The 72,089-nt window shown below is 31.1% G+C and overlaps 4 protein-coding genes and 2 long non-coding RNA genes across 10 annotated transcripts; 3 read left to right on the forward strand and 3 right to left on the reverse strand.

The window, feature by feature from the left end:
- Positions 1 to 20,243: 20,243 nt before the first annotated feature.
- LOC108456778 (NAD(H) kinase 1-like) lies at positions 20,244 to 33,231 on the forward strand. 5 transcript variants are annotated; one of them, XM_017755439.2, is made up of 12 exons: positions 20,244 to 20,793; positions 22,074 to 22,242; positions 22,341 to 22,460; positions 24,851 to 24,994; positions 26,617 to 26,828; positions 27,249 to 27,362; positions 27,547 to 27,641; positions 28,894 to 29,000; positions 29,867 to 29,940; positions 30,436 to 30,514; positions 30,664 to 30,968; positions 32,590 to 33,231. In XM_017755439.2, exons 1-12 carry the CDS (start codon positions 20,767 to 20,769, stop codon positions 32,902 to 32,904), a joined length of 1,761 nt encoding a protein of 586 aa, XP_017610928.1. In that variant the 5' UTR covers positions 20,244 to 20,766; the 3' UTR covers positions 32,905 to 33,231. The 5 variants fall into 5 exon arrangements, with proteins under 5 accessions (XP_017610928.1, XP_017610929.1, XP_052874914.1 ...); XM_017755440.2 differs by having other exon boundaries at positions 30,436 to 30,487; XM_053018954.1 differs by having other exon boundaries at positions 24,857 to 24,994.
- A 6,330-nt stretch (positions 33,232 to 39,561) lies between these two features.
- LOC108455741 (uncharacterized) lies at positions 39,562 to 40,730 on the forward strand. Its single transcript, XR_001866818.2, has 2 exons — positions 39,562 to 40,105; positions 40,419 to 40,730. It is a non-coding gene; the product is annotated as an uncharacterized LOC108455741 (long non-coding RNA).
- A 742-nt stretch (positions 40,731 to 41,472) lies between these two features.
- LOC108456006 (uncharacterized) lies at positions 41,473 to 43,999 on the reverse strand. The gene is made up of 3 exons (XM_017754597.2): positions 42,566 to 43,999; positions 41,786 to 42,325; positions 41,473 to 41,709 (listed from the first exon to the last, which is right to left on the reverse strand). Exons 1-3 carry the CDS (start codon positions 43,352 to 43,354, stop codon positions 41,611 to 41,613), a joined length of 1,428 nt encoding a protein of 475 aa, XP_017610086.1. The 5' UTR covers positions 43,355 to 43,999; the 3' UTR covers positions 41,473 to 41,610.
- Positions 44,000 to 44,419: 420 nt separating this feature from the next.
- Positions 44,420 to 45,641, forward strand: LOC128280875 (uncharacterized). Its single transcript, XR_008271071.1, has 2 exons — positions 44,420 to 44,666; positions 44,909 to 45,641. It is a non-coding gene; the product is annotated as an uncharacterized LOC128280875 (long non-coding RNA).
- On the reverse strand, positions 45,228 to 50,080 carry LOC108454050 (protein RETICULATA-RELATED 4, chloroplastic). The gene is made up of 8 exons (XM_017752357.2): positions 49,267 to 50,080; positions 48,969 to 49,037; positions 48,504 to 48,635; positions 48,386 to 48,439; positions 48,235 to 48,279; positions 47,910 to 48,049; positions 45,725 to 45,850; positions 45,228 to 45,642 (listed from the first exon to the last, which is right to left on the reverse strand). Exons 1-8 carry the CDS (start codon positions 49,801 to 49,803, stop codon positions 45,573 to 45,575), a joined length of 1,173 nt encoding a protein of 390 aa, XP_017607846.1. The 5' UTR covers positions 49,804 to 50,080; the 3' UTR covers positions 45,228 to 45,572.
- A 4,121-nt stretch (positions 50,081 to 54,201) lies between these two features.
- LOC128280529 (uncharacterized) lies at positions 54,202 to 54,615 on the reverse strand. The gene has a single exon (XM_053018703.1). The coding sequence runs from the start codon at positions 54,547 to 54,549 to the stop codon at positions 54,232 to 54,234; it is 318 nt and encodes a 105-aa protein (XP_052874663.1). The 5' UTR covers positions 54,550 to 54,615; the 3' UTR covers positions 54,202 to 54,231.
- Between the last annotated feature and the right edge of the window lie 17,474 nt (positions 54,616 to 72,089).

Consider the following 72,089-nt stretch of genomic DNA (forward strand, 5'->3'; position numbering starts at 1 on the left):
AAAGAAAAAAAAAAGCAAATACATTGATGCAAAAAGAAGGGCTTCTCATGGACATTAACAAGCCCTAAATGTCATCTTCAGTAGAGTTGACTTGGACCAACTTAAAGTCATTTTCATATGTGAATTTGCCAAAGAGACATGGACAATCCATAAAAACCCACATCAAGAAAATGATTTCGTACACATGTCAAAACTTCAGATTTTAACAACTAGGTTAGAAATTTTGAAAATGTTTGAAAATGAAACTATCTCTGAGTTTTATCCAAGATTATGCAAGATTTCTAATAAGACTTTTTATCTTGGTAAGCTTTTTCTAATAATAAATTGGTACGATAATGTTGAGGTCTTTACCAGAACATTTTGTCTTTGAAGTCATAACAATAAATAAGGTCAAAGATATTACTGCTCTCAAGCTAGACGAGTTAGTAGGCTCACTTCAAACCTTTAAGTTGAATATAGAGGAAGAAAAACGTGACAAAATGGGTTTGCCGAAGAACTAAATGTTCAATGCTAAAAAAGCTACCCTAACAATGAAATAAACAGTGGAGGATATTGATGAAATAAAAAAGCAATTAGTCTTGCTCACCAAAAGCATGAAGAGGTTCGTTAAGAAGGGAACTAAAGTAGATAGCGGTAATATAATTAAGAAGGATGTTGAATATTATAAGTGCAAGAGATTTTGTCACTTACAATCAAAATGTGTTAATACTAAGAAGAAAGAGAAGTCACTCATAATCACTTAGAGTGATTAAAAAAGTTCTAATGTAGATGAAGACATGAGCAACTATGTTACTTTTACTGCTACTGTTTCAAACCATGTTCCAACAAATTCTGAAGAAGATTAACATAATGATGATGTTCCTTTTAAATTTTTAGAAGATGCTTATAGTCATATGTTAAAGAAAATGGAGATATTGTGTCAATTGAATGATTCCTTATGGAAATAAATTATTATTCTTAACATAGAGAAATAAAAGCTTAAAATTGTGGTCTAAGAAAAAGATAATACTTTGGAAGCAAACAAAAGTGAGCTAGATGATACAAATGTTGTCTTAAAGAAGTTTTGAGGCCAAAGTAAGAAACTTGATGAAATTTTGGCTTCAAAAAGAATTGAACCGGGGCATAGAGGACTTGGTTACAGCAATAAAGGTAAGGAAACTACCGTTTTTCTAATTTTTGTTAAAGTTGAATATATGAGTTTTTTTCATCATGAGGCAGGGAATAAAAACTTTAGAAAGATAGCACATAGATGTGACTGATTGGACTGACAGTACATCGAACAAGACTCAAGTAGAATAAATCCTAAATCCGTTTATGGATTTATTCACTTGTGACATTCATAGTATGGCATACGTAAATCTTGAGTGGACGGTGGACTATGTATACGTGACTCATACTCTTTGATTAAGTAAAAGCCTAAGTTCAAATAAATAAAGAACCGAAAGTTGGTGCGTTGGATGTACGACTTCTGTAGTATGTAGTGCCATTCACAACAAATGGAATTCATAGCCCAAGACATGAGTAATTGATATCCTCTCATTGGCATTACATGGTTGATAAAAAGTAAACATGGCCACGTGTTGTCTGTATTTGTAATAGATGACTTAATTGCTATTTGATAGTGATTAACTTTTCATGAAAAAATAAGTAATGGTTATCATGAGACAAAATAGGATTATATTAGGAGAACAAATATTATCCCAAAGAGATCAAGGATATTCTATAATGGTAACACACTTATGATCAGGTCATTGGATGAGCACTATGTAGTTGCTTTCGTAATGGTATATCGTTGGGTGAAACTCAGTCATGATACTATAGTGGAATGATTTCGTGACTAAATGAATTTATAATTAATAGGAAAAAAGTCAGAACTTAATTATAAATCATTTGAGCCTCAACTACATATGTCCAATCAGTCCCTCCGCTAGCTCGTTGAAACAATAAATGAATTGCGTGTTTGAATAGAAATGGACTGTAACGGCCTAATTTTCAGTGGTGTCGGAAATGGTGATTTGAGATCACTAAATTCGACAAATAAGATTGAACAAGATAGTAATTTAATATTTATGAGTCAAGTAAGAATTTAGAAGAATTTGTGAAATGGTGAAATTAGTGAATTAAAAGAATTTATTAGGTCAAACGGGTCAAAAATGAAGTATCGAGACCTCAAAGTCGAAAATCGAGCTATAAATATTTTTATAAATATTTATGGAGTGTCATTGAGTTAGTATTAAAGTTTCGTTAGAAAATTTTAACGTTTGGATGGCTAACTAATTAAAAAGGACTAAATTGAAAATAACACAAAATTTGTTAAATTGTGAGTAAATAGCTTAAGTATTTAAAAAGATGGATTTAAAGAGCAATTAGACCCAAAGGTTAATGGCTGGACGGTTTGGGCATGAAATAAGCAAGAAAACAATGTGAACAATGGGCAAAATTGGAAATAGATAAAAAGTTAATAGTTAAATAATGATGTAATTGAAAAATCTAGACATATCTTCATATTTTCTCAGCCAAAACGCCATAGAAGGTCTGGAGAAAGCTGGTTTTCATATTTTTACATCATGTGAGTTTAATTCTTGCTTTTCTTGATAATTTTATGTTTTTATGACTTTTACAATTAGGTCCACTTGTAGAATTCATTAGTTTTTGATTTTATGGGTGAAATTGGAAGTTACCCTGGATGGATAAGGGAATTTTATGATGAATTATTATGAAATTTAAGTTCTAATTTCATATTAAGGTGGTTTTATTAAGTGATTTTGATAGGAAATGATATTTAGGACCTAATTGTGAAAAAATTGTGAATTGAAGGTTGCTGTTGAAATTCAGAATATAAAAGGTTTTGAAATAGTTTATAATGATAAAATAAAGTGTTAATTGAGAAAAATTGGTTCAATTGATGGGAGAATTAAGCAGGGACTAAATTGTGAAAACTATAAATTTTAGGGTAAAAGTGCAATTTCGAAATTTGAACAGCATAAATTGTGAAGTGAAATAGAAATCAAATAAATGCTAATGAGTAGAAATATTTTATATTATAGATCAAGAATCCAAAGAAGAACGAGGAAAAGAAAAAGTTGCGGAATAGTCCCTAAATTTCAATATCTTCTACAAATTAGCCAGGTAAGTTCATATGGTTGGAATTAGATGTTTATTTGTGAATGATTGAAGTTTATAATGTGTTATTATATACTGAATTTGTTGTGGGATTGTGTAGATTTTGTTAATGAAAGAATAAATGTGGAAATGCAAATTAGGAAAACGCAGGATTGAGTAATGCTCAGTATCGTGGACGTGTGATGAATTGATTGGATAAGACCATGGTCGTTCCATGGAAAAGTGTGAAATGTAGGTATGGTATCATCCATACTGAGTTGTGAAATGTAGGTATGGTATTATTCATACTGAGCTGTGAAATGTAGGTATGGTATTATCAAATCCATACTGAGTTAAAAAAATGTAGGTATGGCATCTCCCATACCGAGTTGAAAAATGTAGGTATGGTATTTCAATGAGGAAAACCATACTGAGTTTTGAATCGTGGCATTGAGCAACGACGTACTCAATTTCGTAAGCCGTTTCCTAATTTGATTATAAGAAATAAAAGAGAAGTGATCCAAATGAAAGAGATTGAGTAGTTGTTACTGTTGAGCTCAACTATGTGAATTATTATAACAATGGTTGTGAATCGCAGGAAACTTTAGTAAATTTTTTGGTATTGTTTGGAAATATTATGTTTGGTAAGCATTACTTTTAACTCAGTGAACTTACTAAGCTTCAATAAGCTTACTTGTGTGTGTTTAATATTTTTATGTAGATTGACTTGAAGTGAAGTGGGTAGATCGGATCAACACAACAAAGCACACTCTCCAGATCAATTCTGGTAGCTTTTGTTTTATGTTTGAAGATTTATATGGCATGTATAGAGTTTAAATGAAATGAAGTAAAGATGTTATAAACTAGTTAACAACATTTTGTACTAAAACAGTTTTTGGTTAGTAGCAGTAGTTTGAGTTTGAAAATTTACCATAAATCATGAAAATCTAATTAGAGGTTGAATAAAATATGAAATTAAATCTTATTGAATCTAGTTTCACATAGAAGAAACGGTGTAAGCAAAAGGCTTTCATATCGGAGATATTTGAATTTCGTGAGACAAGGTCGAGTGATTTTGAACTCCCATGTTCTAATTTGTAAAAATCATTAAAATTGTAAAAATTAATTAGGAGTCATACGATATATGTATGGATTCCTTATTGAGTCTATTTTAATAAAAATAAACTGCTTGGTTATTTGAATTCTGTACATGGAGAAATTTGGTTCGTAGTGAACAGGGTCGAGCATTGAACCCTGAAATAGGGAGACTTCAACTAATAAACTGTACTAATTGGCCCAACCAAAAATTCTAGAAAAAATTTAGTAAGTAGATATATGAGCCTAGATTTTGGAAAAATTTACGGATTTGGATTTGAGTTTTGTAACTTGAGATATGATTTTTTTCATCTCAGAACGCAGTTGGACAGCTTATGTCGGAAAGTGTGATATAAATTGTTTGAATTTGTTTAAGTGCTCAAATAAGTTTGGTAATGCCTCGTGCTCGACTCCGTGACGGTCTCGGGTAAAGGGGTGTTACATTTATTGGTATCGAGCCTGGTTTAGTCGATTCTCGAACGAATTTGATGTGTAAAGTGTTTAAAATACATGCCATATAAATCTGTGATAGTGTGATGTGAATGATCCGATCTAATTACTAATTTTGTTATAGATTGTAAAGATGTCGATAGATCGGATGGTGCTAGTCAGGAAGAGGAAGTTAATAGTAGAATATAGACTTCTGAGCAGGGAACAAGTGGTAATGTCCCGATTTCTTTGATGAGAGAGGAAGAACTTAAAATATAATTTACGGATTAATGAATCGGTGGTATCATGAAACAATACAAGGAAGAAGTCGGGCACAACAACCTCCTCCTCCCTCACTGTACCACCGATTACAACCCCGGTTGCTCCTCCTTTAATAGATGAATCTAGCAAAGAACACCAATTGAAAAACTCGAAAGTTTGGAACAGAAGAATTTCGAGGAGATCGGACGATGATCCGGTTAAAGCGAGTATTGGTTAAAGAGTTTGGAGAGAGTTTTAAACAGATGATGTGTTCTCAGGAGGACTATTTGGGATGTGCGTTTTGCTATTGAAAGAAGAAGCGTATAATTGGTGGGAAACCATTGAGGCAAGTGGTACCTGCAGATAAACTTACAGGAATTCTTCCAAAACGAATTTAAGAAGAAGTATGTGGGAAAGAGATATTTAGATAAGAAGAAGAGAATTTCTTGATCTTGACAAGGGAATAAAACAATGGCGAATATGAAAGAGAATTTTGTATCTCAAGAGATATGCTCGGGATGTTAAAACCGACAGAGGAAGAAATGTGCATTAGATTTGAAGAAGGGCTTAATGATGAAATCGAATGATGATTGGAGGTACAGAGATTCGAGAATTTGTGATTCGTCTCGATCGAGCTCAAAAGATGGAAGAAGTGTATAATGAAAGATGCAAAGAGAAAGAAGAGGTAAAGAGGTATACAAAAGAAGTTTCTCTAGACCAACTTCGACTTTTCCGGCCAAAAAGTTCAGAGATGATTCTGGTCGACCTATTACAATCCCGGAACGATCGAATAAAAGTAAAACGACTCAACAAGATGTCGGAGTAACTAAGAAACCAGCAGCTAGTGCTAGTAGTGTGCAAAATATTCTGAGACTTAGATGTAAAAATTGTGGTAGATTTCATATTGGTGAGTGTTGGGGAAGAGCCGGAGCTTGCTATAAATGTGGTGGAACTGATCATTTTATTCGGGATTGTCCTTAATTATTAAAAGAAGATAGAGAACAAGGGGAGAAGCAAGCAAATACTCCTCAGAAAGGTAAACGTTCGGGTCAAAGTAGTGCTACTGGGACTGTTCATTTGGGAACGAGAGATACTGCAGCTCGATCAGAGACAAGAGTACCTGACGTACATATGCTATCCGCAAGGGAAGAAGCCTCGCTCCGGATGTGATAGCTGGTAATTTCTATCTTTTGATGATTCTGTATGCTTTAATTGATCCCGGATCTACACATTCATATATTTACCGCATTAGTGTCGAAAAGAAAATGATATTGAGTCCATGACCTTGAATTGCAAGTCACTAATCCACTAGGGAAAAGTGTGTTGGTTAATTTAATATGTCGGAATTGTCCACTGAAAATACAAGGTTGTGAATTCTCTGCTGATTTAATGTTGTTACCTTTCCGAGAATTTGATGTTATTCTTGGAATGGATTGGTTGATTGAACACGATGCCATAGTGAATTGTAGAGAAAAATGGATTGATTTAAAATGTCAGACAGGGGAAATAATTTCAGCTGAGTTTGGGGATAAAAAGAATGATGTCAGAATTATTTCAGCCTTTACAGCTCGAAAATTGATTCGGAAAGGTAATGAAGCATTTCTAGCTTATATTCTTGATACTCGGGGTTCTGAATTGAAGATGGAACAATTGTCAGTTGTTAATGAGTTTACTGATGTGTTTCCTGAGGAATTACCTGGTTTACCCCCAGATCGTGAGGTTGAATTCACAATTGATGTAATTCCTGCACAAAGAACAATATCAATAACACCGTATAGAATGGCACCGGTGAGTTAAAAGAGTTGAAGACACAGTTGCAAGAGTTATTGGATAAAGGGTTCATCGGATCGAGTACATCACCTTGGGCGCTTTGTCTTATTTGTGAAAAAAAAGATGGTTCGTTGCGATTGTGTATTGATTACGAGCGGTTGAATAAGGTAACAATTAAAATAAATATCCATTACCTCGTATCGATGATTTGTTTGATCAACCGAAAGGTCTGCAGTTGTTCTCAAAAATAGACCTTAGATCCGGTATTATCGGTGAAGGTTAAAGAGTGTGATGTGCCAAAGGCGCTTTTGAACTCGGTATGGTCACTACGAATTTTTGGTAATGCCTTTTGGTTTAACGAATGCCCCTGCTGCATTTATGGATTTAATGAATCGAATTTTTCAGTCTTATTTGGATAGATTTGTGGTGGTATTTATTGATGACATATTGGTCTATTCAAAGACAGAATCCGAACATGCACAGCACTTGAGAATTGTACTACAGACTTTGAGAGAAAAACAGTTATATGCGAAATTTAGTAAATGTGAGTTTTGGCTTCATGAGGTTGGATTTCTGGGTCATATTATATCAATTGAAGGAATTCGTGTGGATCCAAGTAAAGTTTGGCGGTGGTGAATTGGAAAACACCGAAGAATGTAGGTGAAGTCGAAGTTTTCGGGATTAGCGAATACTATCGCCGTTTTGTAAAGAATTTTTCCATGATTGCTTCACCAATGACTCGTTTATTACGAGAAGAATGTTGAGTTTATGTGGTCGATGAATGTCGTGAGCTTTGATCGATTAAAGAAAATGTTAATGAAGCTCAATCTTAACTCAACCGAATCGTATACCGTATGTTGTGTCTGATGATGCATCTTTAAGTGGTTTGGGTTGTGTGTTAATGCAATCGGGAAAGGTGGTGGCTTATGCTTCACGGCAATTAAAACCACATGAAAAGAATTACCCTACACATGATCTTGAGTTAAGCTGCAATTGTTTTTGCCTTAAAATTTGGAGACACTATTTATATAGTGAGAAGTGTTATATGTATACGGATCACAAAAGTTTGAAATACTTAATGACTCGGAAGGAACCGAACTTAAGACAGAGACGGTGGTTAGAGTTCTTTGAAAGACTATGATTTGGTTATTGACTATCATCCAGGAAAGCTAATGTAGTTCTTGATGCATCGAGTCGAAAGTCATCCTTGTTTGCACTTCAGGCAATGAATGCTCATTTGGCTCTTAATGAAGAAGGTGTTGTATTAGTAGAATTGAAGGTAAAACCAATGTTTCTTCAACAAATTCGAAGCTGCAGAATGAAGATCCAAAATTGGTCTTTGAAACGGCAAATGGTTCGGGATAATTTAGATTCGAGTTCAAGATTGATGATGAAGGTATATTGCGCTATCATAATAGGATTTGTGTTCCAAATAATTCGATTTAAAGAATGATATTCTTTCGAAGCACATAATAGTATGTATTCTATTCATCCGGTAGTACAAAATGTATGGTGATCTGAAAAAGACATATTGGTGGCTCGGTATGAAAAGAGAAATTTTAATTTATTGCAAAATGTTTGATTTGCCGAGAAGTTAAAGCGAGCATCAAGTGCCAACGGGTTTATTACAACCCATTATGATTCCTGAATGGAAGTGGGAGCATATTTCAATGGATTTTGTGTCAGGATTGCCTATGACTCCAAGAAAGAAAGATTCGATATGGGTGATTGTTGATAGATTGACAAAGTCAGCACACTTTATTCCAGTCAGAACAGATTTTTCACTTAATAAGTTAGCGTAATTGTATGTGTCGAGATTGTGAGACTACATGGAGTTCCAATATCTATCATTTCGCATCGGGATCCGAGGTTTACTTCAAGATTTTGGAATAAATTACAAGAAGCTTTAGGCACCAGATTGAATTTTAGTCTTGCATTTCATCCTCAAAGCAGATGGACAGTCAGAGCGAGTGATTCAAATTTTAGAAGATATGTTAAGATGTTGTATACTCGAGTTTGGTGACAGTTGGGAAAGGTATTTACCGTTGGCTGAGTTTGCTTACAACAATAGCTATCAGTCTAGTATAAAAATGACACCATTTGAGGCTCTTTATGGTAGAAAATGCAAGACTCCATTGTGTTGGTCTGAATTGAGTGAATCAAAAATAGTTGGCGTTGATTTGATTCGAGAAACCGAAGAGAAAGTCCGGATTATTCGAGATAGTCTAAAAGCTGCTTCAGATCGTCAGAAGTCATATGCGGATTTAAAACGAAGAGACATAGAATATGCAGTGGGTGATCGAGTATTTTTAAAAGTTTCACCATGGAAAAGGGTGTTACGATTTGGTAAAAAGGGAAAATTAAGTCCGAGATCCATAGGGCCATATGAAATTGTGGAAAGGGTTGGTCCTGTGGCTTATCGTTTGGCTTTACCTCCGAACTTGAGAAGATTCATAATGTGTTTCATGTGTCTATGCTAAGGCGGTATAGGTCGATCCTTCACACGTAATTCCCATCTGAAATTGAGCTTCAACCAGATATGACTTATCCAGAAGAACCAGTGAAGATTTTGGCTCGTGAGGTTAAGGAATTGCGGAACAAAAGAGTACCATTGGTTAAAGTATTATGGCATCGACATGGTATGGAGGAGGCAACCTGGGAAACAGAGGAGTCAATGAGATCACGAGATCCAAATCTATTTTCAGTAACAAATTTCGAGGACGAAATTTTTAAAGGGGAGAGTTGTAACGGCCTAATTTTCAAATGGTGTCGGAAATGGTGATTTGAGATCACTAAATTCGACAAATAAGATTGAACAAGATAGTAATTTAATATTTATGAGTCAAGTAAGAATTTAGAAGAATTTGTGAAATGGTGAAATTAGTGAATTAAAAGAATTTATTAGGTCAAACGGGTCAAAAATGAAGTATCGAGACCTCAAAGTCGAAAATCAAGCTATAAATATTTTTATACATATTTATGGAGTGTCATTGAGTTAGTATTAAAGTTTCGTTAGAAAATTTTAACGTTTGGATGGCTAACTAATTAAAAAGGACTAAATTGAAAATAACACAAAATTTGTTAAATTATGAGTAAATAGCTTAAGTATTTAAAAAGATGGATTTAAAGAGCAATTAGACCCAAAGGTTAATGGCTGGACGGTTTGGGCATGAAATAAGCAAGAAAACAATGTGAACAAGGGGCAAAATTGGAAATAGATAAAAAGTTAATAGTTAAATAATGATGTAATTGAAAAATCTAGACATATCTTCATATTTTCTCAGCTAAAACGCCATAGAAGGTCTGGAGAAAGCTGGTTTTTCATATTTTTACATCATGTGAGTTTAATTCTTGCTTTTTCTTGATAATTTTTATGTTTTTATGACTTTTACAATTAGGTCCACTTGTAGAATTCATTAGTTTTTGATTTTATGGGTGAAATTGGAAGTTACCCTGGATGGATAAGGGAATTTTATGATGAATTATTATGAAATTTAAGTTCTAATTTCATATTAAGGTGGTTTTATTAAGTGATTTTGATAGGAAATGATATTTAGGACCTAATTGTGAAAAAATTGTGAATTGAAGGTTGCTGTTGAAATTCAGAATATAAAAGGTTTTGAAATAGTTTACAATGATAAAATAAAGTGTTAATTGAGAAAAATTGGTTCAATTGATGGGAGAATTGAGTAGGGACTAAATTGTGAAAATTGTAAATTTTGGGGTAAAAGTGCAATTTCGAAATTTGAACAGCATAAATTGTGAAGTGAAATAGAAATCAAATAAATGCTAATGAGTAGAAATATTTTATATTATAGATCAAGAATCCAAAGAAGAACGAGGAAAAGAAAAAGTTGCGAATAGTCCCTAAATTTCAATATCTTCTACAAATTAGCTGTAAGTTCATATGGTTGGAATTAGATGTTTATTTGTGAATGATTGAAGTTTATAATGTGTTATTATATACTGAATTTGTTGTGGGATTGTGTAGATTTTGTTAATGAAAGAATAAATGTGGAAATGCAAATTAGGAAAACGCAGGATTGAGTACGCTCAGTATCGTGACGTGTGATGAATTGATTGGATAAGACCATGGTCGTTCCATGGAAAAGTGTGAAATGTAGGTATGGTATCATCCATACTGAGTTGTGAAATGTAGGTATGGTATTATTCATGCCGAAATTGTGAAATGTAGGTATGGTATTATCAAATCCATACTGAGTTAAAAAATGTAGGTATGGCATTTCCCATACCGAGTTGAAAAATGTAGGTATGGTATTTCAATGAGGAAAACCATACTGAGTTGTGAATCGTGGCATTGAGCAACGACGTACTCAATTTCGTAAGCCGTTTCCTAATTTGATTATAAGAAATAAAAGAGAAGTGATCCAAATGAAAGAGATTGAGTAGTTGTTACTATTGAGCTCAACTATGTGAATTATTATAACAATGGTTGTGAATCGCAGGAAACTTTAGTAAATGTTTTGGTATTGTTTGGAAATATTATGTTTGGTAAGCATTACTTTTAACCTATGAACTTACTAAGCTTCAATAAGCTTACTTGTGTGTGTTTAATATTTTTATGTAGATTGACTTGAAGTGAAGTGGGTAGATCGGATCAACACAACAAAGCACACTATCCAGATCAATTCGGTAGCTTTTGTTTTATGTTTGAAGATTTATATGGCATGTATAGAGTTTAAATGAAATGAAGTAAAGATGTTATAAACTAGTTAACAACATTTTGTACTAAAACAGTTTTTGGTTAGTAGCAGTAGTTTGAGTTTGAAAATTTACCATAAATCATGAAAATCTAATTAGAGGTTGAATAAAATATGAAATTAAATCTTATTGAATCTAGTTTCACATAGAAGAAACGGTGTAAGCAACAGGCTTTCATATCAGGAGATATTTGAATTTCTGTGAGACAAGGTCAGAGTGATTTTGAACTCCCTTGTTCTAATTTGTAAAAATCATTAAAAATTGTAAAAAATTAATTAGGAGTCATACGATATATGTATGGATTCCTTATTGAGTCTATTTTTAATAAAAATAAACTGCTTGGTTATTTGAATTCTGTACATGGAGAAATTTGGTTCGTAGTGAACAGGGGTCAGAGCAGCTGAACCCTGAAACAGGGGAGACTTCAACTAATAAACTGTACTAATTGGCCCAACCAAAAATTCTAGAAAAAAATTTAGTAAGTAGATATATGAGCCTAGATTTTGGGAAAATTTACGGATTTGGATTTCGAGTTTTGTAACTTGAGATATGATTTTTTTTCATCTATAACGCAGTTGGACAGCTTGTCTGGAAAGTGTGATATAAATTGTTTGAATTTGTTTAAGTGCTCAAATAAGTTTAGTAATGCCTCGTGCTCGACTCCGGCGACGGTCTCGGGTAAAGTGGGCGTTACATGGACTAAATAAATAGCAAATGAGAAATGTGAAACATTTTGTAATGATTATGGTTTTCTCTAAAATGAAGAAATGGAATAATTTGGAAATGATGTAAGTTTTCAAAAATGAAAGTGGAAATATTACTTAAAAAATGATCATAAAAATGAGTTTATGTTTTTTTATTGTTTTGAAGCCCGAAAATGAAAATAACCCATTCGTTCATGTATATGCTACCCTCATATGATATCTTTAATTCCTTTGAGTTAAATTCATTCTCAATACAATCCTATTTTATCTCATTGTCACCATCGTTGTAATACCCTCTACCCGTATTCATTGCCGAAATAGGGTACGAAGTATTACCGGAGTTTACGATTTTTTTTTTTATATTCAATATAGCCCTTTTATAAATATCTAGCCTTCCCTGCAATATTAAATCGAGGCCAATCCACTTCAACCAAACCAATTCAACATATTATCAAGATAAATTCATGCATATTTATAAGATAACGTCATTACATACCCAAAACCAGGTTTGTTAACCATACTAATGGCTAACTTTATATTCATTTCACGTTAACATTTACTTTATTAGCTTATACATGCCATTGATTTCCAAAATAAAGTTTCTTTATATACCGAAATCCTGAGGTTGATAGTGTGATGTGTCTCTGACCAAATCCGACCTCCGAGCTCTTAACACTACAAAACAGGGAAAAAAGAAACGGGGTAAGCACTTTGTACTTAGTAAGCTCATGTAACAAGAATTATACTTACCTAATATTTTCAATACAATACAATAAACATTCATATATCCATTCAATGCATTATTACCCTAATATGCACAAACTCAACATTTGAGTTAGTACAATAATTTCCATGTACCCATAATATATACCATGATTGATGAGCTCATCAATATCATAATTTCCATTTCCTTGTTATTTTTCCATATTCATCCCGTTGGATGTATCGAAATTTCGATGGATTTTCAGAGGTACACTCTTAGTGTACAATTCCGGGTCCGTCAATTCATATTCATGTGCGCACATTTCTATTTCAGAGAGCACACTCATGAACCTCAACCTTCCAATGGATTACCATCCGAGCTAAATCCCCTGCAATATAAACTCATAGAGTATTGTCGGGATTACCAGTCCAGGCTAAATCCCCTACAACAAAAATTACTTTAATGAGCTTGGATCTGAATTACAGTCCAAAGCTAAATTGAGACCTAATTCGGATTACCCGTCCGGCTAAATCTATTTTACACATATTCTTCGGGAGGGCTATATCAAGATAGATCACCCGTCCGGGCTAGATCTTTTTTACCGTCAATTCCTTTTCAGAGATCCATCGAATTTTCCTTTCATTCAACCGGGATTTCTTCCCATTTTATCAAATATATCAATGTTTCATTAATTTTCATACAATGAACATTCAAATCATATTCACATCAATAACATACAATCTCAAGCAATTTAAGAATATAATTCAAGTTACACGAACTTACCTTGATACTTGTTTGTAAACAAAAAAAAATCTACTAATCCCGAACTTTTTCCTTTCCTCGATCTAGCTTAGTATTTGAATCTTCTGGATCTAAATAAATAAATTTAATTATCAATTTAATACATTTTATGTTCATATGCAACAGTCTCTATAATTCAACTATTATTATTTATAGTTTATTCAAAGCTGTCTATTTGAGTCATAGTCACTAAGTTATTTATAACTCGAGCTACGGAACTCCAAATTAAGATCCGTTAATTTTCCATGAAACTAGACTCATATATATTCTTACCATAACATTTTCAGAATTTTTGGTTTAGCCAATAAGTACAGTTTATTCTTTAAAGTAACCCCTATTCTGCTGTCTGATAGTTCTGACCCTTCTTCACTAAAAATTAATTATCTCTTCATACAGGATTCAAATGATGTTCTAGTTTGTTTCTATTAAAAATAGACTCATTCAGGATTCTAGAAATATAAATTTAAGCCCATAATTATTTTTCTTAAAATTTTTATGATTTTTTAAAGTCAGAACAGGGGAACCCAAATTCATGCTGACCTTGTCTCACAAAATTCATTAAATCTCAAAATTTACAAATCTATTGCTTACACTATTTCTTCTATGAGAAACTAGACTCAATAAGATTTAATTCCATATTTTGTTCATCTTCTAATTTGATTTCTAAAATTTATGGTGATTTTTCAAAGTTAGTCTACTGCTGCTGTCCAAACTGTTTTTGTGCAAGCTATTTATTACCATTTTTCCCCTAAGCTTTTAATAAATGATAATTTCGTCCCTACTCAATTAGCCTCTCAATTGAGCTGATTTTTCTCAATTAACATTTTATTCTATCACCTTAAACTATTTTAAAACCTTTAGGAATCAGAATTTCAGAAATAAACTTTAATTCGAAGTATTTTCACAATTAGGTCCTAAAAATCAATTTCTATTGAAATTACCTAATAAAATCATCTAATAAACAAATTAAAGCTTTAATTTCATCCTATTTCATCATAAACTTACAACACTCAACCATGGTGACTTTCAATTTCATCCATGAAATCAAAAACTAATGAATTTAATAGTAGGACCTAGTTGTAAAAGTCTTAGAAACACAAAAATTACAAGAAAAAGGCAAGGATTATCTCACTTGGTGCAAAAATTATGAAATACCAGCTTAGAGAACCCTCCTATGGCGTTTTTAGCTGCTGGAATTGAAGAGAAAAGAAGAGCAATCTAGATATTTCCTATTTAGTCCTAGTGTTATTTAGTTAATTTTGCAATATTCCAATTTTGCCCTTAATTTATCAAATTTCCTGCTGATTTCATGGCCTTACCGTCCAGCCCAAATAAATTTTGGGTCTAATTCCTTTTAAATCCTTTCTCCTTAGACTCTTAAGCTATTTAATCATTCTAGCAACTTTTACACCTATTACAATTTAGTCCTTTTTATTTCATTGACTACCCAAACATTAAAATTTCCTAACGAAATTTTACTACCACATTACTAACATTTCATAAATATTTATAAAATTATTTTGGACTCAGTTTTACTAGATAGAGGTTCCGATACCTTGTTTTTACCCAGTTTCTTCAATAATTTCTTTTTCTAACTAACCACTAAATCGGTAAAATTTTTCTATCAATATTTTCATACGATTTTCCTATCATATCAATTTTCATGCAAAAATATTGAAATAAATTTCTCTTTAAATTGGATTTGTGGTTACGAAACCATTGTTTCGATAACTTTGAATTTAGGCCATTACAATCGTGCCTTCTTAATGATTAATATAATCATTGTTAACAAATGACTGCGATTAATTGCTTTTTCGAGAACAAGCAACTTGTGACCACATTTCATATTTATCAAATCCACACAATGCCAATGAAAGGATATCATTAGCTCTTTAATCGAGCTACGAATTTCATTGTTGCTAGTAAAGTCATGTAATATACAATTCATGTGCTTAACATTTCGACTATGGGCTCGATCATCTTTAGAGTATATGCATTCACTTATATCAAACACATGAGTTACATACACATGGTCATTGACTGACTTAGGATTTAGGTAAATCACACCATGAATGTCACAAGTGAATTAATTTAAAAATGGGTTTAGAATTAATTCAACTTGGACCCAATCTAATGTATCATTCTTCCAATGAGTACATCTTTGTCTCTACTTATAGTAGGGGTGTGTAAAATTCAGGTAAAACTGAAAAAATTCGGTTAACCGACCGAATTCGGTTAATCGGTCGGTTAACCGAATTAATTTGGTAGGGGTTGTTAATAATTTTTTGAGTTTTCGGTTAACGGTTAATTCGGTTCGAAACTAGTCGATTAACCGAATATTTTCGGTTTAACCGAAAATATTAATAAATAAATTTATAATATATAAATAGCCCACTATTTATTCGACCCAATTCAACATAAATCTAAATACCCAATCTAATATATATTAACCCAAGTACCCAACCCAATAATAAAAAATTACAAATAATTTAATAAATAAAAATAAAAATCTAAAAATAAAAAAATAAAAAACATATAATTTTATATAAATAATTCGGTTAATTTGATTAATTTGGGTAATTCGTTAATTCGATTAATTCAGTTAATTTTATACTTATTTTAACCAAAAATAAAAAATATATATATATAATTTTCGGTTAATTCGATTAACCGACCGAATTAACCAAAAAAAATTCGGTTCGGTTAATTTTTTTAAAAAAATTTCAGTTCGGTTAACGGTTAAAAATTTTGAAGGGTCGGTTAATTTGGTTAATGTTATTTCGGGTCGGTTAACCGACTGGTTAACCGATTGAACACCCCTAACTTATAGAGTCAACTACTCGGATAGCCAAGACTAGTTACCTCCCCAATTGGAATTGCAGATGATATAATAATTTTTTTGAGTATTTGAATCAAATGCTTACTTTGATTCCTTTACGAGATTATAGATTCGTTTAGATTATCTACTAATGAAAGTTGTCTTTCTTGTAACGTGAACATTCTTATAGTGTCACTTATCATTTATTTGAACTTAAACAATAAATAAACTAATATTTATTTGTCACAATTTTACTATGTATGCAAAACATGAAAGACAAATACAAAATATATAATAGTAAAACGTGAAATTAACTTTATTTATTTATTTACCACTCAAATACATAGAAAACAGTTATATATTTACTACAATATTAACACATTTTTCAACAAATCGATTTTGTGGTGAACAACCATATTGATAAATAATAAAAAGTATATGAATCAATTTAAAAAATAATTATTAAAAATAATAATCCTATGAGAAAACTAATTATAATCATATCATCAAAATTTATGATTAAACTTTAATTTTGTGTTGTGGAAAAATAAATAAAATTGTTAGGAAATATTGAGTTTGTCTTTGCGATTTTTTTATTATAATCATAAGTGTATTTATCTATTTTACGATTTAAGATTAATTTTATCTTTATCAAAATGATATTCAAGTAAAGTTCTTCCAACAATAGTAATTTTGAAATTAAAAATATATTTTTACTTTTTCTAACTATTTATTAATTTAGTATAAAGTGAACATGTGTGAGGATCAAGGCATTAGGAGAAGTTGAGGGTTTGGAAATGATTGTATTGTGTTGGTTGTGGTTTGAATAGGTGCCCAAAGTAAACAAAAGAAAGTAAAAAGGTCATAACGACAGTCAATGATTTAAGCGGAGACTTGACCATTTCTCTTGTGATTATTAATTAATAGCTGTTGTCACCATTTTGCATTTTTCAAACAAAATAATTAAACAGCGCTAATGTGTTTTTGGCTTCGCATTGTGACAACTGTTTAGTTAATCTTTAAAACGACATAGTTCCATAGTACAATTATTGTTTTATTATAATAATTTAAAGAATATTAAGTTTGAATAAGTGTATATTCCAAAATGACATTACAAAGAGAGAAATTTATTTGTAAAATAGCAAAATATTTATTCCTTATAAAAGGTTTACACGAGTTTTGCTTATAGAAATAATTTTGAAAAAAAAAAATTCCTTTATCGTTATGGTAGATCAATCATTAAATAATTTTGACTTTTTAAATATCATTCAAAAGAAAATTACGTCATTCAATGAAAATAATCTTATTATTTAAATTAAAATTAATAATTTAATTATCATTAATTATCAAAGGCAAGCCTTTATGTTTCTTTTAGGACGATAACATTATACCACTTGTTACACTACTTTAATTCACAACTCAATTCGATTAGAGAAATGACAATAACATTTTTTTGTATTTAAAATAATATTTTTAAAAATATAATAAAAATGTATATTGTGAGATTCAAACCTAAGCTAATTGTATAGTTAAAATCTTAATTATAATATTTCCATAGACCAAAATATAAGTTTTCTTAAGGGATTAAACATAATTTTTTTTATTTTTAAGGATAAAGTACAATTTTATTATATATTAATTTATAATTTCTTTATTTATAAGAGTATTAAATTGAATTTTTTTCATTTTAGACGACTAAAATACAATTTCACTATTTATATCAATTTATAGTTTCCTATTTATATAAAAGGACTAAATTAAAACTTTTTGTTTTTAGGAGACTAAAGCTTCTGCCTGTCCATTTTAAAGTTTCCATTTTGATATTAATTTTAAATAATTTTATTTATTTAGTCAATTCCATTAAATATATTAAAATAATTTAGCATGCATTTTAACTTCATAAGAAAAAAAAAGTAGTAAAGAGGCATGAAGCACGCTAGTGGCTTTTAGCATACTATATTTTGTATTGTTTTTTACACATATTTTAATATATGAGTTAGTAATAAATTAATTTTATAGGTGATGTTTAATTATATCTAATATTTATTTTTAGTAAAGAGATGAAAAATTTTAGCTTATTTTAAAAGATTTTATTTTTATAAGAATTTTTACTCATGTTTCTAATTTTAAGTTCAAAATTATATTAGCTATTCTTTATTTTATATCTAATTATTGTAATACATATGTAATAGATAAGATTTTTTTCCTTATATTATTACACTAGTAACCAAACAAGATAATATAAACCAATTTCTTATTAAAAATAATTATTTTTAAAATGAATAAAATATCGTTTAATATTTTGAAAATGTTTTTATTTTCAGAAAAATAGTTTTAAAAAATCTGTTTGATAAATAAAAAATATTTTTCAATAATGAAAACTGAAAAACATATTTAGTGTCTATTTTCTATAATGGAAACAAGAGAAAAAAACAAACATTTATATGGTTTCGAACTAGACCACCATATTTAATATTTGAAAATCTGTTGAAAAAAAAACAATATTGCGTTCATCATTTTTAAAAATAAAACCGTTAAAAAACATGTTTAAGTACTTGTTTTTATTATTTTATTTTTGAAAAACATTTTCAATGAAAATAATAAAACAACATTTTATTAATTATTAATTATTAATTTTCGATAAATCATTTTCAAAATTTTCATTCTAACATTTATTTAAATGTTTTTAATTTTAAAGAAAATAAAAAAAGACATGTATTTGTTGGAAGCTAAAGCTTGTAGATAAGAATAATAAAAATAATACACATTTTATTTCTATTAAAATGAAATCAGTATTGAAAGGCATATATTTGACCATGAGCAGCAGAATTGGACTTCCAATGCTTCTAGAAATAAATGAAATAAATAACTTACTCCCCCTTTAAATCAAAATGAATTAAAGAATAAATTAAGTTCACGTCTAACGTAAAAGTCAGCAGTCTTTTATATTTCACCAGATGCAACCATATTAAATTTTGTGGATTATTAAAATGTAAAACTAGATTCATAAAGTGGTGAGATATTTATATATAAACCTTAATTATTTAGTTTTTAATTAAACGTTTCATATAAAACTAATATTTGTAATTCTATTTTATAAGCTAATTTATGATTCTAACTTAATTAACTATATTTTATGTAGTAAAGATGATAAAAAAATATAATTTTAATATAAATACAGTGACAAAGTCAAAGGTTGGTAGGGTTTAATCCTATTATGTCTCTCTATAATTTATAAAATTTTAAATTAGTGTACTTTGGCCTTAAAAATAAAAAATTAAAAATATAGCTATTAAAATAGTGAAATTATATTTTACTATCATAAAATATATAGCTTATTTGGTTAAATTACAATAAATATTTTTATATTATGAGTTTGATTGCATTTTACATCAAAGAGCAAACAATCCTTTTATGTTAAAAATTTCATTAATTTGTACTGTTAAAAAGCGATATAATTAATGAATAATCAGATAGTTCATGTTGACGTGACTAATTTTTAATAATGTAAATTGATAAAAATTTTAATAGAAAAATTAATTTTATTTTTGATCTAACATAAGAGACTATTTTGCCTAAAAGAGGCTAACCTCTATGCAGGAGCGAAGCTAAAATAATTTTTAAAGGGTGAAACGAAATTTTAATTTTTATAATTTATAACTTTATAATTTTAAAATAATTAAATCAAATTTTATAAGTTTAGAAAAATTAAAATATAATTTTACTTTTACTAATTTAAAATTTTAAAAATTTTAAAATATCTTAATAATAATTTTTCATTTTAGGGCTAACTTCGCCTCTACTTGTATGGTAATTTTACCTCTCCTATTTATATTGATATTATTTTACACAATTTTTATATAATATTGTATATGATTCTAGATAAGAAAAAAAAAGGAAGAACAGCTGTTGTTGAATGTAAGACGGAGATTTTATCATCATTATAATAATCAAGATGGTGGATTTGGACTTAGAATGAACGTATGGTCCCACTGCCATGTGGATTGAAGCAGGGAGAGCAGCGTATGGCTGCAGGTAGGAGATTGATCTCATTTTGTGTGAGTTCCTAACAATTTTATGAGGGAAATGGAAGATGGAAAATGGGAAGGGAAAGGGAAAGGGAAAAGGGAAAGGGAAAGGGAAAGGAAAGGAGAGATTGGAAAGGAAAAGGAGTAATTATTATTTTAATTAATTACACCATTTTTACAAAATTCACCGAATCAAATCAGGTCTGCAACTAAAATATTAATATGCCACATGTTGATGTGATGACAATAGCTGCAGTTCTTACAGCTCTATAAAAATCATCCCTTTTTCTTCTATTTTGTTCTTCCTTCTCTCCCTTCCATCCACCCACGGTCATGTCTCCCAGCAAGCTTGATTCCACTGTAATAATTTTTCCTCTTCCTCCTTTTATTTTCTTTAATAATGTACAGATCTTACTTGCTTCTTTTCGTTTTCTTGGCATGTCTTTGATGCTTAATCTGCAATTTTTGCTACCTGGATTGTTTGTTGGGTTATTCGTTTCTTGTTGTTAGGGTTTGTTTTTCAGTACTGACTTATGTATTTTTTAAAAAATTATTTTGTATATTTTTTTTATGGTAGAGCTAATTTTGGGACGTAGTTATGAAAGTGACACAAAACAGGAATTTTTGGAAACTTGAATCAATCAAAATTGGATACTTGGGTGAAAATTTTGTGTTGGATATGTATAGCAGATAGCATACGACTTCTAGAAGATCTGAACTTCTAATATTTTTGTGGAATTTCATAATGGATTCTTAAACAATGAAATTCAATTATCTTGTTGGAAATTTTAGTTTTTGGAGATGAACTTGTTGTGTGTTCATGCACTTGTGCAGCATTGTACGATTTCTGCTATAACATTTGCCTTTTAACTGTTTTTTCAAAACATTTTGGCTTTGGTTGACCTGAACTATCTTTGGGCCTAGATAAACAGGCAATGGAGATGTTTAGTTCTCTCTCCGGTTCTCTTTTGTCGGATTTTAGTCTCTTTTGTCAGGTTCATTAACTTTTCTCATTGGTGATGTTTCTGCACATCGACAAACCTCCTTTTAGAAATTTCTAGCATCCTATTGGCGATCACCTTATTTATGGAAGAATCGGCCAAAGTCTACTCTGGAGCTATTCTAATTTTCATATAAGAAGGCACGTGGAAGAATTACTGATGACCATTGTGCGTTGTTTTGTTAAATATGTTAATGGCAGTATTTTTTTTCTTTAAAAAATATTTTTGGGCATTTATTGGGCAGTCTGTTACTGCAAAATTTATGATGTGTTGAAAGGGTAAAGATTACGCAAAAAAGTGAAAGATGAGATCAGATGAAACAACTAATGATTTTCAACCTTTAAAATGCATTAGTTAATCTAGGTTCCAAATGCTTTTCTGATCAAGTGACAAAAGTAATAATCAACCATGGCTTTATTGAATTTGGTGCAATTAAGTCATTTATGAATGTTCTGTGTGTGTGTTAACATGTGTAGTCAATAGGTTCTTTGTGTGAATTAACATGGGTATGCTACCATCACCATGAGGTACAGTCTCGATAATCGTCATCAATTACACGGATCAATGGTTTATATAAATTAGAAAGGCTTATTTTGTTATCTGGTTGGAATTGATGTCACGTATATCAAATTTGAACAGGATTCCTTTGGACATGAGGAGGCAAGTGTTTCGTGCTCAAAGCCAGAGAATGGTTGTGTTGATTCACTTTCTATTTTCCATTCCGAGAAGGCAGTGGAAGAACTTCTTCAACAAACTCCTGTTGCAGGAATGGATGAACATCTTATAGAGTTCTCAGAAGCTTTGAGAAGTTTGTTTCTTCCATTCTTAACAGCATTTATGTCTTCTAATTGAAGTATATACTGAGTACTCCTTCTTGATTCTTATTGTTTTTGAACACATTACTAGCTGTTGCTAAGGCATTAAGACGAGCTGCTGAAGGAAAGGCTTCTGCACAAGCTGAGGCTGCTGAATGGAAACGTAGATATGAGCTGGAGAGAACCAGGAATATTCAGATGGAGCGAAAAGGTTATTAAGATTACACTACATGGCTGTTCTGTCATTTGCGTTTCTGTCCTTTTTGGCCACATAATATTTGTTTCATAGCTAGGTATTCATAGATGATTTTTTTGGTGATGCGAATTACTCTACAATAAGGAAAACAAAGGCTTGGACTTGACTTGACAAAAGCTACATATTAGGATACTTTTGCTCGCTATTTGATTTAATCCTATAATCTAATCTAGCCTGGTCAAAAGATATTGCTGATCTTGTCAATGGCTTATCTGAATGGTGCATATCCAATTTCACATGCCCGTTTTGAATCTTTACATTTCATTGATCTTCCTCCTAATAGACAATTTGTTTTTATCTAGTCATTCGTATTTACTCGTAGCAGAACATTTCGCCAGCTATTATGCATCTCACTTTATTTCTTCTTAAAAGTTTCCCTGCAGAGTATAGGTAAAAGAATCACATTTGGAATGCTATATCTATTCTTTATGATTTTTATGCTGTAAACTATATGAATATATTCTTAGTATTTTATTGTTGAATGTTTTAAATGTAAAGCATCTTTCAAGTTAGCTCGGGATATAGTTATGTAAATTCAAGTCTAAGAACTAAAAATATGTGATGTACTTAAGTATTGAGCATATATTTCATAACCATTTTAGTACTATCTCCTGGCATAATTTGATGGTTGTTCACTTTGGTGGCAGAAGTCTATTACTTAATTGAAACTGATATTTTAGGATTTTTTTTTGGGGGGCAGAATTCTCTCCACTTCTATTTCAAATGCTTTATTTTTTTTTCCCTAAATCAAACTAACTAAGTAATATTCATGTTAGAGTTTCTCAACTCTCATAGCTTTGGGTTATATAAGCAACAAATCCGATTAATACTCCTTACTATTCAGTATCTTGAGGGTTATGCTATGATGCTAGATGATTTATAGGGTTTAGTAGGTGTTCTGCAATTTAGATTCTATGCCATGAGATGTTACCGGTCATTTAGCTATGGCTAGCAAGTTGATATTACCAATAACTTATTTGTTGCTCCATGGAAATCCTTTGACATTGTTTCAGGAGGAGGCTTCCTTGTACTAAAATTCCAAGGATTAGCCTACTGAACATCTTTTAAGATGGCCTCTAATTTATATTACATTGGAATTAAAGTTTTTTAGTTGCAGAATGCCTTACTCCATTTAGACCATGTAATTTAAAGAACTTCTCAAAGGCTCCAAGCAAAGCATGTTAGGCCTTGTCTTCTTTTGCAAAAGCATGATTCTTTTTCTATCTTTAATTCTTCAGGGATAAGTTGCATGTTAGCTCTTCGGAGGCGGAAAAAATTGTAACGGTAGTCTTAGAGAACCTTATAATTACAAACTAACTTTCTGGAAATTGAAATTCTGAAATTATGGTCAGCAATAGAGGAGGTCTGCTGGCTTGTTTTCTTATATGTGGTCTCACTGAGGTTGATATGTATTTCATAACGGTTCAAAGGGCTTTTTTAATTGCATTGTTATATTTGGTATTCTAGTACCATTATCACCCATACGCTTGAAGATCTGGCAAGAAATATCATATGTTGAAAGCCTGTTTACTTTAGATAGATTAGATACTCCACCATCTACACTGGTTATACCTGTGTCATTCTGGGTATTTTCTGAACATTATGCCACTTTCTCTTTCTTGACCTTTCCTCACATCATCCCTTTTTTTAGATGGATCTTTGTTTGACATTTAATTTGGACTGCCAGTTTGGTCCAACTTCTTGAGCAACATTTCCAGTCCATGATGTTTAGCTAGGCAAAACAAGGGTTTGAAAAACAACTTTTAGGTATTTTAAATTGTTTAGAATGCGTTTATGGAGACTAAAAGCTGAAGCTTCAGCTTTAGAATTCTAAAAGAGTTACTCTGTGAAGCTGGTAGAGAAATTTAATACAAAGTTCTTATAGACAAATTATGTTTTATGTTATTAGTTATTTTAAATGATTTTAGTACAACAGAGATTTTCCAATAGCTCTAATTTGACAGTAATTTTTGCTGCCACTCCAGCCAAGGAGATCCTTATTCTATCAAATATTTTACTAATCTCGGCTTTCATCCTTCACACCTAAATGATGATACTGTTACTGGTTAGAACATGCTTAGGCAGCCCCATTGATTTCTCAACTGTTGTCTCTCAAGTTTCCTAGTTCAATTTAGTGGAGCATGAGGTCCTAGAGATATTCTGTATTGACGTGAATATATTTCAGAACTTCATTTGGGTTTCTTATTGAGTTTACTCAATAAAATGGAGAGGTTTTGTATAGCCTTAATTTTGAAAAATATTGTAATTAGTATTTTCATCACTCTGAATATTTAGACCTTCGTTTTCCTTTCTTTTTGTTTTTCTTTTGATTCTGGCTATTCCAGTATCAGGCAACAATAACTGTGAAATGCTACAACATTGGTGGATTCGATCTTCTCTAGATAATGCAATGGACATGTTAAGAATTATGCTTCCATGTCTTTTCTTCTGGGAGGTTGGGAAAGAACAAAATAAGAGAATAGCAGAAGGTACTTGCTTAACTTTCTAAATACTATCAGTCACATTTTACTTCCATTAAAGAATCTTCGCAGCCTATCTAAAAGAATTTAATGTATTTCATTGGTTGGAATTACTTATCATAAAAACTTGACAACATCCTGAAAAAAGCTGTAAAAGCAACAAACCTTGTTAAAGTTAATTCAGCTGCAAGAGTTGTGGTATTGTAAGGGTAAAGGTTTTGTTTGATGCGTATGCAAGTTTGTTGGTTCAATTAGCTCTATTTGAGGTGCATAAGTGGTTATAAGGAAAGAAGATTTTTTGGGTTTTAAGAAATGTTTCTTTTGAAACGGAAGCCAAGTAAAAGGATGGTTTTTGTACCTTTTATCTCTTTGCAATGGGTGAGGTGTTCTGGAGATACTCGTCAAATGAAGCAAATAGGTGTAAACTATGCACTTACATTTGCCTGCAATAATTCTTAAATTTGGATGGTAATACCTCCATGGAGTTCCACTTCTATATTAGCTTTATAGGATGCCTTAGCATATGTATAAGCGTTTAAGTTGTATACTTTAAGTGGTCTCATTCACTTGCATAGAAACTGTCATCAATCATTTTTGATATTCTCAAATTGGTCTGTTAGGGGGTTCATTGAAAATAATCGATGTGTTTGTATGAATTGGATGTTCTAGTTACTTTAACACACTTGGTTGGGTTTGAGAGCTACGGAAGGTTTCCCATTCATCAGAACAGATTTTTCTATTTCTTATGTCTTATAAGTTGCATTATTTATCCACACAAATTCATGTTTAATCTTAAAAATACAAGAGATTAGTAAGTTGCTTTTTTTCTGTGTTATTTTGTTTCAAGGATTTTATCTTCTAGTTTCTTTGTTTGATGCATCCAGCATTCAAAATGCTTGAGTGCCACCTTTGCAACTATTTTCATCATTTGCCCATGTAATAATTGTTCTTGTAACAGTATTCTTCTGTGGCAACATTCAAGAAAAGAAGGGTGAGATTTAGGTTTGCATTTTTATTACTGATTGCTTTATAGCTGTATTTATGAGTTTTCAACGTATGGCTATAGAAGTCCTGACTTAAACCAGGGAAGTTCTTAAAATTATAGGGAGCCTATTTGTTTGGAGTTGAGATTGATCTCCTTATGCCTTAGGCAAATATGAAAGGTTATCTGAGAAAAATTTAGTAAACAACTTAGCAGACCTTAGATGTTGTCCTCATAACAGTACTATTCTCTTTCAACATTCAAGAAAAGGGGGGCTGGAGATTTAGGTTTCCACTCTTGATTATTGCTTACTTTATAGCCATAATTAGAGTTGTAGGAGTACGGTTGTAGAAGCCCTGACTTAATCCTGAGAAGTTCTTAAATTTATGGAAAGCATATTTGTTTAGGCTCCTGTATCTCTATGAATCACTAACATCATCCTCATTTTATGCTCTTGAATTAATTGCATTCATCGAAATTTTCTAATTTTCTATGTTATTACCTTTTCTGAAGAGCTCTAAATTTTAAGTTAGTGTACTTCATAGCTATGATTATGGTTCTCTCTTATACTAGTGCTCTTGTATGTATTTACCTCTCTATTTGCTTTAAAGTCTCACATAAATGCTTTTCCTTCTTTAAAATTTACTAGCTCGCATGGCAGAGCAGTTCTCTGCAGAGAAAAATGGTGATATTGATTGCGAGAGGGTAAAAAACTCCGACAACCAATCGATGCTGCAGAATGAATCAAATGAGTATTCTGAGACAGGCTGCATGAAGCATGGGATTTGGTCGCATGAGGTTCTTCGTGACAGAGAATCAGATTCAAATTCCAATGCAGATCGTAATAAGATTATGAGAAAGGTACTGGTTTCTTGTTAACCTTCTACTTTGAATGAATACCTTCTCGCTTATTATATAATTCATTTCCTTGTTCACATAGCATCTGTGTGTTTTGACTTTTTGCTTAAAACTGTACTGTTTATTGGTGATTGTTTTGTTATTTGTTTTGTTTGCACAAAATTTTGGAAAGCTTTCCTTTCATGCTTTTTAATAGTTTTAGGAGCCAGCTTTTATATATTTCTTCCCATGACGAATATGCATTTTCTTAAAACTAATTTGAGGCACCTATAGCTATCGCCTATAGGTAAAGAAATACATAATACTGAATCTAACAAGGAAACAAGGCATTATCTCTTTTGAAACATTATTGAGTTCACTGATTGTGAAACTCTTTCTAATAAATGCTCAGACCACAATTGAAAACTATGCTTTGTACAACAGGCATCGTTTAAACTTTCATGGTGGTGCAATGGTGAGAATGGTGATCAGCACAAACATGACATTGTCTCTTTTGAAAGAGGGAATATTACAACGGCAGAACGCAGTAGTAAACAGGTATTGCTTCCTCTATCCTGTTAGGAAGCTTTTGTTTGCTGCGAGTTTGTAGGTAATTTAGTTTCTATCTTGCACTGAAATAAGCTTTGCTCCCCTTATATTTTCTATTTTAATAATATGATTTAGATAATGTTCATTATTGTGCCTTCTATCTGTCATGTAGTAAATCCTTGTTTCTTTCCAGATTTCTCTGAAGTGGGAATCTGACCCTCAGACTGTGCTTATTTTGACAAAACCAAATTCGGTTTCTGTTCGAATTCTTTGTGTACAAATGGTCAGGTGCGGATGTTGAAATTCTCAATGCAAGCTTTCATGAAACGTGCTTTTTTAGTCTAACCAATTTCTGTAAAAATTTTCAACACATTCAAAACAATGCATGTTTTTCTCTTGCTTTACCTTTAAGTATCCAAAAAAATTTGACATCCTTTTTGGTTGTGGTAAAAGTAGCTTCTAATGCACCATGTCATCCCACTTCTCTGTGCCTTTCCTGGAAAGACTCATCCATGTCCTCTGGTTTATTGTTAGTATTTCTTAAATAATGTTATCCTTGCCTGAAAGGTTTTGAGGTGCTTTTTTAATCTGCATAGGTGTGCCTAGGCTACTGCATTGCAACATCGGTCATATGTTTGTGTGCTCTTAGCACATGCGTTGCAACATTGGTTACATGTTTATGTGCTCATAAATCAAATCTATTTAAAATCCTTAAAAAGCTTAAAAAGCTTTAGTTTCTTGAAAAGTTTGTTTCAGGTTACATTATGCTTGCTGAAACTGCTTTCAACTCTCTATTCAAGAAATCAATTTGTTCAAACTCTAGGTTCCATATCCAACAAAGAAATTGTTTGTAAAGAATATCATCTATTCTTGTTATTGAAAATGTCACATTGTCCTTCTCTTTCAGTTAAAAATTCAACCAATAGAGTAGAAATGGAGAAAACAAAGGGGCCTCGACTTGGTGTGCCTTTTTTGTGAATCCTTTTTCCTTTAAGGATGCATGCCTCAGTCAATGCACATGGTCTCTAGGTTGCATGGCAATTTTGCTAGATTGCACCGTCCCTTGACCACCTTGGTTGAACAAATGTTTTTTATGAAGAAATTTTTGCTTATAATTTTCATATTAAAGGTGCTAAGTATTTTTCTCAATGCACTTAAGGATTTCCTAGTTCTGGACACAAGATGGTCTATGGTCTGGTTGAGGTTGAGGTGAATGTGATAAGAATTGCTTTAGGATAAAGTTTCGGATAACTGAGTATTGAAATTATTATTTCTTAGGATGGATAACTTGGTATTGTACTTAGTATATTCTTAGGAGGGCTTGTTGACTTTGCTTTAATCTTTTGTAATTTTCTTTTTTTCTTTTGGATAAGAAATTGTCGTTTATTTTTAGTTCTGTGGGTTTGCATTAACTTCTTTAACGTGTACTAGCTGGCTATTATATCTATGCTTGGCATGTCAGCATGACTTAAAGCAGCCATTACTTTCTGCTCTATTGCATATTCTTTTTTGTCCATCTCATTTTTCATCTTCATTCCAGATGGTTGAGAGAGAGGAAAAAGTTAAATGTTTATGTTGAACCACGTGTGAAGGTTGAACTTGTAGCAGAGTCATCCAACTTCAGCTATGTACAAACATGGAAAGATGGTGAGAAGAAAAAGTTAAATTTTGTTTTGCCTCTCGTGTTGTATCCGCAATATAATTATGTTTTTTATTTCTCTATGATGCTTTGAATGCGTGTTATTCTCATTTTCTATTTTTTCCCTATTGCTTTAGTTATGCAGTCTGTAACCTAATTTATTAACTGATATAGTTTTCCCCATTGAAGTTAATAAACCGAATTAATCAAAATTATTTGGCTATGTGTAAGGCTTTTTACTTTTTACATTGATTCTTTGAAAAAAAGAAAGAGTTTTTGTGTTATATATTCTTTGAAAAAAAGAAAGAGTTTTTGTGTTATATTTGTGTATATGGTTTCCACTACTAATGATTTATGGGTCATATTAACATAAGATCGAAGATAAATGATCAAAACCATTCTACGAGGAACATGCACTTTTGTGAGTACCCTTTAAAGTATTATTGAGAATTGAAGTCCATACCCTTAAAAAGAATAAGAAAAAAAGAATTAAGTTCAAAATTTTCTATGTGAAATGTTGAAGCTGGAAAGAGGACTTATTGCAGTATTTAGGTCATATTTTATTAGAACTTACAATTATGCCTAAAACTTTTAGACATGGACCATATTTCCTTTCATGGTTATAATTTCCTTTCCTCATGGTCTGTCACTTTCATTTATGTAACTTGTAACATTAGTTGGGTAAAGTTTGTAAGAACTGAATTCCCAAGTAATTAAATTAAATTGGTTAATAATATTAAAAATAATTCAGTTCATATTTCCAACCTATGGTTCAGTTAATTAAATTAGGTTGATTTATATTGCCATGTAGTTATTATTCCTTCTGGATATTATTCTGATTTCTTGTTTAGAAGTTTAATACTTTGCTCTTTAGACAGTGAAATTTCACACCTACACATGAAAGTTGATCTGGTGATAACTCTTGGTGGTGATGGAACTGTTCTATGGGTATGTATTTTCAGTTTGATTTAGCCCATGTTTTTTAAACAAAATGAAAAACCTTCGAGAATATGAAATTCTCACTTTGGTCCATGCAGTGCACAATTTGTGTTAGAACAAATGACTTTTACATTTAGTTTTGTTTTCTACAATATTCTACAAAGGGTTATAAAGTTCGTAAAAAATGTTTGTTACCATCCTAATGGCCAATGTCCTTGGAGCCTAATGAAAGAATGGGAAGAGATGGTTTTGAGAAGCATATGCATTCGTGCTATTGAAAGTAAACTTTTAAGAATTTTTGACAATTTTTTTATGAAGTTATAACTAGTTACTTGTTTAATTTAGTTTTGGATGCTTTTATGAAATTCAAAACTTATCAAATACAACTAGACGTTTTGCCCTCTAATTTTCTTCTGAGCTAGCATGTCTGTTGTTTTATATTTTATTTTGGATTTCTTGTAATTTCATGCTCAGCATCATTAATCATCTAATTGTTATTTGCAGGCAGCATCAATGTTCAAGGGACCTGTTCCTCCAATTGTTCCATTTTCATTAGGTTCTTTGGGCTTTATGACTCCTTTTCGTATCCTTAGATCTTTTTGAAGTATTTCTTTAAGATGAATGAGTTGATGATTTACCATGGTTGTTCGAACATTGTTCTTTGATTTTAATTAAGAGTGCTTGTTAACTCATGTATTGGAACTAAAAAGAAAATTCTTTGACTTGCTCTAGATAGTGAACATTTCAAAGATTGCCTTGATTCAGTCCTGAGGGGACCCATCAGTATAACGTTACGGCACCGCCTGCTATGCCGTGTTGTTAGAGATGCTGCTAAAAATGAGTACGAAACAGAACCTTTTCTTGTTCTAAATGAGGTTACAATCGACCGTGGAATATCATCATACCTCACGAATCTGGAATGCTATTGCGACAATTCCTTTGTTACATGTGTGCAAGGGGATGGTTTAATTTTATCAACTACATCTGGTAGCACTGCATATTCGTTGGCAGCTGGAGGATCAATGGTCCACCCACAGGTACATTCTGATATCATCATAGCTGCCATTAAATTTGAAAATATCATGCTTTAAAGTATGTATTATGTCGGAATTTTGATAAAAGGCTTATTATATTCAAACAAAAGAGGAGATTTATGGTAGTAATATTTTTCCAAGTAGTCAACCTGCTCGTTTTTGAAACAATGTCTCAGGTGAACAGTTATTGTAAACTTTAGTTTAAGCTCTAATGAGCTAATAATATACAATGAAAGCATTAGGCTAAACAAATCAGTCGAAGGAAATATTTATATGGGTATATTCTCTCTAGGCCTTATGGCTAGGGTATTTCTTTCATACTGAAACAAACAACTATTAGGTCCTCTATTCCATAAATCGGGTCAGCCCTTACCTGTTTCATAAACTCTCTCATCCTCCCTCTGGTTTGCTCCTACCATTTTGAACATCTGATGTTCAAGTCTCAGGATTGAACCTTTGGGGTAGAGATGAAATTCAACTTTAAATCAGGTCTGCCCACAAGAACAGTATCCAAGTATTCTTTAGAGGTAGTATGGTAAGAAAATGTTAACATCAGCGATAAAAAAATATTTATCATGTTCTCAAAACTTTAATATTTATTTATGTTGTGGAATTCATAATCTTGATCTCGCTGGTAATTTATTTGTACATGCCCAATAACACATTGGGAGGGGAAGCATCCTCATGGACTTCTCTTATGACACATAGGATTGTATAATGGAGTCAATTTTGTATTATGCAATGATGCATGTGAAGTATAAGATTAAGGTGCAAATGTGCTTTAAATCTGGTTATGCATCATGGTATAATTATCATTTCAAGATTTCCAGATGTTTCACCGCATAGAAGTTTTTCTTTTTGGTACATTTACAATTGAGTCACATACCCTTGCAGGAGTAAATCACTGCCAGCTCACACACTACAAACAGGGATGCCCCTGTGATTTGAACCCACGAAATGGTTTCGGGGTGAGCACCCAGTTGCCCTTAGGCCAAGAGCTGGGGTACATAAAATTGCGTAGTTAAGGACCCATTTTAACTGCAAGATTAACAAATTAAAGAAGCGTTTTTGAGTCTTAATTGGCAAGTTTTGTCCTTCATCAGTAATTGATGATGCAGACTATTGGTATTCAACCAAGTTAGATGCCCAGGAAATGAAACATATGGTACGATTTTATATTGAATGCCAGGAAATACTAAGAAGTTTGGAACTTTGACAGTTTTTGGAAGATATAGAAGCAGGAAGCAAAATAGAAAAGATGTTTGAGATGGAGATGACAAGGAAAATTCCATATGCTGTACTCAATTCTGGTTCTACTTGGCTAAGCCATAAAGTATGATCTAATGCTGTGCATCTACGGATAAAATTAGGACTAGGCTGGGATTTTGTGGAATCTATCTTTTGAGATGGTAGTATCATTGCGAGGATGAAAGAAATCATTCGGTTTATTATTTATTATTTTTTATAATAAGTAATTTTTTACTTGTTTTGATTTTCTTGGTGACAAAGGCATGGGATTTTGTTGTGGATCATAATTGTTTTGATGCCATTTGTTTCTCTGTTTAGTTTCATGTGCTCATATAACTGAAAAATCTATTGCTGGTGTATGTTCTTATAATTGCAGGTCCCTGGTATCTTGTTCACACCAATCTGTCCTCATTCATTATCCTTTCGACCCCTGATATTGCCTGAGCATGTAACAGTCCGGATAATGGTGCCGTTCAATAGCAGAAGTCCGGCTTGGGCATCATTTGATGGAAAGGACAGGAAACTGTTGGCTGCTGGGGATGCTCTTCTGTGCAGCATGGCACCTTGGCCCGTGCCTACAGCTTGTCAAGTTGATTCTACTAATGACTTTTTACGCAGTATCCATGACGGCCTCCATTGGAATCTGAGAAAGACGCAGTCATTTGATGGCCCTCGGGATCGGGATCTATAAGGTCATTTTCCGAACTTATATCTAGCTGGAATCTAACTTATACATTCCATATGTTTCAGTCATTGTAGGAAGGGGAAATCAAATTCACAAAAACTGAAATAGCTGTAAGTTCTTGTTATATCACAGTATTATGGTTTACCCTTAAAAATGTTTTCCCCTCAAAGGTTGTAGGAAGGAGCACTATATTTGCCCTTCTGCTGCTGCAGATATAACCAAAGTTGTAGTCAACACTAGAGTATATTTGTATCTTTTTTATGAGATCAAAAGAGGATACATCACAATGTGTCAAATTTAGTTTCCAAATTTTAGGTTGGGAGCTTTAAGAAATATTCTTTTTTCTTTCCCCAATTACGTTAGAAAAATGTTTTCCTTTCCATTGACTCATATACGTATAGTAACGCAATTTATTAAACCATTAGTCCCCTTACGTGTTTTTTTGTGTTTTTGAAGTTATTAAATAATATTTTATAATTTTAAAATATTTATTTGTTAATTAAATGAGAATTAGTATTGATTATAAAAATAATTTAGAGAATATAAAAAATGAGCAACAATCTGTTAAATGTTAAGTAAATAGATAAAATAATTTGTCATTTGAATATGAGTTAAAATTTTACTTATAAATAATCATTATTTTAATATTAATATTTGACATAATAATTTTCAATTATGTAAATATTATTAAAATTAAATAATAGTAAAACTATTTAATATCAATAGTAATAACTAAATCTCAAATAATAATAAAATCATTCTTATTTTGGTGGTAGAAACAACCTATCAAGTAGTGCTAAAATATGATTTTCCTACTAATTTTCAGATGTTATTTTAAATGAAAATGTTTGGTTAATGCATATGTTTACACCGTTAAATATTAGTTTTCATTGGTATATAATTGTGACACTAATTTAGTAATAATTAATTTAAAATGATAAGTACAATTTAATATGTGATAATAACTATTATATTGATTATGAAAACATTGTTAATAAAATATTGGGCAAACTATCCTGTCACTTTAAAATAACTTCATTTTTGTTTTAGTCCCTTAATTTTTTTCGTCAAATTAGTTACTTCCATTAGAGAAATTATTTAAAATGGTCACTCAATCCTTAAATCCTTAACGGATTGTTGACTAGACTTACCACCTTAACATTTTTTCCACATCATTATTAGAAGCTTAAAAATTAAATAAAATTACAACAATGTAAAAGGCAACGACCAATCAAAATCCTTCTTGTACCAATCAAAACTCTTGTTTTTCTTTCCTTTCATCACAGTTTCCACTAACATCAATTTTAGTTTCTTGAAATAATTTAAAAAAAAAACTAAACAAACATAAAATTAATAAAAATTAACATAAAAAATAAGCATACTATTATATTATCTCATTCTCAATATCATTGTTATTCGAATATGATTTGATATTACTTTTTAAAGATGTCTAACTACTTAATTATAAAAATAAAATAAAAATAAATTTAAATTAAAACAATTCTAATATTTTTATATTATATTCAAATTAAAACTTAAATAAGCTAACATTAACATAATTATCTATAATACAAAATTATGATGCCAAGTTTTGTTTGATATAAAAAATATTATATTTATTTCTGCTTTTATCAAGAACTTGATATATTGTAAATATATTATATTATTAATAGAAATTATGAATCACGTCAAAGTGAGAATATTTAAATCGTAATTAATTATTTTAAATTATATTATATTTATATTTAGATGTGAATTTAGTAATATGATAAAAAATTGGTATTCTCTTTTTTGAATTTATGTTTTTTATATTTTAGATAATATACTAAATTGTATTACAACAATACAAAAATTAAATAAAATTTAAAATATAAAAAATAAAAAAGTGATATTTCTCTATTTTAATTTTTATGTACTCATATACGAATTATTTAGAAAATGAAGATTATAATATTTTACAATAAAATTTTATAAATTAATTAGGTGTAATACTTTTAAAATATATAATTTTTAACTAAGTTAATTTTAATAAAATATATATTTCTAATCGGTTATTACAAAGCTTATGATATTCATATAAATATATAACATTTTACTTTGATAGTGTTGAATCCATAAAAATAACATTCCTATGCCTAAATAGTAAATAAATAGTAGTATAAGAAGTAGGGTCAATCCTCGATATTGAAATATTTAAAATTGTTGTTTAGACTTAACTAAGGTGCGTGCTAGTTAACTATCGTGCTCACAACATGTGACAACTTGTGCAAGAAAAGAAAAAAGAAAAAAAAAGGGGATTTAAATTTGATAAAAGTTAAAATGGTAAAAATAATTGAAAAAAATAACAATGAAAATAGATAGAAATGAAATAAAATAAAATAAAATAAATCGATATGACAAAATTCTAGCTTCGAGCTCGAATATTTGAACCGATCCTTGATGATAAGTCTTCTCCTTTAAACGACCAGTCAATTATAGTGATCGAGAACGCCTCAAACCACCAAACATTTTGTGTGTAAATTAATTGTGTGAATGTCTCAACAACTATCCCTTACCAAATGAACAACCATGAAACACGCGTCCACGATTTAGTTCTTTGGTAGCCTTGTGAACTAGAAGGGTCCAACTCGGACCAACGGCCTCAATTGAGCAGGTTGTTTAGATCTATTGCTTTTTCCCTTGACGGATTCAACCAATTACTTAATTGGACACTCCAATGTGTTCTTCGATAAATTGAATACAACAAACGATTGATTTGGTACTTCCAACTATACGACTATTAACACCGAATCAACAAAGACTTTTTGACTTGTTAATAAAAGTAAATAAAATGAAAGTGTCTATCTCCTAAATCGGAGAAACAACAAATATCAAATGAAAAAATTTAAGTATGATCTCGAATCACACAGCTCTCCACATAAAACTAGATAGAAAAATTTAGCTAGTCATGAAAATAAACGTAATCAAATGAGGGAATTACAAAATTAATTAAAAAAAAAAAGAAAGAAAGAAAAGTTTAAAAGCAAAGGCGAGCAAAAGAAAGAGAAGAGAATTGAAGGAGCCAATTTGAAATCTAAATTCAAAGTGGAGGACGCCTCTCCCGTATGCGCATATTAAAAATATATATATCTTCTTAAACTCTTTAATCTAATCTAAATTTATTTAGTATCAAACAGGAACAGGGGTATATATACCTCAATTTTCTAGAACGTTTTAAGGATATTCTTCTTTCTTTTCGGACAGAACTAGATAACTTACATAACAAATTTAAAGCATAAGTGAATTAAAAAGATAGATAACATTCTATGAATCAAATATTTTTTAAAAGTTTTCAGCTTACTTTATGCCTTTTATAATTACATCATGTAGGTTTATTTCATGTGCAGACAGTGATTTGTTGCTACTAAGAATCTACGGAGAGAAAGGGCATTTGGAGAGTAGACAAGGATGAACAACATATCAACAAGCTAAAGGATTTAAGCGGCAAATTCCGACGCAAAAGGGTGAAATGTCACGTTTGTTTGTTTGTTCTATCAATCGATACTTATTGAGATGGTTTTGGGTTTTGAGCTGTGTATTCTGCATTGCGATGAAAAGCATTTGATTTTTGTAGTCAAAAATATGGTGGAAAAATGTCTTTCCACTTTGAATGCATCAGTTGAGATCTACGTGTTTTTGAATTTAGTATTTGGAAGTGAAAATTATTAAAATATCCTTATTTATATTAATTATGTAAAATTAAATTAATTTATATCTCATATATTATTATTTAAAATTATTTAAAATTAATTTTGTTACTATCTACTATCATATTTAAAATGACATTTTAACTTTCAACCACAATTTTTAGTAGTAATGAAGAATAGTAAGGGATAGTTTACCATTAAGGTTGAAAAATGCTTTTAAAATGCGTCGTGAAAAAATGCTTTTAAAAGGTTTCGTAGTCTTTATCATTGCCGTTAAAAATGTTTTAAAAAGATTGAATGTCTATTTTAGACATAATATTCTAAAGTACAAAATATATATTTAAATTTGTTATTATCATGATTTACGTAATACATTAAATATATAAACTTAAATTTATTAATATTATGATATATGAAATATATAAACTTAAGGTATAATTAATTGCAATAAAATTATAATTGAATCAAATGTAAAGTATCATCATTTTCACGTAGCACAATGCAAAGTTATTTTATTTTGGTATTAACAAATATTCAATTTAAATTATAGTACAAATATAATAAAATAATTTTTGATAATTGATTTTTTTTTGAAACGTAATTTCATTAATTCATTCAATCAATGGTACCATACAATTAAAAAAAGAAAAAGCAAATACTCATCGTAAATGATGAAGAACAAGCTCTATCAACATAACAAAAGTTTTAGCGTCAGCATTAATAGAACATTATAACACGTTGATAATTAACTTTGTCACAACTCAAGCATGACATATCTAGAGTGATTGCAAGCACTTAATACGATAAAAAAATCAGCCTCGGGTGGTCCAAAGCGACGAGCAAAAATCGACAAAAAAATTAAACATTCACCAAACTAGAGAGGACGACAACAAAATCATCCCTAAAATCACTTGTAAAACTAAGATTACATGCATAAGCAAGTGTAGCGACGTAAAAATTTTAGCTTGGTCGCTAATTAGAATGTTTGATTGAAAGTTTAAAGACCGAGGTTTGATTTTAAAAAGAGAGTCGCCATCGATCCTTTTTCTTAGGTGTGATCGGGCACCTAATAAATCCTTTTTTTAAAATATTTTTGAATACAAAAGAAGGCCAGGCTTAGGTCTACATTAAAATCAGAAAAAAATAAGGTTCAAGAGTCGGTTACATGCGGGAAAAGTATTAGCACCCCCACAACGCCCAAAATTGGTATATCATTAAACACGTGTTGTCTTAATTTTCAAAAATACGAGTTTAATGTAACATTTAATTGTGATCCGATTGAAAAGACGAGAATTTTTAAATTTTGACTTGTTAGAAGAGCGTTCCGTTTTCAACACGAGCCGATATGGTTCACCCAACATAGCGATGAAATCAACGACTTAATGTTAAAACGATACGTTACCTCATGTATTGAAATTAATTAGAAAACAAGAATAAGATTTTTGAAGTAATGCAAAGCAAATTGATATGAAATAAAAATAAATAAAAAAAAAACTAGAAATATATTGAAGCAAATAATAAATGTGACAATAATATTAAAAACGATAAAAATGTATGCGATATTAAACGTAATACTAAAATTAAACATGAAATGGAAACAATAAATATATACGTATACACATATAATAATGGTTAATATGATTATGAAAACATGATATTAAAAATATTAATGATGCTACATATACGTATACATAATAGTAACAATAAAAAAACTATATACATAATGGTATTTAGAACATGTACACGATACATATGAAAATGTATAAATAACATAGTATTAAAAAGTATGTATATAATCATGTTGAAAGATATGTACATAATACGGTGTTTAAAATACATACATCATATAGTTATTAAAAAAAATATATAAGATAGTACAAAAACATTAAAATGTATATATACATGAGATACATAATATGGTAAAAAATCTATGTAATATAGTATTGAAAATATATACAATATGATATTAAAAGGACAAATATATAATATAGTATGAAAAATATATGTACATAAGATAATGTAAAAATATATATATAACTAATAATATGAGAAGTACATACATAATATATGAAATTGTAATATACAATATAGAGTTAAAAATAATGTGCATAATATAAAAGAGATATAATGTTTAAAGCAAAGTATGTGAAACAATTTTAAAATGAGCAATAAAACAATTTTAACTAAATATACGAAGCAATTTAAAGTAGATAATATAAAACAATTTAAAATAATTAATATATAACATAATTTAAAATAAAATAAAGCAAAAATAAATAATATATATAACAATTTAAAACAACATGTAGAATGTCTAAAATGAATAATGTCTGAACAAGAAATTTAAAATAATAATAGGTAAAGCGAAAAATAATTTAATGTAATAATACATAAAATGAACAAATTAAAACTTAAAAAGAATAACGTAAAAAGATTTGAAATAAGTGGTATAAAATCTAGAGATAAATAATGTACATAAAAGAATTTTAAAATAACAGTATGTAAAGACTTAAAAACAAATAATGTATATGAAAGATTTAAAATGACAGTAAATATATAAAATTTAAAACAAATAATGTATATATGTATAAAGGCATAAAATAAGTAATATATACATATAAATAAGGAAAATCTTAAAATGGATAATAAATAAGACATTTTAAAATAAATAAAGAGAGCTTACAAAAGTATATGAAATAATTTAAAATAGGTAATACATATAAGTCAATTCAAGATAGTATATAAAAAGTTTAAAAATAATATGTGTAAAAGAGAAATTTAATAAAATACCAAAACAGCATAATATATATAAAACAATTTGAAATAATCAACATGTAAAACAAGTTAAAATATAAAATATACAAAAACAATTTAAGGCAAACAGTATATTAAAATAACATACAATAACAGTTCTAAAATAAATAAATAAATTAAATAGCTTTAGGACGCGATTGAAAGCGAACTGAAGTTTAAGGTAAAACTCGTAAAAAGGGACCACGGACAAGAGTGAAACACGCTTAAATGTGCAAGGACCAAATGGGATAATATCCCTGGTCTCAATGTGTTGCGTTTCATTTCACTAAGCCATGGATCAAATTGAAAATAAAATGGAAATAGTGGGGCAAATTCAAGAAGAGAAAAAGAAAAGGGACTATATTGAAGCACTCCGCAGAAATGGAAACCCCATATGTGCAAATATCCCCATATGCATCCAAATCCATGGCACTAACGGTGCCGTTTAGAACATTACAAAACTAAAAAACAAAAACCCTAAAACTAATCGTTCATTCATTCTTGAACATAAAAAAAAAAAAGAAAAAAAAAACTCTCCTAATTCCTCTCCATTTGACCGACCGTCTGCCTCACACCATTCCACCATCATAATCGGTTTCTGGTGATGAAAGAAGGCTCCTTTTAAACCCACTTAAAACCAAACCCGAAGGTCTCAGTATTTAGTCCCAAAATCCCCTCTTTGCTTCGATTTCAGCGAAGAAGAAGAGTTCCGAAAGCACAATTAAAAGGTAATCACCCCCATTTCCCTTTTTTATTTTCGAAACTTCAAAGCAAAATAAAAGAAAAGTTAGAAAAGAAGTCGAAAAGGATAAAAGATGCAACTTTTTTTATTGATTTTTTTTTTATTCAAAATTCGAAAGAATTTTTGTGTTTGTCTCTTTTTCAATATTGTAAAATCCCCCCTTACAATCGTTTGTTTTAGTGGCTTTATAGCCGAATACAAAGAGTTATTTTTTTGTCCATATCTGCTACTGTTTGGTTCTACTTTGCGTGTTGTTGCTGTTCTGTCTCTGTTTGTTGTCCTTGTTTGCGTGATTGCAGGTGCTAGGCTCGGTCAACGGCGGAGGATGCGCTGACATCTCACGTGCGGGGGCAAACGGCGTCTCCGGATAGGAAGCTGCTAGGGTTTCTAACTTTGGCTGAAAATGTTTAATTTTTGGGCCAACTTTGGGTCATTGTAATTGGGCTGTTGTTTGGGTGTAAGTGGGTTTAAGGTTATTTAATTTTGGTTTTGTAAAAATGGATTGTTTATTATCTTTATTTTGTTTTCTGGTTTATGAGCCCTGGGCAAATCTGGGCTCTTACAGCAAGATTAAAAAAATATGCTACAAGAGCAGACAAAAATTTCTAAAACTGAAGATTTATTAAACAATTAAAAAATAAATAGAAAAATATATAAAATTTAAAGCAACATGGGTCTAAATCGACACATAAAATTATTTATTATTCTAAAATACTTTTAAAATAGAAACAAATTAAAAAGTTAACGAAGAGCTATTCACTTTTTAAAAAAATTATTGGTGATCGTTGGAATTTTAGCGAATGACATGTACCATCATCTGTCCATCACAATTTGTGAAGGCAATAAAGATACTCAAAAAATAGATCTGTAAACTAAAAAGAGAGAAAATATGTGTAGTAAATAAGAAGAAGAAAGAAAGAAAGGGTTTGACTATGTAATTATAATTTTTTTATTTCAACTCTCTCTCTTTCTATCACTTTTTTTATTTCAAACCCAACAACTGGGGAAATTCTAGGGGAACCTCACTAACCTTTTTTGTAATTGCAAATAGGTTACTTGATAAACAGTTAAAATTTTTGAAAATTATTTTCTTTCATATTTTTTTGTTATTCTCTCGTAATTTTGAATGCCTTCATAATCCCACATGATTCTTAGTATTTTTTTATAATTTTAGTATACCATCAAAATTTTTAATATTTTTAACTTGAGAAATCAATTTTGATATAAAAGAAATATTTTTGCATATAAATTTCTAGTTTCGTTTACATGTAATAAAGAGGTGCAATAAAAATATTACTTAGTGGTGTCTCATAACATATTTTTGGTTATGGAAATGAAAATATAGTAGCTAGTGGAGTTGTCAAATTAACTTTATGATATTAAAAAAAGTTGACTAGCAGCCTATGAGATAAATATTTTTTTAATGTAAACATATCCCTACTATATTTATACATATACCATTTAAGATCAAGACAACCGAAGATGATCCAACTATGCAATGACTTCACCCTTCCTACAATTCCTTAACTTGATGTTCATGACATTCATGCCAGCCATATGCAGCACATTGCAGCAATCGATTTTCCCAGCCTGAAAAACAACAATAATAATAAATCAGAATGAAATGTAAAGCTAATTTATGTTACTCGGATGGTAAGACCAATACCTCCTTCCGCAGTGTTGCATTCGAGAAAACTCGAACTCTGAGGATGTTATCCGCCGAATAATTTCCAGGGACGAAACAAGGTTGTAGCCGACGCCGAGCTTTTCGTCTATAGGTTGTAAGAACTACGGAATTTCCTTTCAATTTCCTAATGTATTCCATGAAGAATACATGGGGCGTATGACATGGATCGTTGGTAAGCAACCTGGTGTTGAACATGTACAATGGAGGCGGACCATTCTTCCAGGGTTTAAATGTCTCAAGGGGTTTCTTTAGGATACTCCGAGGAATAATACTTTCATATATATGAACTGAGTAACCCCATGAGACTGACACAGACCAGTTCATTGGCTTGTCGTAGCATATCGTTTGCTGCGCCAGCCGTGATTGGTCGATTTCGGCGGCTTTCATCAGATGCTTTACTGCTTCGGTTCGGTTCCTGTTAGGGAAGATTGGGTCTATATTGTCGAAATGGTGAAGTGTAACAATCGGTGCCTGTGGATGAGCTGATATCATGCCTGATATATCTCCAAGAAGATCAATCTGCAGTTTAATGTCACAGTTGAAGATCAATCTGTACTTATGAATGATAATCATTTAATTAACAAATTTTCCAATCTTAGATCACCCAGATCCCTGTCCCAAGCAGACTAAACCCAGGATCAATTTGATACAAAGGAAATATTATTATAGGAAAAATGAAAGGGATTGTAGATTTACTGCGCCACCTCACACACAACCAAATTGATAATCGAAGGGAGTAGTGTGTAGAAGTGGGATTACCTGATGAATACCCCTTTCAAGGGTTAGAGCAACCCCCAAATCAAATAAACAAGAGGATGTTAAATGGTCACTGGTATGCATGAATGGGTATCTTTCAAGGCAATCATTCATCAATGGCGCTAGTTGTTCCACCAGTGAATAGCTCAAAGCATATCCAGCACCACCGTACGCCATATCAAAGGCGAATAGGAAGTTGGAAATCACTGACTCCGAATGCATGCCAACATAATATTGCTTTGTGTGGTCATACTTGGCCAACACTTGTACCAAATTGTCGATGAAAAACACCGTGTCATCATCCGCCATTACGAACCATCTCACACCTTGGTTATCCCCTAGACTAAATGAGTCCAATACGGATCGGAAAATCCGAGCCTCGATCGGGTTGGCCAGCTTCGGGTATACCGGTAACTTAGTGGCATCTGTATTCAGCTGAAAGGGTGGAGAAGTTTTAGGCCAAGGGAGGAATTCTTTAGGGGGAGGTGAGTCCATGAAGATGTTTCCCCTGGTTTGGTTTGGTCTCCACCAGGCTTCAGTGTAGGGTCTCCTGGTCAGCCATGTTTTAGTGCAGCCGACCAAAACGAACTTAATGTGGCTAATGTTTGTGGGGTAATTCACAGTTTCAGTTGAGTTGGAGAGTTTCACCACCATTGGTGACAACATATCTGAAGAAGGCTCATTACAGGGAGGGTTATACAAGAATGTGTAGAAAATCAAAAGAAGTGGACCTAAAATAGCTAGCAATTTGCCTAAAGCAACGAAAGAACGGCTCCTAAACCTGTGTTTCATTTGCAGAATCAAAGGAAATGAATGAACTCAACAGAAACCGGAAATTTCTGCTGCATGCAAGTGCAAATCTATGAAATGTGGGTTTCAGGAGGTTGGTTTATAATCAGGATTAACCGTAATTGCAATGGATGAAAATGTTGACTTCGTTTAGATTAAAATTGAGTAAGAAAGAGCCAAAATGAACCGAATGGAAAAGAGAAAGTGCAAAAGGAAAAAGAACAGAAAAAGGAAGGAAGGTGTTTCACTGTTTTCGATTAAAAAAAAAGAAAAGAAAAGATTAGTTCATTAGTTTTGTCTATTTGTGGAATGGTAATAAAAACAAGGAAAACTGGTGTATTTTGTGTTGGTCGGTTGCATGTTGAGGGGAGGATGGGTGGCAGTTAGTTATGGTCCAAAATGAGGGAGAGATTGGTGATGGAACCCATCATCTCTCGTATGCTTTCATCTCCATATGATTTAATGAAGAGCGTTTCAAAAGGAGAACTTACTCCCTTTCTTTACGTTTTGCCCCTAAATTCAGGATCGAAGTAGAAAGAAGCAATGGTTTCAAACATCAGTTGCATCGGTTCAGGTTTTAATTGGTCTAAAATCTCACTCTTTTCCACTCATTTTCGAATGCCTTATCATCCCACCAATTCCATTTCTTCAACCATCAATCATATGTCTCAATTGCTGACATATAAACCGAAATGATTTATCCTCCTCAAATTAATATTTTAAAAATATGTATATAATTTTTTCAATTTTTAATTATATATTTTAAAAATTTTAGGTGATGATATATCATCGCACCTTATTAAATCTAAATTTAAGGATTAAATTAAAAATTGTCAAATATTAAAGATAAAATATTACTTTATCCCAAATGAAAATAACTAGAATTATTTAAAAATAAAATAAAAATAAAAAACAAAAATCAATTTATTATTATTAACAAATTTTTTGGAATTTTCATTATGTCTTTTTGTTTTATTTTTAAAAGTGGGTTAACAGAAATTCGAAGTTTAATCCGTTCCACCTCCGGTTAGTTTTTAGTTTTTACAATATTGGGTGGCACTCGAGTTGTCTGAATTTGAATTATATGATTTTAGAATAACATATAAATATATTAAATATTAAGGAAAGAAATGTTGAAAAAGATTTTTTTTTTTTGAGGATAAGAAAAATAAAATAAAAGAAGGATATGGGAATAACAAATTGTTAAATCTCCAACAAAAATCATAATATCTTCGAAGTTCTACTTCTCCCTCTGCCTCTTGCTCTCGCCCTTCTTTTTGGACGGCAAGCGCCAGCCATCGGAGAAGCCCTTAGTGTGAGTCGCCTCTATTTCTCCCACTTTTTTTTTTTTTTAATTAGTAAGAAAAGTTAATGCTATTTCTTTCTCTTATATGATTTACAATATTAGATCTGCGATTTAATTGAATGCTTGCTAAGATAAACATTCTGCCCTTTGTTTTCTTTCGCAAACCTCTGTATCTGCATTTTCTTCTTCATTCAGCTTAACTTTTATATATTAATATCAATATTTTATGAATTATAACTTAAAAATTTCAGGTCTAGCTGACGGACTCATTATTTTATGCATGAAACAATTGATCATTGTGATAATTTTCGATATATTTAAGTAACAATTGAAATTTTAAAATTATAATGATTTGTATTCAAATCATTTAATTTTTTGATTTTAATGTAAAAAAGAAGATAAAAATACATTCAAATAGTATTTATCATTCGTAGAAGAAAAAAAAAAAAGGATAGTTATTCTATTAGCTTGGAGAATTGCAGAAAGTCTTTGTACTAGACATGAATATAATACAATGAAAAAGAAAACTTGAAATCGCAATATGAAATACAAATACAAACACTGCTCAACTACAAAAATATGCCAAATCTATATAAACATAAATTATTAAAATGCCAAAAGTTATATAATCATAAAATAACTTGACATGAGAAACTCCACAAAAATGATACCAACCCTACAATTGTCAGGTTTGAAAGGTAATGAAACTTGAAAATGGGTGTTTCTCTTTTCTAAACCTTAAAACTTATATTCTGTAATTGGGATAAGAAGCAAAAGGAAAATTCAAACTATTGAAATGTCAGCTTAACCATGAAATTTGTATTCAATGAAACCTACCGTCTACAACTAAGATTTTCCATCCCTCAACTATGAGACCAGCGAAGCTGCATTCATGGTGAGTTTAACCCAAATTAGTCACTCCAATGCGGTGTTTTCTTCTTCATGAGCCTTTTGAATGCCGACCAAACGAGCGTAATCTACCCACCTATGAAAGTGAAATCGTGAAGCTTGAGAAGCTGTAAGCAGCAAATTGACTATCCTAGTTGAAGATTGATATTGAAACTTACAATAGGGAACCCAAGAATGTGTTGCCTGTTCGAACGGCAAAGCATATTGCACTCAACATGAGCTTGTGCTGGTGTAGCAAAGGCTCCAAAATACGCTGTTCAATTACACCAGCCAGCACTTGATACCTATTGGAACAAAACACAATCAGTCCCCAGCATTTATGCATCATGGAATAGGTATTTCAAGACATTCTTGTTTCATGGGTACACATCTGGAATTAAACAGAACTTCAAACAACAAAACTTCTCATCTATTACCTAAATTCTATGTTACTTTGACTTGACTGTGAGTGTTAGATATCTCATACATGAATATCTCATACCTATGCCTGAAAATGTGCAGACATGCATGTCAAACATATGAACTCTTCAAGAAAAATGAAAATTTAGAGCATCATAAGCTAAAATTTTTGTCAATATAGTAGCCAGATATTTAGCTAGACAAATACTCTAAAGGCAACTAACAGAAGAGCAGGTTTTCCTTCCTCCTACCTACAATACAAATAGCTACATTATCGTAATGTTTACCGACACCAAAACAAGCAATGAACGTATCCATTTCGAGCTACCTGTCAGCAATAGCTAATGCTCCAACAAAACCTTAACTTAAATATTACACTTTACATTTCAATGGTTTTTATGAAATAAATCAGACGTTCACCATTTGCTACCAAAAATGAGACCCTAGTTCATTGGGAGTTGAGATCAAGACAGCACAGGACTAATGAACATACTGTTTCTCTACTGGCATTGGTACGTATTGATATCAGTCTATTTTGAGGTACTGTTTCAGCTACATTACTATTTTTAAAAAAATCTGATATGTATATAAAAAGTATTTACAAATATCAAATAATTAGATTAAATAAATCATTAATTTATATAAAATATTCTTCAATAAATTTCACAAAAACAATCTATCATTAAATGAATCTAAAATAAAGAAGCAAAAAAGAGATTATTCCATATATTAAACAAAAGAAAAATCATCCAATACTAAGAATATAACAATTCATTATTCAATAAATCCAACATAAATATAAAAAAGATAGTACCGATCGATACACTGTACTCCAACGGGCACGGGCGAAATCAACCAGTATGCACAAATATAGTTGTTACCAACAAAATAGCCAAGCTTAAAGTTATTGCTCCGGTTCACTACTGGAATGGAGCGTTTCGGCTGATACAACCGGTAACCTTGGTTGAAATTCCAACTTAGAGATCTACAATATTGAATCTTAGGATGGGAGAATTTGGCATTAGGGGATGAGAGAGCAACCTTCCCGTTTGTATAGCTCAGTATTATGTCATATTATCAGAATGTATCGTTGCTAATCGTAATGGTAAAACTGTAAAGCATTTCTGTGAACAATGTAACTTTTGAAGTCTTAACATCTAATTTATAATATATATAAACATGAATTTGGAAAAACTTTTAAATAGGTCCTTTTCTATTCATTATATTGCTTATTTTTGTCAATTTAATTTTTATTAATTTATAAAATTTATCACACTTAAATATAAGAATTCTAATTATATTAAAAAGATTTTTGTTGAATGAATTTATATAATAATAAATGAAAAGATTAAAATTTATATTGAATTACTTAGTCATTAAATTATTATTTTCCATTGACCCAAAAACAAAAAATATATATATTACTTTCATTTTAAATATAAAATATTAATTATTTATATAATAGATAACTTTATAAATTTTATAAACAATAAATTTATAAATCCAACATTATATATTATATTTATATTAATTTATATATCATTAAAGAACAATTATGATCGATTTATTAATTATATTATTAATAAAAGAAGAAACAAATAAAAAATTGAACAGAGTAGAATATCAATTTACAATGTATTAGTTATGCTAGCATTGTAAAAATTATCAAACTAATTGATGTATTTGAATCATGCTTGAGTTATTATTATCTTGAATAATTTTACATAAATTACATGAAGAACAATTATATATATTTTTTATGCAATGCCTACTTCTACCTATAACTTCTGAATTTTAAATTGAAGGGAAAATCCCATTAAGCACATTTGAACCCACTTTCTCTTGGTTGTTACAATATCAACAGGGCCAACAGAACTAAGGCTTAATTGGAAAGATTATATAACTTTAATAAATTACAGAACTTAATGTCTAAATTTTACACACCTGAGGTTGCTAGAAACTGCCATGTATACACCGTAGGCAACACTGGTGGATAGTATGGGAACATTTTCAACTTCTGCTCCGGAAGACTTATCAACAGCCTTTCTTGCATTAATCAAAGCATTTGTGACCGCTGTCCCAACCTACAACAAAATGAAATTCCATTAAGCGCCACCCAAATCTGGTTTCATAATTCAATTTCCAAAAAAGCAATGATATTCTTTCTAGAAACAGAAAAGATAATAAGATTGGACAAATACCGAGAGCTAAAAACAAGCATTATAACCGTAAAAATTAGATTGCAAACAATTTCCGACCAAACACTTACCAGTGAAGAAGTTGTGCCTACTGCAAAAAGCTTGGCCCCGTTACGCTGCAAAGCACATAAAACATGAAATGGTGGTTTGTCATTCATAGCTCAGATAATCAGAAATCTTATTCTTTAAAGTTTACAAGATACAAAATACAAAAGATCTTACCATTACGGCACCTAATCTTTGCAAAAGTGAATATGAGGTCCCCGGGAGAGCAACCTGCAAACAGAAATTCATTACCATAAAACAACAAAATATCCATAAAAAAAAAAAAAGAAGAAACCTGAAAAGCATTATCAGGGCAGCTATAGAAGAACTTGGAAATGGCTCCAGCGTTGACAGCAAGAGGAGGCCGGAGAGAGACAGTTGGGGCAGGAAGATAAACAAGCATGAAATCTGCAATTATGGCCATTACCTAGAAAGAAATACGAGTTTCAAGTGATTGAAATAACAGAGTTGGATATTTATTTCATAACAATCCATGCATTATGTGCTAATGTAACTCTCAGGATCAAGGAAAAAATACATTATAGAGGCAAAATATATAAAGTTAAAAATAAATACAAATTTTGCAAAAGGAAAGTCTCAATGCTTACTCATAATACAAATTCAGCCATGAAATCAATCAATATCCCCATATGCATAGTTTGAAATTAGCAAACAAGTCATCCTTGCTATTCAGAGCAAAAGAGGGGTGAAATGGTAAGTGTTTAAAAGAAATCGGTTTATGAGGCAAAAACAGGCATACCACATCTGCAAAAACTATTTCCAGCTCCTTGAAAAAGTTTTCTCTGCGACGTTCATATTCTGCAGCAGTCTACAAAACAGGAAATGAACATAAGCACAGCTACTGACAGTTAAAGAGTGAAAAAAAAATAGAATTATGCATAACTAGGATGACAAGAAGTGGATCTTTTGAATTCAGATAGGGGATTTTAGGTATCCAATATTCTGATTTACTAAAATGAAATTATATCTTACAACTTGTCTTTTAAAAGTTAAAGCATCATCAAATGTAATGGAAGTTGAGGGGTGAAGGAACAAACCTTGGTGAAGATCCCAACACCACATTCCATGGCGACTTTAGCTAAGAAAAGATCATCAGCCAAAAGCCTCTCTTTAAACCCACCAAACTGCATCAACCACCGCATGAACCCCGACTTTTCAAGCCCCAAGAACCTCTCTATAACAGACCCAGGAATCCTCCCAGATTGAATCGCCGCCGCCAAGTCCTTGGGTAAACTCTCCATTGATCTACCTGCCTCCGCCAACACAACCATAGCTTCTTTCCTGTTCTTATCACCCGCATCCTCACCACCACCACCACCACCGCCGCCATTGCCTTTTCCATTGTCATCGTTTCCACCGCCACCATCTGAGTTGTTGATATCGCCACCATTGCCACCGGGAAGGGCGGAGAAGGTTAAAAACGGAGAAGGTTGGCGGTAGCGGAGAGTGGTGGTGGTGGTGGAGAAGGAGGAAATGGGGAGGTGGAGAGGGAAAGTGGTGGAAATTTTGGGGATGGAGAAAGACTTATGGAGAGGAGAGAAGGAAGGGGAGGAAAGGCAGGTGGCGATGGACATTGCTGCGACGGGGGGGTGGTGATGATCCCCCTGGGTTTTGTTTGTGAAAAAACTCCAAACGCCGGCAAACAGCCTGTGTCTCCAAGGGTTTTCGTGTGAAGGAAAACTTGTTACGTTTTATTTTATTACAAAATTTGGTTAACATAATTTGGGAGATATGGTAAGTTGATAACTTTTTGGTTGTTCCAAGTGCCTTTCGTTGAAATGGTAAGGTAATAAATTAGATGATGTTGATTTCAAATGGTAACTTTCTGTTATTTTATTTCCCTCATTTTACCACTAGAAAGGTTGTATATTTTCGTCTCATTTCCCATATATAGCATCTCAAAAGCATTTTAAATTTTATGAATAGCCTAAGTTTAATGATTGAATTTTAAATTTCACTAAAACCATTCTCAATTTTAATATTTTTCTTTTTTTGTTTAAAAGGAAATATTTAAAGTAAAACAGAAATTGTTTATCTTATTTTATTATTAGATTGGGAGTTTTAACCACCACAATATCATGCATCTCCTAGTAAGATTCGTCAAAGACTTTTCATTCCACATTCATTCTCATGACAAATTTGGTCATAACATTTATTACTATGTTCTTCTATCTTGATATATATATGACGCGAAACTCCTCCATCCACTCCAATAAATCCCTCACTTTTCTTTTAATAAGTTTTGATCTCGAGTCTAACAACTCATCAGGTTAATTGCCTCTATAAAATTCATCTCTAGGACAATCTTCTTAACTCCCTTTTCTTATGCGAGTTTAACTCCCTCAAAAGCCCCCCACTATAACTCAACTTCTAGCACCGGCCAAACCCCTAACTTACAGGAGAACCCCCAAAATCAATATCCCTTATTGTCTTCGACCACTCCCCCCACTGCAACAACAAAGAGCCAACTCCCACAACTGCATCAGTAATCACCTTTATCCATTCCCTGTGCTGTTTCAAATTTGTAGATATAATTATTTCAAAATTTGGTTAAAAGCATTACTTTACGCCTTTCTTAGGAAAATGAGTTGATGTAAAATGCATGATTTCCTGTTAGTGATCAATACATTAAAAATTAATTAATGAAAAAAAAAATCTCACTGCAGCATTTAAATAAAAATCAGAAATCAGAACACAAGGAGTACGTATTTTTTTTTCTAGCTTTATCTTTTCCCTATTAAAATTTTGTTGTTTCATTTTTGGGCTATAATCTGATTTAAGGCATATTTGTAGAAAACCTATAGGCCGAAAATGGTTTCCTGCATGAACCAATTTTCCATACTTTATTTTTTTTTTTGGTACATTTTTCCATACTTTATATGTATAAAATAATCTTAATTTATACGAAATTTTGAAAAATAATTTTACCCATTACATGAATATCATTGAAAGAAATACCTAAAAGTATCACGATATATATATTTATACATTTTTATAAGATATAATATATATTTTTGAAATAATGATAGATTTAATTCAAAATTTTCCTTTATTTTTAAAGTTGTGAATCTAATTGCATTAATTATAAGAAAACATAATAAGAAGTTGTTATTTTTATTTATATATTTTCGACTACATCAATTGAATTTAGATTTGCTGACATGAGTATCTTCCTTCTTCTCCTCTTCATCTATATTTTGTTTATTTTCTTTTCTATTGCCTCTGTTAGTTTTTAGTTATGCTATTTGAGTTTTAATCTGTTAGTCAATTTAAATTGTACTAGTTCTTAATTTATCTGTGTTGTAATATTTGGTTAAACTTTATAATTGATCAGATAATTTATTTGTAATAAATTTATATTTGTCATATTCGAGCATGTATTTATCTTTTTATACATTAATTGTACACTTCAAAAATATACTTTTACAATATAAATTATGTTTTAAATATTTTTATCATTACCAATTAAAATTTTCAATATAAGTATCTATATATCTTAAATTATACACAAAGTTCCTTTATAGATACTGCGTATTACGATATAACTTTTATTTTGAAAGGTATGCATTTTTTTTAGTAAGAGAAAATTGTATTTTTATATTTTTATTACAAAGTGCCTTGATAGTCATTGCTACACTGCCACCATCACCACTAGCTTTAGGAGCTACAACAACAACTTTTAGATCGGACTTACATCCTCACGAGACTCTTTTTAAATGTCACAAATTAAGCAAACAATATATGACGTTTTAGATCAAATTTCTTGTGGCGTTTCTAAACGTCACAAATGAGGCAATCATTTCGTGACGCTTATTATTGGTCAACAGCGCTTTAAAAGTAATGGAATTAATATTTTTTGTGACGTTTTCAAAGTGTCACCGAAAAGATACCTTTCCTTCACTTTTTTAAGCGTCATGATTTTTAGTTACACGAAATATCACAAGTGTCAAAGATTACTTTTTGTGGCGTTTTCTTTTGTTCTTGTAACGCTTTCAAATTGTCACAAAAAGTCATTCTTGGTGTAGTGAACAACATTGCCGTTTGAAGGAACCGAAGCCAACTTCTTCTATCCAGATGTAATTATCTTGATGGCATCTTTGCCTTTGACTTGGAACAATAGCAACTCTAACCTATCATCATCAACCTCAACTGTAATAGATCCAAGAATATCCTTCAAATCATTCGCGGAAGGGGACAAGTTCGCTTCCAAGACAACAAGAAAATAAGTAACGATTATCTTCACTCTTTTACTCGACCCTAAAAAATGAAAAGGGAAAATGAGCTATGGAGGAGAATCGATGCATGCAAATTTGATTTGGGAAGAAAGATACTTTTGATTGAAAAAAGAAAAAGCTATTCTCAGCTACTTTGAATTGTGCATTTAGTGGAAAGGCTTATGAATAGCTTTCAACGGATAATATTATAATTGTAACTGTTCATTCTGTGAATATTTTGAACCAAGCAAAGGAGTTAGTGGATGCCACCAAATCGATGATTCAACGCAGGGTTATTACCCTAAACCAATCACGCTATTATGGCTTTACTAATGCAACTAGTATGGGTTCAAATTCCATCATATGCATGTTTTTTAATTATTTAAATAAAAAGATAAAATTATTCTTGAATAAAATAACTTATTTTAAATATGAAAGGACATTTTAGTAATTTTCAGTAATTGAGTTAGTGCCCAATTGACTCATAATATCAACTCAATTAGGGGCTTAAATAATAGTTTAGATATATAATTGATGGAAATAGTAAACTATGCGTAATAAAATTGAAATGTAAAAAATATATATAAAAACAAAATTTTAGTTGAGTAATAAATTTAAAGTTTTACTAATGCAACTAGCATTGATTCAATTACCATCACCCTCGAATAATATAATTTCTTTTAAATACGAAATGATATTAAAGTAATTTTTCTAATTAAGTTGGTGTCGGTCAAGTTATGACACCAATTCAATTAGAGATTTAAATAATAATAATATAGATATTTGTATATAAATATTTTATAATTTAATAAAAACTTATATTCCATTTTCTGAAAATAGTTTTATTTATGTATTTCTTTTTTTGAAATATTTTAAATTAAATTAAAATATATATTCTAAGTAATTCTTAAACATTGTTACCAAATTAATTGTTAAAATAATTTAATACAAAAATAATGTTTGATTTTTTTTAATGCAGGGATGAAGATTTATTGAAGTGGTTAAAGAATCAAACGGAAAATTTATTTTACAAAATTACAAAATTTAAATAATGTAATTATAATATTTTGTACGTCATATAATTATTATATGGATGATTACTGAATAAAGTAGTTTTTCAAATATTTTTATATTATAAATTATTATTTTTGAGAATGTGAACACCCACTAATAAATTACAATTTGGATTCAATTGAAGTAATTAATTAAATCTATCTTGATTAATAAATACAGTTAACCCAATTAATAGAAAAGAAACTAAAGAGGAAAGATTTTTCTTTGCTTAACAATAAGAATGTTGCTTTTCTTAATCAATAATGAGATGTATAGTTACTATTTGCAGAGTAGCAAGCAATTAAAACATGAGAAAGAATTGTATAAAACTGTGATATATTGTCATCTTTATTTCTTTCTGATGAGATAATGATAAATCAGATTTTTTCTCATGATTTTTAGCTTTTTCCTCCTAAAAAAATTTAAATTTAACTAAAAATGCTAAAAATCAAGAGTAAAAAATCTAATTTGTTATTCTCTTATTAGAAAAAGATAATGACGTAGAATCACAGTTTCATATAATTCTTTCTCTTAAAAAAAATTGATTGTAAAGATCACAAATGCACTGCAAAAAGAGAAAGAGAAAAGAAGATTTAAGACATCATGGTACACTATTTTAGTTACAGTTTCGGGTATTTTTAGCGTATGAAACTCTGCTGCTTCACAGAATAAGAATGAAGAAATTAATGGGTGAATGTTGCTTTGTTTTTCTTTATAGTCTAGTTGGTCACATGATTATTCTCCCATGGAAGTAGTACCCGCAGCCTTTATAACATGGACGGCAGGAAACACGGGCGGTGAACGAAGGAGATGGCCGGCAGCGTTGATTTCATTGACAAGGCAAGTGCCCGATCCACCAGGGATGTTGGTGCAAGGAGAACCACCAGATGGTGGCACCGGTCCCCTTTGCAGTGTCTCAAAATGAGGCACGATTTTCCTGAATAGTTGCTCTCCTTGCCACTGTGTAGGTCTTATGGCAGCAGTAGATGAAATGAAGAAAAGGGTGAATAAAAGTGAAATCTTGAAGACACTTGTTTGTTTGAGGAACCCCATTTGGATGAACAACTTTGGCTACTTACTTGTCCGATTAGGAGTAATTGGTTTGGATTTGAATGTTTGTGTTCCGTTTGCTTATATATGTGTATATACATATATAATATTGTTGTTTTATTTGACTTGGGCTGCTTTTGGGGCGTGTGTGTTGACCTGGCCATACTGCAAGAATTTTCAAAGTTTGATTATGTTGTGAACCCAAGTAGGAAAGTGAAGGAAACATGTGACCCAAAACACTGCTTTCTTTAGTGTTTTTTGATCAGTTTGAAGAATGCAAATGAGAATAAAAAAGAAGTTGGTTTTACATATTCAAAGTCGTTAATAAGATAATAGCATGGAAATGGAATTCATTTACGACGTGCATATTGGCACATGTACAGTGAAATGGGTAACTTCGTACTGACATTGATTCCAGTTACGAAGTTACAACCCGAATGGTCAAACACTCTTCATTCTATTTTCTACACACCAGGTGTTTGGTGTACACCGTTTTGATTTTGAATTAAAATATAAGAATTGAAAGAGGTGTTTTCGTTGGGAGTGAGATTAAAAAAGAAACAAAATTTCTTTTACGCTAAAGAAACATTCATTCCGTTGAATTCAAGGAGTTCAAACTGTAAGTTGGAAATATTATTTTTTGAATATTCTAGAAAGAGGGCGACAAAGGCAAGGAATAATCTTCCTTAATTCCACACTTTGAATGAATAGAGATTTCTGATCTCGTATCACCAAACACTCATTTCTACACCTTCTTATTAAGCCTCAGTTTGGTAAAACAACAATCAAGAATCTTGTAGCGAAAATTAGATTGTATTTTATTTTTTCTATTTAAAATTTTATTCAATTAATAGTATGATAATTTTAATTTTAATTAATTTTCAATTTGCATGTTAATATGAATTTTAATTATAGAAGATTATTGTAAAATTAATTTATATTAAAAGAGACATGTAAATGGACACATAAACTTATTTTAGAATAATAAACTGAATCTTGACCATATACATACAAAGTCATTAATAATTAACAAAACCATATAAGATGGAAACTAAATTAAGATTAGAATTAAATCAAAGTTTCAAACCGAGGAACCTAATTAAAAAATATCCCAAAATGCAGTATACCCTAAACTGTACCCACGCACGTGAAGTTGGGTGTTGCATACTGTTTGTGCCACACCAACTTTTTTTCTTCTCTTTGATGTATTTAGCTACGACATGATTATTATTATATTACATATGAGATTAACAACAAAAAAAGGAAGTTAGTTTTTCCTAAAAAAGAAAGAAAACAAAGAGAGTTGCTTTTCGTAGTTCCACGCCACATGTCGAGAACACATTTTTGAATCAACACGTTGAAAACATGTTACACTCATTTAGGGGAAAAACAACCATAAATCAAACTTCACCCTAAAAGTGGCTTCATTTCACAGTGCATAATTTTCTTTCATGCATTAATATTTGTTTGATATTTTATAAGAGTAAAGTACACCATACGTCATTATTTATATATTAAATTTATTGTTATACTTTTTATAATTAAGATCAAATTGAGACTATTTGTAAATTTTGGGATTTAATCTTTTAAAATTATGATTAAATTGATATAATATGTAAAAGTCGAAAGCTCAATTTATTATTATACCAGTTATCAACTTTCACATCATTAGTACAATTAACGGAAATGAACTCAAAAACAAAATTCGATTAATTGAGTGATCAATTTTAAGAAAATTATAGTTAAATGACCTATGGTGTAATTTATCGTTATGTTAATTTTATAATAGACGTGGATGAATGAATGCTTGTATGGTAATTTAAAGGAGTGGGTGTTTGAAATTTTATTATAATGGTATATCAAATGGAGCCGCTTCTCCTTTGGAAACCCGACATACTTAGCATGCTCGAAGATGCTAATATTATCCCGCAGTGTGGGATAATGTTTTATGTTTTAATAGCCATCAATTTGAGATCTTGGAAGATGCTAATGATACTGAAATTAAAAAAAAAAAATCTATTAACAATATAGTTTTAAAAATATAACTAAGATATTTTAATAACATGTAACAAAATCAGTGTCTAAAAAAATAAAAATTGATAAGTAAGTTTTGAAATAGTTTTGTAACTTTCAATTCCAGAAAATAATAGGGTGTAATTTACAAAAAATAAAAATAAAATCATGCGAATAGAAAGAAGAAATGAATGTTAGATTAGAATAAAAGCGATAATAAAAAACAACAACAATAAATAAGAATAGAGTTGATACTACTACCTTTAATTTTCTTTGACGCGAGTTGATACTACTAACAGAGAGCTCGTAAGCTGTATTAAGTATCGGATATGGCGAGCTATATTGGGGACGGGTTAACACCAGCATATGCTTGGCGAGCTGGGTTAAAACGTGTTTCGCGAGCCTGTTCTATATTATATGTATAATAATTTATCTTCTCCTTTGTTTAAAGAGAGTTATAAAGTGACTCTTTCGAGACAAGTTTACACAAATGAGTTTGAAATTGAGACTTGTTGTATATGTTTTATTACATGATGGTAGAATATAGTTGTAGCAGGCTGATTGGGTTTGCTTTTTGGAAAAACAATCCGTTTTTTTGAATTTTTGTTCTTTAAAACAATGCCCACTAAACCCTAAAATGCTCATTGGTTATTTCAACTTACCTAAAAATTTCACAAGATATCGTTGGCAAGAAGAGAAGTTGTTGTTTATAGGTAAAAATCTTTGGACTCTCAACTGTTATTTCCATTATCATCTACCATGGTTAGAGCTACAAATAGTTTGGGTGGTCAGGGTGGTGGCTGTACTGGTCGTGGTAACCAAGGCTGTGGGTCTGGGTTCATGGACGAAGGCATTAACCGTCGTGAGCCATGTGAGGCTCCTACACCTGTGGAGGTAGCATATTACCAATGCAAAACTAGACCGGAGGAGATGATTCATCATATTGCCGTGTGGGGCTTTCAATTGCTGAATTTCGTATGATTTTTCACATATTATTGTTTTGGTTTTGAATTGTAATGCTATATGTTATTACAGGTCTTTTAAACTTGTTTCAAACTGATCCTTTTCGAAAATAGTGGGTCACGTTGCGATGACATACTCCCAACATCGCGACGAGGTGTAACCAAATGTTAGCTCAAATAATCAAACCAAAATTGTCAAGAGGGGGTGAATTGGTTTTTAAAAAATTTGTGAAAGCTAGAGAGAAAGGATAGAAAACTTTGACACAAAAAATTAGAGTTGTTTGGCCCCAATTGCCTACTCCACTACCTTAGTTTTCCACTACTAAGGATTTTTCCAAATTCACTAATTTGATAACCTTTGAAGACAAAGTTTAACCTTACAAACTCTCTTAAGGTTTCTACCCCAAACCTTAAGATACAAACCCTCTTAAAGAAATACAAAGAAACAAACAAATAAATATTCCTTACAAGATTGATGTGCTTGCAAATTAAGCTCAATTACAATGAAAAATACTTGAGCACATAGAATGAAAATAAAACTCACAAGTGTTTGAAAGAAACGTATTGAAATATTTGGCACAAAGGTTATTTTGATTGATCTTTAAACTTGAATATTTTGTCTTATAGTTGTAGGACCTTTAGAAGTTGATATTTATACCTTTTAATTCATTTCCAACTGTTGTAGTCGTTAAGAAAATAAATAGAGCCGTTGGGGATGAAATACCAGATCATTAAATTCACTTACAACAAAAAGTATCGATACTTTTTCTACGAATATCGATACTAGTAGTGTAATACCCAGAAAATTTTTACAATAAGATATTATCCTTCATATAGTAAAATAAGGAAATAAAGTAACAAAAAGGGAAATTTTGAGTTATGTCAATATTGACAAGTATATTATGATATATTAATTCAAGAAAGGACTAAATTGTAAAAGTGAGAAAAGTTTTGTTGCACAAGAGTAAATATTCAAAATTTGAGGGGTTAAAGTGTAAATATGAAAAAGTTGAAGGACCAATAGTATAAATATTTTAAGAGTGGAATGATCTAGAAACTAAGGAAAATGGATGAATTAGGACCAAATTGAATAGATGAAGAACTATGAGGGACTAAATTGCAATTTTACCAAATTAAATGATGACTCAAGGATGGAATTTTAAAAGATAATGAAGGGCAAAATGGTCAATTGGAAGAGAGAGAAATCTAGAAAGTAATAATGATACTAGAGATATTTTGATATTTATAATTATTTAATTAGATAAATATTATTTTATTAATATTTTAATAAGATATTTTATTATTATTTTATTAGTATATAAAGAAAGAAAGATGAGAAATTCTCATCCATATTTTCCCATGCACTAACGTGAGAGAAAGAGAGGAAGAAAGAAAGTTTTGCTTTCTTTACAATTTGGTCCTTTTACCAAAAATTCACCATTTTCACCCAAAAAATCAAATGAATTTCCATAGCTACCAAGAGACAAAAATGTTAAGGAGAGCATGGGGAGTTAGAATATCAAGTTGGATTCAAGAAATAGAAGCTGGTGGAGAGAGAAAATTAAGTTAAAGATTAGTATCAATAGAACAAGGTAAGTATATCAAGATCTCAATATGTTTTTAAGTTTGTTATTATTGACAAAGCATGGAAATAATGTTATAGTAGAGTTTTCTTACATAAGGTCCTGTGTTCTTGATATGTCAGTGAAGAGAAAATAAGAGAAAGCGATGAGAAATGGTGTAGAAAAAGAAAATAAGGGTGTTATAACATGGTAATTAATATCTTGTACTAAAACAGTTTTGGACAGCAGCAGTAGTTTAACTTTGAAAAATTACTAAAAATTGTAGAAATCGAATTATAGGATGAATAGAATATGAAATTAAAGCTTATTGAGTCTAGTTTCTTATAGAATAAATTATGTAACCAATGGAATTGTAAATCATGAGATATAATAAATTTTGTGAGACAAGATCAGAATGATTTCGGGTTCCCTGTTCTGACTTTGAAAAATCATAAAAAATTGGATAAAAATAATTATGGGTTTAAATTTATATGTTTATAATCCTGAATGAGTTTATTTTCAATATAAATAAACGGGAACATCATTCAAATTCTGTACGAGGAGATAATTAATTTTTGGTGAAGAAGGGTCAGAACTGTCAGACAACAGAATAGGGGTAACTTTAAAGAATAAACTGTACTTATTGGCTAAACCAAAAATTCTGAAAATTTTATGGTAAGAATATATATGAGTCTAGTTTCAGGTAAAATTATCAGATATTAATTTGGATTCTATAGGTCCAGATATAAATAATTTAGTGACTATGATGCAGATAGACAGCTTGAATATTCATAAAAGTAAATAATAAAAATTATGGATAATGTTACTTACAAGTGTATTATCTACATTAACGATGTGGAATGGAGAGGAGGAGGAGGAAAAATATGTATGAATATTCATCTAGCATGGCTAATTTGCATATTTTAGGCTCAGGGACTAAATTGAATAAAAGTAAAACTTTATGGGTAATTTTGTAAACATGTCAGAAATCACCAAATTGCATGAAATGGATTATTTTATTATTTAAATTACAAAATTGAATGAAATTATTAATTTAGTTCAAGATCGGGGGAAAACATGTTTTAGGGATTAAATTGAAAAGTGTTGAAATTACGAAAAATTCTGATATTTTATAGAATTCATGGATTGTTATCAATATATATGAGAATAATAGCTGGAAATAAGGATTAAGTTGCAAGAATTTTATTTTCCTGACCCTAAGGATGAAATCGTCATTAATTAAAAGTTTAGGGGCAAAATGGTAATTTTGCCTAGAGCATAAATTAAATACATTAGAATATGAAATGAATGAAAATGACGATCAAATTTATTTATAAAGATCCGGACGACTCAAATATGAGACTTGATCATGGAAAAGAAAAGATATCAGATTAATGAAATTATAAACACAAACAAGCAATGAGGTAAGTTCGGGTAACTTGAATTATATTCTTAAATGCTTGAGATTGTATGTTTTTGATGTGAATATGATTTGAATGTTCATTGTATGAAAATTAATGAAATATTGATATATTTGATAAAATGGGAAAAATCCTGGTTGAATGAAAGGAAAATTCGATGGATCTTTAAAAAGGAATTGACGGTAAAAAGGATCTAGCCCGGACAGGTGATCCTATCCTGATATAGCCCTCCCGAAGAATACGTTTAAAACGGATTTAGCCCGGATGGGTAATTGAATTAGGGTCTGAATTTAGCTCGGGTGGTAATTCAGATCAAGCTCATTAGAGTAATTGTCGCTGAGGATTTAGCTTTGGTAGTAATTCGACAATACTCTATGAGTTTATATTACTGAGGATTTAGCTTTGGATTGGTAATCCCATTGTAAGGATGAGATTCATGGAGTGTGCTCTCTGATATGAAATGTGTAAGACCATGGTTGAAAGATACCACGGCAACCTGATATTAAATGTGTAAGACCATGGTTGAAAGATACCATGGCAATCTGATATGAAATGTGTAAGACCATGGTTGAAAGATACCATGGCAACCTGATATGAAATGTGTAAGACCATGGTTGAAAGATACCATGGCAACCTGATATGAGATGTGTAAGACCATGGTTGAAAGATACCATGGCAACGTGACATGAAAAGAATAAGACCATGGTTGAAAGATACCATGGCAATACGACAGAAAATGAGTAAGACCATAGTTGAAAGACACTATGACATCACGTCAAAGATAAATAAGACTGTGGATAGGAGACGCTATGACATCTGTTGAACAATTGATATTCAGGTAAAATGTATCAGATGACGAATGGTTATATGAAATGGTTGTGTGAAATGTTTACAAGAACTGGTCATATGGAAATATATGTACAAAAGCGTTGTATGAAATAATTATGAAAATGGATAAACGAAATAAGTATAAGTACATGGAATATAATTTATGTTAAGTTTGATATAAGCTATTACCAGAATAAATATACATAAAATATATGAAAATGATGGAGCATAAAATATTGATATAATGAAATGAATGATATATGCTTGTGAAGAAATGGTAAGAGTATGACATGTTTCATGACATGTACATATATGGTTATCTTTGATATGTTGATACAAGGAAATTATGTAAGTTGAGACTATTATTAAACTCAAGAGCGACATGTCGAGAAAATAGATATATCAATGTTGAATTTATATGAGATATGTGCAAGTATACTAACAATGTTGTTGTTTGATGCTTATACAAGTGTCAAACTGTTGATTGAATGGTAATATATTTATTTTATATGATGCATTGAATCGGTAAGTATTTTAATTTTTTTTAAGTGATCTGCAAATGGTAGTAATGCTTCAAAACCCTGTTCTGGCAACGGATACGGGTTAGGGGTGTCACAAGTAGCATTTAATTCCTGATTCAATTACCGTTAAATTTAGTTTCCAACGATATCAAAAATGATTTATCGATACTTGATAGAAGGTATTGATATATTTTTAATGAGTATCAATATTTTTTGTAAATTTTTGAAAGATCATAAAAACATAATGCAAAAGTGGTATTGATATAATTCAATAGGTATCAATATAATCTTAAAAGTATCAATACTTACTGTTTTTATTCAATTTTTTTATTCAAGTCAGAGAGTAATTTTGGTATCGATAAAAATCATATTGGTTCCGATACTGTAACACCCCGTACCCGTACCTGAGGCCAGGATATGATACGAGGCATTACTAGACTTAAACATACACAATTTCATACAATTGGGCCATAAAATTTCATTCAATTTAAAATGAATCAAACACATGTACATTGTCCCTTATACGAGCCTACGAGACCCAAAACATACACCGGAGGTGATTTGGGACTAAATTGAGAATTTTTGAAAATTTTACAACACTTAAGAAATTTTCCATGTTTGGAAAGTCACACGCCCGTGTAACTCTTTGTTTATGACGTCATCAACAAATAAGGGTTACACGGCTAAGTCACTTGCCCGTGTGCTAGGCCGTGTCCTCTACACGGCTGAGACACACAGTCATGTCTCTGCCCGTGTAGCCGAGAATATGGTTATTTACCAAGCCATTTGTTACCCTTATTTGCACATACTTAAACACAACTACAATAGTACATTTTATGGCATAAATAAACTACCATCAGGCAATAACATATCATTTTCACACCATCATCTATCATGCATTATAACATCATGCCTTACCAAATCACTTCATGCTGAATTCACACTCAAAAGGCATTAACATATGAATAAATTCATATCTATTATATATATATATATATATATATATATATATATATCAAGCAAATATAAATCACATCACAAAACATTGCCATATGCACATACATAATTATATAGGCTTACAACCAATTAGCCAATATAGCCAATTTGCATGGCTACAAATTACATCCAACCTTTAGCCTTCACAAGCCAATACATTTAACCAATTCATAATGACTCATACAGCAAATAACCAAGTCCCTATTCATGCCATAAACTTAAAGGGGTTTGCATTCACTTATACCCAACATGATAGCTTGATAGTGTGATAGCATCTCCGGCGATCTCCAACCCAAGCTAGCTAAATTAACCATTTCATGGATTCCATGTTCAATTACACAATGTAAGTTAGCATGATATTGCAACAAAATTCATAATCATAATTCATACATCTTAGCTCACCGAGGTTTGGACATTTCAAAATCTCAATAACCATAAACTTAGCGTACATACCTCTACCCTTTCAACATTTTTCACATATTCATTATTGTCTTTGACATACCCTTTTGGGACTATCATCAAATCATTCTTTGAACTACTCGTTGAACACTTGGAATACTATTGGATATGCAGAAAACTTACACATAAGTGCCACATATACATACATAGCCAAAGCTACCTCATATCATGTAATGCTCGTCACCGAGTTACTCACGGGCCTGCTCACACAAGCTGTCAGTCAGAGCGTAACTACACGGGCTGCTCACACAAGCTGTTGGGTATCCGACACTCTATGGACTACTCAGCCACCGGTAGGACGCACAAGACCAGCATCCGAAACCAAATTACATGTGTCACGTACATCATGCACTCAGACCAACTCAATGAGCTCAGATGTCACATATATCATGAACTCACACCAACTCAATGAGTTGAGATCATATAATTTCCTAGTGACATGTCACTTGTATCCTAAATTATTCCTAAGGTTCAAACGAGATTCTTCTTCACATGCACATAACATCTCTATCACACTTGCTCGTGATGTCGTGGATAACGAACATAATATCATTCATACTTTAAAACCACCACTAGGCATAACATACATAATGAAAGTAAAATATTTATCACATAATATCAATACATCAAAATATGCTATAGTGTCACATTATTTACACATGTACTTACAATTCATGTAATATCAAGCATTGACATTCAAGTATCACATTGCATTATTATTATCACACGAACTTACCTCGATACCAAAAATGGTGAAAAAAGGACTTAACCGTCAAATACTTATTTTTCCCCGATCTAAGTCCGAATCTCATTTCCTTGATCTATAATATCACATTTAGCTTACTAATTAGTCACATTATTCATTGTGACCCAAAAATCATATTATGACATAATTATGTTTTTACCCCTAAACTTTGTCATATTTATATTTTTGCCCTTAGGCTCGTAAAATGAAATTTATTCAATTTATTTGTACTTTAAGCCTAGCCGAATTATTTTCATAACTATAGAAGCCCACAATTTCCACTAAATCACACTTTCATGACAAATTTGATAACTTTTACAAATTAGTCCTTTTTAGCGTTTTCACCGAAAACTATTTAGTAAAAGTCGTTTAACACACAACAAACATTCATATTCCTCCCTTAAACATCAAAATACACACATGTAGCACATGGGTAAAATTTTAAACATCAACCCTGCTCAAATAAATGGTAGAAATAGCTAGATCTTGTTACGAGGATTTCAAAAACGTAAAAATCATTAAAAACGATGCAAGAACAGACTTACAATTGAGCTTGGAAGCTTGGAAAACCCTAGCCATGGTTTCTTCATGCAAGTTTTGGCCATAGCTTGAATATGGACAAAAATTGGCTTTTAATTTTGTTTTTAATTCATTTTAATTACTTAAATGACCAAAATGCCCCTAACTTAAAAATATTCTATTTCACCTATTTCATGTCCATTTTTGTCCAAAAAATTAAAAAATGGTCTAATTTCCATATAAGGACCTCCAATTTAAAATTTTATAGCAATTAGACACCTCTAGCTTCTAGAACTCAAGTTTTGCACTTTTTACAATTTAGTCCTTTTGACCAAATTGAGTGCCCAAATGTCTAAATTTTTGAACAAAATTTTCATGAAATCATCCCGTGAAATTTCATACCATAAAAATATAATAAACATAAATTTTATTATGTCGGATTTGTGGTCTTGAAACCACTATTCCGACTACACCCTAAATTGGGATGTTACAGATACATTTTGAAAAATATTAGTACTTTTTGAAGGGAGCAAATTTTCATTTGATTTAAGATTGTTTCAATCAAGTTCAAGTATTTAAAATTGATTTTGAACTTTGTCCAAAATATTCTAAAAGTGTTCAAAACATTTTCTAAGATGTTTGGAAGTCTTGAAATAATTTTTATGCTTTGAACTTTATTAATTCTTTGTTCTAAAAACAAATTTTAATTTAAAAATATTTTTGTGTGTCATATCAAAATATCAAATAAAGCTAACTTAACACCAAAGAATCATGTCACGATAATGTTTATTCGAGCTCACGACGAGCACAAGATAGAGAGTTGTGTCGTGATGAGGAACTCCCTATGTCCAGGCTCGTTCTTGACATTTTTGGGGCATTAGGTGAAACAATAAATTGGGTCTTTTTTAAAATATATAAAATATAATACAATAAAAATTGAAAAATTTTTGGGGCCTTATGAGATGAAGCATTTATGGTGAAAATTGAAAGTCCTAGGCATTTAATTAATTTATTTTAGTCTAAAATTTTTTTCTCACATTAAAAGCTGAAAAAATATTTTTTTGGCCGCTTCCAGCCCTGATCCCTAGACGGTTGCACTCTCAAACAACTCTCAAGGTTGGGCCTGCCTATGCCGTGACGTAAACCCAAAACTTTGAAATCATTATAATTTGGTCTTATTTCGACCTTGGGTTAGCAAAAACTTTTGTAAGCTCGTATATGACCTGAAAATGATTATGTACCATTTTATATGCTTATTTTATTAACAATTAAATATTTAATGTGGTGAACCGGATTGTTGATTGTAGTTGCTTGGACAATGAATGTGACACCTTATAGTTTGGACCGGACGATCAAGTCGAGTATGAGTTGTCACACTTTTGTAGGAAATTAGATTGAGTCGAGAGAAGAAAAGTGGACTCAGAAGAACCACAACAAAGAAAAAGATGAAAAATTGAAGAAACACGAGGCAATTCAGAAAGAGCGCAACTTAGCTTTCTTGTGTCGCAACCTTCTCCTAATCTGTATTTTATATTGTTTTGTAATTTGATTTCAGTGAGGGCATTTTCGGTCGTTTCACTCTAGCTCATGGTTTTGGCCTAAAAAAGCCTTGTATAAAGTAGAATTTTAAGTTTAGAAGGAAAGGAGAGAGTTGGGAGGAACACAAACAAGAGTTTATATTTGAAGAGTTTTCTTTAGTTAAAAGTCGTCCCAACATTTAACTTTCAGATCAGTTGTGGATTACAATAACTATTTCATAATAAATTATTTATTATTAAGTCTGTAAGTTAACAATTTAATACTTAAAATAGAGTTAAAACTTGATTTAAAAAAGGTAGGTGCCATTTAATTCTCTTATTACACATACGTTAATTCTAAGTCACAATTAAGTTAATTGAAATTTGTTGGGCTAAAGAACAAATTCTTTCGACAATAGATTGAACCGAGAGGAAGGGATGATTTTGTGGGTTTGTTTTTAGAAATCTAGACCAATAGGTAGTGAGAGGAAGGGATGGACATTGATTTGATGGTGTCTGTGGCAACGGTGGAGTTGAGGGAAGAGGTGGCTAGGGCAGAGAAAAAGAGAAGAGAGAATAGAAATGAGAAGAAAAAAGGAAAAAGAAAAAGAAAACCTAATTAAGCTTATATTTTGGTATTTATTAACACATAAGTAAGGTTTTCAAAAATAAAAATAAAAATTTTTAAAAAAATAATGGCATTTTAAATTATACATAAAACTTTTGAGACAAAATTTAATGTGATATTCTTGGGATTCTTGGTAGTATTGAGTAGTTTAAAACTATCCAACTGTTTTTTTAAAGCTAAAACTACTAAAATCGAATAAATTAAAGGGGAAGAAATACGAGAAAGTTGTGGATACGTATTCAATGACATACACCGATACTTGGGATCTCAATCTTTTAGGTATCATTTTCTAACTTTTTTTTTTAAATTTATGCAAATATTAGTTTTAAAATTGAAAAGATAATTGTTCTCTAATTATGTTAAAATATCACAAAAGTTCATACAAAAGGTCATGGAAACTCAATTACATAGTTTGTACTTTTCAATTTTCACAAAAGGTTATAATAAAACGTTATAAAAATATTTTAATTTGATGAGATTTCATACTATCACCAAAAGATAATGAAAAACAGTCTAGAAAGTAATTTAGTAATTGGATTTAGATGTAATTGTTTGCAATTATACAGAGGTGGTATGTAATTAATATAATTGGTGAGTCCCACATAATTAAGTTAAAATCGGAGCACTTCAATTACGTTTTCCTATTCTTAAAGGAAGGATAAGAATTGGAATAATTACACAAGTAATTACACTCAAATTCAATTTTAAAAATTATATTATAAGCATGAACACATATAAGTGTTTGGGTTAGTTATGACGAAAAAATTCTTATATTATAAACCCTAAGAAATTATATTATAAATTTAATTTGTGTATTTTATAAGTTTATAACAAAAATATATTATTTAAATCCTAAAAGAATTTTCAAAATTATGGCAAAAAGTTTATTATAAAATAATTTACATGTTATGAAAGTGTTATCATATATTTATTTATAAAAAATTTGGAAAAGAAGTATTAACATAACTTATTTATGTGTCCATGCTATATATTATAAAAAATTTACTTGTTCATAAAAAAATGCTATATTTTTTTATTATCATAACTTATGTTGTAGGCTAATTTTGGGCCCTTCTACAAAATACCCACAGCCCCTCTCCTTTCTCCCCTCTTTTCTTCTCTCCTTTTTTTTTTCTCCCTTTCCCAAATGAAATTTTTAAATTTTTTATCTTTTATAGGGACCAAAACGCACGCTTTGGTCCCCTTAATGCGTAAAACGACGCTGTTTTGAGTATGGGTCGGTCGACCCGACCCGGCTCCGACGAGATCCGCGTGTTTTTAAAGCGGAAGGGCTATTTGCATAATCAGCCCATTCGCATTTTCATATTTTGCAATCAAGTTATTTTGTTTATAAATTAGCCTCGAAATCTATTACGCTGCGATCTAGTCCTCCTTTCAACGACGCCGTTTCAAATGTTCGGTAAATTGCTTATTTAACCTCTGCGAGCTACACGCGCTTTCAAATTGATCCTTTTATTTATCTTTTGCTTTAAAATTAGCCCACAACTCTGCTTTTTATTTAATTTTAGTCCTTTTTTGTGTTTTTTGTTGTTTATTCTTATTTTCTTATTAAATATTCTTATTATTTATATAATATTAGTACTATTACTATTACTATTGTTCTTATTATTATTATTATTATTATTATTATTATTATTATTATTATTATTATTATTATTATTATGTATTAGTTTATGTTTTATTATACAATTATATATTTATAATACGTATATATATACTTAATATAGTTGTATATGCCTAAGTATTATTACCTTTTTATATGTATATATTACCTAAATGTTTTAGTATTACATATATTCTTCATATGTCGTATATATGTGTTCTTAATATACTATACTTTATATCTATCATATATTTTTAATGTCGTATTATTATGTTTTAATATTATATATTTTCATATTATATTATATACATATACTTTTATATATTACTATGTGTATATTTTGATATTATCGTTATATATTTCTTATGTATCTCCATGTATGTATTTGATATTGTCCCATGCGTATGTTTGCGTAGTCTTATTAATATTATTTATGTTATTAGCATTTTAAATATGTATCATATATGTTCATCGTTATATATTATGTATGTATATATATTTTCAATATTATTAGTCATATTTTATATATATATATATATTATTCCATGTACATATTTCTTACTCTTATGTATATATATATCCTTAGTACCACGTTACATATATATTGTGTATATACTTGTTTTCTTACCCTATTATATTCATTGTTAATACATTTATTTTTTTATATATGTATACATACCCTTTTTGTAATAGTATTTTTACACATATATGCATATATTTTATTTTATTGTTGCTAGTTATGTACTTTTTTACTATCTTATATCGTACTTCAAACATTATAATTATAGCATATTTCTAACACTACTACTATTTATATAAATATTTTACGATATACTCTTAATTATCTTCGTATGTGTATTCATTGTATTCTTATTACATTCTCGTATTCAATGCTAACATTGCATTTGATCTTGCATGCACGGTTATTATTTTCTAATATTATTGTTATGTTTGTTATTTGTTTCAAATATATCAAGCCGTTTCATTTGCTTATTTTCATTTCGTATCAATTATGTCTTGCATTCCCTTGAAAATTACGTTCTGATTTTCTAATTAATTTCAATAGTCAAGGCAATATATCGATTTAACATTAAGTCATCAAGTTCATCGCTATGTTGGGTGAACGTCAATTGACTCGTGTTAAAGCGATATACCCTTTTCAAAAAATGGAATAAACTAAAATTTCTCGTTTTTAATCGGATCACAACTAAATTTTACATTGAACCCGTATTTTTGAAAATCAAGACAACCTGTGTTTATGAGATACCAATTTTGGGCGTCGCGAGGGTGTTAATACCTTCCTCGCACGTAATGCACTCGAGCCCTATTTTTCTCCGGATTTAGACGTGACCGAACTTAGCCTTCTTTTGTTTTAAAATAGATCTAATAGGTGTCCGATCACACCTATAAAAAGGATCGGTGGCGACTCCTTTTTATTTCAAAATCGAATTTCAGTTTTCAAACTTTTTCACTAGATCGCCACAATTAGCGACCCTAAACTAAAATTTCTACGTCGTTACAGCTGGCGACTCCACTGGGGACCGCCTTTTTGAGAGTCGTGTCTGGAATTAAATACGTTTTGTTAAAATTTTCAAATTTCCTTGTTCAAAGTAAATATTTGGTCGTGATCCGAAAATCTCGTTTTCAAAATTCATGCATTTGTATCATGTTGTAAATATTTCTTCTAACTTGCTTATTTGGTTGTTTTTCAGTTTTCAATTTTTATGGTTTTAATTTTGGTTTAGTTTCTTTAAGTAAAACGTAAAGGTTTATGAGTTTTTCCCCACACACCGTGCACTTGCATTTTCGCATAACATGAGCTCTTTACCCGAGCTCTGTCCGTTTAAGTGAAAGTAAACGCTACGCCTTCGTGAGTTAACTCGTCCCTCCGCACAGGCTAGTGAATACTTTCGGGTTACATATGACTTATGCTTTCGTGAGTTAACTTGTCCCTCCGCATAGGCATAAGTAAATGTAATCCTCGAATTGGACTCGTGAGCTGTGATGGGTTATGATCGAGGCTTCGTCCGATCTTAGCAAATGATAGTACGAGCAATTCGAAGTATTGTCTAGAACCGAGAGGCGCATATAATGAACCATACGAGCTATCCAATTAGAGCCATGCCGAACCTCCGTCCGCTTATAGTCACCAAAATAAGTACACGGGAAAATGCCTTTTGCCTTTCATTCACCTTGTTTATGCAAAAGAATTGGATTGGGTAGTTTAATTTGTTTTTCAAATTATATTTGTTGTGTTTACTAACCAAGTTTGTTTGTTTTTATTTTTATTTTCATCATGCATCATAGGCATCATATTAGGAAGGTGTTGATTAAAGGTTGGTTGCCAAAAAACGGGTTTCTGATGGAGGAGTCAATTACACAAATAACCGAGAAGAATACCGTGGTTCGGGACTGGTCTCTAAAAACTCAGAGAGAAAAGGGGGATAGTCTAGTGGAAGGGTGTGTTGCCAATTTGCCCGAACATATAACTGTAAATGTTCGCCAAAATAACCTTGAGGATTTGGTTCGAATTTGGAATCAGTGGGATTCAGACACTAGAGACATTTTCACTGAGAGGTATGGAGATATAGCTCACCTGATCACCATCCGTGTAGACGAACAGTTGATTCAAGCCATGGTTCGATTCTGGGACCCAGCTTATCAGTGTTTCACCTTCAATCAAGAAGACATGACTCCAACCATAGAAGAGTATGCTGGTTTTCTTCCGCATCGATAATGTACAATTCGCAAAATATATGTGAAGGAGCCTAAGCCGATGACCTTCAAGAAAAAGTTAGTGAGACTGACAGACATGACTGATGCATGGGCTGAAAAACAGATAAAGAAGAAGAATGAAACCATTTGCATTCTATGGTCCTCCCTACGAGATTTGGCTCTAAACTATCCCGACATGCTGAAAAGGGTAAATCTATTCGCTTTGGCCATTTATGGTTTGGTCATTTTTCTAAAAGTTCTTGGACATCTCGAAGTTGCAGTAGTTGATTTCTTCGAAAGGTTAAAACAATGAGTCAACCCTGTCCCGACTATCCTAGCCGAGACCTTCAGGTCCCTGAGTACTTGTCGAAGGGTTGGAAATGGACGATTTAGTGGATGTGCTCAGTTGCTCAATGTTTGGATTTTGAGTCATTTTTGGAAAGTAGAGCGCACTCCGTTCCATATGTTTTCAAAAACATTTGCCCCGCTAGAAGCTTACCTCAAGAAAGAATGGCCGAAGGAAGTCACCGAGCAACATTGGGTATCAGTCTTTCAGAATCTTCGTGCCGAGGATATAACATGGAGAGCACCCTGGATCCGTCCTTCAGTTCTGCTATACAAATGTGGAAGCCAAGATTGGGTACCTTTACTCGGGTTATGGGGAGGAGTTGGATATGCTCCGCTATTAGTCCAAAGGCAATTTTCTTCGCGACAATTCTCGCACGCAAGCGGAGGATTAGCACGATTCGAAAGCTCGGCGGGTGAAGGATATATGAAGAGAGTCCGAGACACTGCAAAGTCTTGGAAGAAAATTCATCTCATGGAATTAGCCATATGCTGATACCCTTACCCAAGATTACGACATATGGAGGAAGCAATGGGTAAATAGTCAGCAAATCTCGTTAACAAACTACACCATCCAGAATCCTTTCTCGGAGGAAACGCCGTCCGAGCTGGAAATAGCTAGACAAGAATTTGAACGAGAAAAAGCTAAGATGTTTAGGGACCTTAATACCCTTCAAGAAGAAAACTA

The sequence above is a fragment of the Gossypium arboreum genome, chromosome 9 (genome assembly GCF_025698485.1).
Source record: "Gossypium arboreum isolate Shixiya-1 chromosome 9, ASM2569848v2, whole genome shotgun sequence".
In the NCBI taxonomy this organism is placed as follows: Eukaryota; Viridiplantae; Streptophyta; class Magnoliopsida; order Malvales; family Malvaceae; genus Gossypium; species Gossypium arboreum.

Bases quoted from the DNA above. Each gene is read 5' to 3' on its own strand.
- LOC108456778 (XM_017755439.2), top strand. From the start codon at position 20,767: ATGTCTCCCAGCAAGCTTGATTCCACT. The intron at 22,461-24,850 runs GTTATTAAGATT...TGGCTATTCCAG, and splicing joins TATTCAGATGGAGCGAAAAG to TATCAGGCAACAATAACTGT. The intron at 30,515-30,663 runs GTATCCTTAGAT...GACTTGCTCTAG, and splicing joins GGGCTTTATGACTCCTTTTC to ATAGTGAACATTTCAAAGAT.
- LOC108456006 (XM_017754597.2), bottom strand. From the start codon at position 43,354: ATGAAACACAGGTTTAGGAGCCGTTCTTTCGTTGCTTTAGGCAAATTG. The intron at 42,326-42,565 runs GTAATCCCACTT...ATTAAACTGCAG, and splicing joins TTGAAAGGGGTATTCATCAG to ATTGATCTTCTTGGAGATAT. The intron at 41,710-41,785 runs GTATTGGTCTTA...GTTGTTTTTCAG, and splicing joins ATGCAACACTGCGGAAGGAG to GCTGGGAAAATCGATTGCTG.
- LOC108454050 (XM_017752357.2), bottom strand. From the start codon at position 49,803: ATGTCCATCGCCACCTGCCTTTCCTCCCCTTCCTTCTCTCCTCTCCAT. The intron at 48,636-48,968 runs GTATGCCTGTTT...ATTTCTTTCTAG, and splicing joins AAATAGTTTTTGCAGATGTG to GTAATGGCCATAATTGCAGA. The intron at 48,280-48,385 runs GTAAGATCTTTT...TGTGCTTTGCAG, and splicing joins AAAGATTAGGTGCCGTAATG to CGTAACGGGGCCAAGCTTTT.
- LOC128280529 (XM_053018703.1), bottom strand. From the start codon at position 54,549: ATGGGGTTCCTCAAACAAACAAGTGTCTTCAAGATTTCACTTTTATTC.